Below are 72,089 nucleotides of genomic sequence, written 5' to 3'. Positions count from 1 at the left end.
GCACCTCAGAACTTTTTTCTAGCTATTATTATTCTTTTAAAAGATACAGAATTTAGAAATCCAGAGTTATATATAGTACCGTTAATTAATTTTCCTTACACCAACCCTCACCACCACCTCTACAAGCACCGGGACTAGGAGAACCAGCAGGAACGAACCGCAACATTTGGTAATTGCAAGCAATTCTTACCTATCCTTCAACATCGTGTTCACCAAGTCCCTGATACTGTGCCAATGTATTGTATTTGAGGTGGAGAGGAGAACAAAGAGGTATTACATTAATTCCAGAACACCCATCCTACAGACACCAGAGGATTAATTTTCAGGGACTGTCCATGATTCTTTCTCCATAACAGTTTATTTGGATTCCTGGACATAATTAAAGACATTTCCCATTCAGGGATGGGGATCATACACAGATTTTATGGATATTCCTTAAAGAACACCCTGCCTACAGATTAGAAGTTGGGAATTTTTGTTGAGAAAACAGGACAATACTTGATCATAAACATTTAAGACACACATAAGAATATATACCATTAACACACTAGGATTACCCCAGAGCGCACCACTATTGTTTTATTAATATAACTCTAGGAAGAGTCCTGGTGGTTCCAAACTTCTTCCATTTACATGTGATGGTGGCCACTGTGCTCATTGGGACCTTCAAAGCAGTAGATATTTTTCTGTACCCTTCCCCAGATTTGTGCCACAAGACAATCCTGTCTCGGATGTCTACAGACAATTCCTTGGACTTCATGCTTGGTTTGTGCTCTGACATGCACTGTCAAGTGCAGAACCTTATATAGACAGGTGTATGCCTTTCAAAATCATGTCCAATCAACTGAATTTACCACAGGTGGAATCCAATTAAGCTGTATGAACATCTCGAGGATGATCAGTGGAAACAGGATGCACCTCAGCTCAATTTTGAGCTTCATGGCAAAGGCTGTGAATTCTTACGTACATGTGATTTCTTAGGTGGTTTTTTAAATTAAATTTGCAAAAGTCTCAAAAAAACTTTTTAAACATTGTCATTATGGGGTATTGTGTGTAGAATTTTGAGGACAAAAATGAATTTATTCCATTTTGGTATAAGGCTGTAACATAACAAAATGTGGAAAAAGTGAAGCGCTGTGAATACTTTCCGGATGCACTCTACATAGCTTATGTATTTTGTATACGGGACAGACCGGAAGAGGAGTTAAAGAAATGTATTCAATATATAAATAACAATCTGATTAAGTCTTGAATTTACTACAACCACCAGCACGCAATCATCACATTCCTGGACTTAGAAATGTATATACATGAAGGAAAAATCCAGACAAGAACCCATATAAAAACATTTAATGGGAATAAAATGCTACCAACATCGAGCAATCATCACAAAAACTGAATAGCAAACATCCCTACTGGACAATTTCAGAGATTAAGACAAAACTGCACTGAAAATCAAAAATTTTAAATACAATGTGAAGAAATGAAAAATAAATTTGTACAAAAGGGATATAAAGTACAAGATCTCAATGAACGATTAGAAAAAATACGGAAAACGGACAGAAAATAACTGCTCAGATATAAAGAAAAGAAAGGAAAAGAAAGTAATATGCCACTAAACTTCATTACTCAATACAATAGTGACCATCGTATGTTAGAGTTGATAATCCAGAAACACTGGCACATTCTACAACTAGACACCGATCTGGAACCATTCATCTCCAACCAACCAAAGATCATATATAGAAGGGCAAGAACATCAAACAAGAAAGAGTGAGAAGCCATATACCATCAGAAAATCCATCACAATCAACAAGAAAAAAATAACATTACTACTATTTGCAATGCAGTGGATGCAAAAATTCTGGAAACAAAATGACAAGACCTACACAGTCGTTTAAGTTAAATAATACAGGAAGAATTTACCAGATTAAAAAACACATTACATGCAAAACAGAACAAGTGATTTACCTGCTAGAGTGCCCCTGTGATTTTCAGTATATCGGACAAACGAAAAGAAAAATGAAAACGAGAATATATGAACACATTTATAACATAAAAAGAGGGCTAAATACCCATAGTGTTTCAAAACACTTTACTGAGGTTCATAATAAAAAACCCTCAAATCTCAAGTTTATAGGAATAAAAAGGTGAAGAAGAATTGGAGAGGAGGTGATATAACAAATGACCTAAGAAGAAACAAAGCTAAATGGATCTTTGAACTACAAACTCTACAACCCAGTGGACTTAATATTGACATCGAACTGAACGTCCTCTTATGAATAAAAACACATAACACATTTGCCTACATTTTTATTACATTGTTTTATTAAGTAATTTTTTAATTTGTATTATTATATTTTTAGTATTATTATTATTATTTTTTATAATTGTATTTATTTATATTTTTATTTTATCACATTTTATTCTTTTAAACCTTCTTTTTATATTTTTACAATTTTCCTCTATTTTATATTGCTTTATGATGAGTGAAACCTTATTATCGATTTTTAGTGAAGGAGAAATGGACCTTTACTAATAAAGTAAAAAAAAAACTCCTTCTAAATCCACCAACATCTGTGTTTTAACTTTCAATAAAGTTTTTCCTCAATAAAAGGGAAACCCTGCTAGAATTTTCCTTGAAAAAAGTGCTAGGAGCACACAAAATGCATTGGTGAACTTTGGGGAACTTCCCATTTTTTACCCACCTGCTTGCCAGAGTGACGTCATCAATCGTAGCCCGCCGAGGCCCAGACACATCAGGAGAACAATGGCAGGAGCCAAGCTGCACCTTCCCTAACCACCTCCACAGCTACTAGGAGGATAGAGTAAGGGTAAGCCAGGGTCAGCATAACTCCAGGACTGTGGGCCTGATTCAGACCCGGTCGCAAAGCAGCGGCCCCATGCAATGAGCAATTTTTCGCAAACTGCGCATGCGTATAAGCCGTAGTGCATGTGCGCGAACCGGTCAATGCGATGGGAAAGTGCTCACCCGTGGCCCACAGACGGGCCGCTATTTTGAGTGACAGAATGTGCAGTTTGTGGGTGGTAACAGGGGAATGTGCTTGTAAACGGGGGTGTGGATGTGCCCAAACGTCATAATGGAGTTTAATGGGTGTGCATAATTAGCAAATTAGCATTATTACACACATGATTGGTTTGTATTTTAGCCTGAACTGCTCGCAATGTTGTGATGGGAAACGGCTGCCCCAAGTGCTGCGAGCAGCTCCGATGGCTCTCGATGTTCCCGATTAATCCTTCAACTGCCGGAGATGACGTGTGTTTGCGAGTGGCAAAGGGGCATCTTTATACAGGTGCAAGCGCATAGTGTGGCCGCTCACTAATACTTAGTGAGTGGCTTTACGCAACGCTGTGTGAGCGCATGATTTAAATAGCCGGCCCCTTTTAGCCAGCGACCGGCCGCAAATAGCATCCAGGTCAGAATCAGGCCCTGTGTACATTATCCTCCCTTTATGATATAAGTTGTTTACACCACACAGTAGTAGTGCCCCTTACACATTATGCCACACAGTACAAATTCCCCCATTATACATTATGCCCACAGTACAAATTCACCCAATTACATATTATGCCACATAGTACAACTCCCCCTCCCCATTACACAAATGCCACTCAGTACAACTCACCCTACCCATTACACATTATGCCACACAGTACAAGTTCCACCTGCCCCATTACACATTATGCCACACAGTACAACTCCCCCCTCCCCCTTACACATTATACCACACAGTACAACTTCCCACCCTTATACATTATGCCACACAGAATAATCCCCCTCTCCCCATTACACATTATGCCACACAGTACAACCCTCCATTACACATTATGCCACATAGTACAACTCCCCTTCCCCCATTATGCCACACAGTACAACTTCCCCCCTTCCCCTTTACATATTATGTCACACACTACAACTCTCTCCTCCCCCTTACACATTATGCAACACAGTACAACTTCCCCCTTACACATTATGCCACACAGTACAACCCCCCTCTCCCCATTACACATTATGCCACACAGTACAACCCCCCTCCCCATTACACATTATGCCACACAGTATAACCTCCTCCATTACACATTATGCCACACTACAACTTCCCTCCCCCTCTTCCTTACACATTATGCCACACAGTCAAGGGAATCCCTGAAGTGTGCCAGTAGTGCATTTGAGCACATAAGCTGCACAACAAAGGACATATACCCCTAACTAAGGGCAGAGGCTCCCAAGGAGAAGTTGGAACTACAAATCCTTCCTGTGCCCTTTTTAACCAATACACCCAGGCTACTGGTGGGATTAGCCCCAAATAGAAGGTAACCTCTAGTTAACTGTAATAAGGGAAGACTTAAACCAGTAGTTCCACTAAAATTCCTCCTGGAAAGACATTTCTTTTTGGAAATCTTTGTCCAATGCATCTCATTCTGATGAATAATACAAACCTGGTGTCACATCTGAGAGTTGGAGTTGGTCAGAATAGGCGTCGGAGACTGAAGTGGAGACTTTGGAGGCATGGATGAAGTTGGGAGGCTTGAGCCAAGACTTCCTCATGTATGATATGAGGAGTTAGGGAAACTGTAAAGGATGATGGGCCGGAGGCGAGGGCAGGAATGCAATGACTTTATTTAACAGCGAGTAGGAATGAGAACTGGAGTTGATACCGTATAGATGAGCAGAATTGGGTTGGGACCAATGATGCTGGATTGTTGAGTAGGACCGGAGTGATGGGTAATGCTGAACTGAAGAGCTGGATCGCTTTGAGACCAATAGTGATGAACTGGAGTTCTGAGTCTGTTGGAGACCAAGGAGATGAATTGGTTTGAGACCGATGATGATGAGTTGAGATCCTGGAGTGGTTTGAGACTGATGATGATGAATTGGATATCTGAATCAGTTTGGGACCTATGATGAATGTATCAGATGGGACCAATGTTTGAAGATGACAGATGGAATCGATGATTGAAGATATTGAATGAGACCGATGATTGGAGGTATCAGATGGGACCGATGATTGAATGTATTGAATGAGACTGATGTTTAAATGTATTGAATGAGACCGATGATTGGAGGTATTGAATGGGACCGATGATTGGAGGAATCAGCTGGAACCAATGGAGGCAGTTAAGTACAAGTCTCAGTGGTAAAACCGGACTGGAGTGCAAGATGGTATTGGAGACTTGTATACCAGACTTGAAACTGTTAATAACAGACTGAGACCATTCAATTACTGAGTACCTGGGAGCTCAGCACAGAGCTGTATTTCAGCAAAAAGCGACATTGTACTAGCAATGTGGACCCGTCAGAAATTTATAAGGGTGGATCCCCAGGAAATGGATGCTCCGATCAGCTGGTCTGGGAGCAGTGCTCTGAGTGGAGGAAGAGCATCTGGTGACAGAGTCCAACATGGCTGCGCCCATACTGTGGTCTTGGAGGGAACTCTGGCTTGCAGCTTGTGTACAACCATGCAGGAGAGACACGGTGTGAGCAAGGGACTGTAGAGAGCCATCTTCATGCTCAGTGACAAGACACTGAGCGGACGGGGCAAGAGCAGTGCAGGCAGACCTCAGCACCAGCTGGGTGTGATGTGCAGCATGAGCGGGCCTCAGCACTAGCCTGGACAGACACTGGAGAGGTAAGAAAGTGTGGAAGTCATTACCAAATGCTATTGATGACCTAATGTATGGAGAGCTAAAACAGAATAAATCCTAGCCTCTCCTGTATTTTCCTCCAAAAGTTTTTCAGAAATGGTAATCTGACCTTCTCTTTGTCCCTTTCTGGAAACACCTTAGCATCCATGAATTTTATCTTACTTTAGCCTTAACAATTATCTGGGTTATTTTAGATCAGTCTTAGAGCAGTTTCACAAGATAGCTCAAAATCCCTACATATTGTGACTGACGGGGTAGTACAAATTGTTTTGCAAATTTCATATATATATATATATATATATATATATTTATTTATTTCAGGCTGTGTTTGTGCCTTGCTCTACAACTGTTATAATGGCTTCCTGCATTCTAGTGAGTGATCATTGGTTTGTTCACTTTCCTTATGACTTTGTGTCACATCTTAGTGAGATTCCTTTGGGTAGATATGACCTATGGTGGTCTCCTTCCTTGCAATTCTTTTCGAGCCAATGTACTGCAGTCCAAGCAGTTAAAAAAAATCCAGCAGGAGTGCAACAGCCCACTTGCTTTAGTATTCTGGACTCAAATGAGCTACAGTAATATAATAAAAATAAAATGATTGTAACTTGCGCTCTGAGCTGCAGCTGAGTCTATCCATAGGCACACCAAAGCCTTATTCCTTTAACTGAATACAAACAATTTGGAATAGTCCACAGGTGATGTCCATCAAAATTGAATAGGTTGGTATGGTTATCAACCCTTCTATATGTTGTCCTTGATCACTTTAGACTGGCGGTTCCCTTCTTCACTCTGATTTCTATATGGATAGAACTCACCATCACATACTATCTACCATTCCCTGAAAGTTTTCTTTGACACCTTCACTTTATGTGCACATCCACCTGATCTTCTGATCAGTAATATGTCTGCTTTATAGATGGGTTGCCAATCAAGAATGGCCTTTCATAAATCCTCTAATGTTTGAACATTTGAACAAGTCTTGTACACATATGGAGATTGCTGATAATTCACTGCAGCTGAGTTCATTAGAGTGGATAAGAAATACCAAAAGAAAGAAACAGTGAACACAAAAGAACATTGGGAAGGACAATACTACATCAGCTGCTGCATTAGCCCAAGCTAATGAACAGGCAGCATGGCACAGAGGTCCTGGATTAAAAATCCTACACACCTATTATTCAGTGCAGGAGCATTCAATATTTCAGTGCACATTGTAACTCTTTGAACTTATTTATTTATACCATTGGGAAATCCCTATATCTGTTCTTCACAGATCTCCAGCTCCTGTGAAACAACAGATGTGAATGCCTTCATGTTTTAAAGGGAGTGATGCATGTATACATACGGTATGTATGTACTGTATGTACAGGATGTGTATATATATATATATATATATATATATATATTCTTACCGTAATTATTGCAAGTGTCTACAGCATTTCATTACATTAAAAAATAGCAATAGTGTACTTTACAATTACTACTATTAAATGTAGCACTCCCTTTATAATGATAACTTAACCAGCAGGTACAAATATCTACTGAAAAATCAAGGTTTGCTAGTGTTCTAAGGTGACAGTACAAAAACAGCAATATTCTGTTTTATATAGTCACCTGCTCATTTTTCTGGTCAAGACTGAAAAGATGTTGGTTAAAGCATTTATATATTTTTTTTTTATTAGTCACTTCAGTGTGTTAACATCCTTGTTATTGACATTTTTTCTCTATATTTATATGCAAACATCAATTTCGATACTACATACCTCTAACAGCAGGGCAAACAAACTGGCTACTGTGAATATGATCATTAAAGTAGGCTGAGCATTATGGTCTTTAAAACATTTATAAAAACCATCTAAAACAGGGGTGGGGAACCTTTTTCTGCCAAGGGCCATTTTGATATACATAATATTATTTGCAGGCCTGATGCAGGCCAGGCCACGCCCCCTCCATGTGTTGTCACATAGGGGCAGGGCTACAGTTGCCGGTGATTACAGCAATCCTCAGGATGCTCCGAGGAGCTTTAAGAGCAGCTGTGTGACCATCTGAAGTATCCTAAGGATGCTCCTGGTGGCACTGCTGCATAGATTCTGGCTGCAGGGTGCCATTCTAGGCACCCTGCTAGCCAAATGAGGCTAGCAGAAAAAAGCTCAGAGGGCCAGACCAAACAATTCTGGGGGCCTTCTACGGCCCCTGGACCTGAGGTTCCTGATCCCTGATCTAAAATCATGTAACTGGGGACCTATTCTTATAGTATTATTAATATTAACATAAAATAATATACATTTTTAGTCAGTATAGACTATTTATGGCACCTGAAATCAAGTGGGTAGTACTTACCTGCAATCAAAAACACATGAGATCCAGTTTTTAGATCTGAGATCTGACTTGCGGGAAGACCTGCGCCGGGACTGGGTTATATTTGAAACCCCCAAAGTGACCTGAGCCAGGATTCTGTTCTACTCAAAACCTCAAAGTTCAATTGTGTTTAGGTTTCGGCTGAACCAAATCGCTCATCTCTACTGAAAACTGTCATTCAAATTTTCAAAAACTGGCAAATGATTGTGGTTCTATTGAGTTTTATTATTTCCCAATATTACAAGGTCAAATTATTACACATCTTCCATCTGCACAAACCACAACTATAACCATAGTAAGGCTGTTTTATATGACCATCCCTCCTTTACAGTAGCCCTGTTCCCCGACTACACATATTTTGACCATTAGAATACAGAATTTTACTGTGAAATTTTTAACGAAAGCCAGATATGTTGACATGGGAGTAAAAAACATAACATAAACATGTAAAAATAACATTTATGATAAATCCTTCATCATCAGTGGCAAATTGCATCTTTATTGTCTTGGCAAGGTTTTTGTTTTTATGTTTGTTTTTAATTTCTACTAGGATTGTGTAACCCCAGCAATTCTGTGTATTGAGATTTGGAAAAATTTATCTCAAAATTTTTGAATCTCTGAGAAATATATATATTTTTTTTTTAATTATTCTTGCAAATCGTTTGCTTCAATTGGTACCAATCATAGAACTCAAGCTTTGAATTGTTGTGTGCTGTCCCAACTCACAGCAAGTGCAGAGGTTGCAAAAAAGTAAATAAATTTAGTTTTGTGCCAGCATACACAGATTTAGAGTTATTTGGGGAAGAGTTTTTGGATGGATATTGGGGATTTCTTATCGTGATATGTAGTGTCAATATGGATGCACCTCTTATAGGCACGTTGGTCACCGTGTTTGTCAGTGGGACAACCGTGACAGTAGACAATGGACATGTTTGTGTTATTAGTGTACAAGTGGGAGGAAATCAGATAGGTATGCATTGTAAAAATAATCTAACATTGGGGTTGGTTCTAGGTAAATGAAGCTGAAGATATGGGACAAGAGAAGATCGCAAAATTCATTATCCATAAAACATAAAATAAAAAATATATATACCTGCGAACACTTCATGCAGAGGAAGTATACATGTGTATATTAATACATATTTTTTGAAAATTATATTTTTATTTAATTGGGCTATTTATATTTTTATTTTCAAATTGATTAAAATTATATTTATATGTTTATAAAACAAATAATTATTAGTATTATGATTATTATTATTTTTATTGTAGGTTATGTATGTACATGTATACATGGCCTTTGAAAGGTATATTATAATTTTATCATGTATACAGTACCTCTCTCCTTTTCTATCTAAATGAAATTAAATTAAAATAAACTTAATATAATAAAATAACAATTGACACTATTTCTTCTTTTATCAGCACAGAACTATATAAATATAACAATAAAAACTGGAGGCTTGTTTGAACAATATCATATATTTAATGAATGAATATCTATATGTGAAAAAGTTTAATACCATATTATTGTACGATTATAACTATATGTGTTTGTACACTTTAATTTAGGTTTGTATGGATACTTTTAAATGTATCTACTGATGTACTCAGCTATTTTGTTGCTCATGGCGTGGTGTGCAGGCCTCTGAGTCATGCCATGGATTTGTGGCGTGAAGTGCAAGCCTGAGTCGCGCCATGGACTTGTGGCGGACCGTGGTATTCTTCAACAAAGGATACACTACAGCATGTAATACAGCGCTTAACCGCTGGGTGGCGAGTGCTCCATTGTTGTAACTTGTACTGAATGCCTTGTACTGAATGCCATACTGTTAAACTTAAATTGGATGGATATCACATTCACAGCATTTGCATGTTCACAGAACCAATATTTTTAATGTCACATAATGTATATACAGTAAGATCTTATAACAGGATGCAAATCAGTGCTCATACAGTATTGTACCGTACATAACTGAACAGTAGAGAAGTTGCCCGAGTTGTTATCACGGTATAACCGATTCTGTATATTAATGAGATGCACGCACAGCTTTCACTGAGATGGGATGAATTACAGTATGACAATTTTTTTTATAATTAAAACCAGCAGCGGGAGTAGTGCACAAGGATGAGGCCGCTCTGTGCACACTGTAACTGCTGTGTGGGCTAGTGGTTAGGTGATCACTTTGGAAGAATTATGGTCCTGGGTTCGATACCTGGAAAATAATATTTTTTTATTTTTTGGCACTGTCTGCTCTGGACACTATAGTGAAACTACAGTACTGTAGTAGTGTTGTACTGTAATACTGTAGTGTTGTTGTTTAAAAGGCTGCTTAAAAGTAAGACATTACAAACTGATTGTGCGTTTAAATAGTGCAAAACTTTCATCAATGTCTGCGCTGTGGTGGCTGTCAGCTCCGAGGGGTTGCAATGGGATTTCTTGCGCATGCCCCGTGGAGGGTTTACAATGGGATCTGTGGCGCCAAGCCATACGCCATGTAGCGCTATGCCATGATGTATGGAAGATCATCACTGCGAATGCGCAATTGCCTGTATTACTACAGTACTGTACGGTATGCTGTTGAATTTTCTCTCTTGCGCCACTCTGCGCTGTCCAAGACTTGTACACAATAGTCATTTCATGACTTCAGAAACTGCTACAAACTGTTACAAACTGACTATGCGTTTAAAACATGAATTTTGCACCACTCTCTACGCTGTCCTAGACTTAGACACAATAGTGATTTCAGTATTTATAAACTGACTGTGCATTTAAAGCGCAAAGTAGCGCTACACCGCAAACTTGCGACAATGTAGATGCGGCATCAGCCTTGCACACTATAGCAACGTCTCTAAAGCTGTAACTGAGAGTGGCCTCTGTCTCTGAGAGGGCTCTCTGTATTACAAACTGAATGTGCGTTTGAAGCCCAAAATAGTGTTACATCGCCAACTTGCAACAATGTCGATGCTGTTCCAACCTTGCACACTATAGTGATTTCTCATGTCCAGTAAGTACTGGGTAGTAGTGGGATCTGTATGAGAGAGAGCTCTCTGTATGGTATTACATGGTTGGTGCTATGGTGGCTGTCAACCATCTCTGATGGATTAGAAATTGGATCTCTTTCGGGTGCGTAGGAGGGTTGTGATGGGATTTCTGGTGCATGCCCAGTGGGCCGAGAGTCATACACAGTGCATCAGGTCCCTTCCCCCAAAGCAAGCAAGAGCCTCTCATTACCATAATAAAGGATGCTTTGGTAATCCATTTACTTTAAGCAGTCAGCTCTGCCCTTGTGTCCTGAAAATGGCTACAAATAGTGACCATTGCCAAGGACACCAACCCCCATCTGCTAGGACAATTAGTGTGCCGCTATGAATGTGTCTGTACTGTAGTATATTAAAAACTGACGGTGCGGTTGAATTTTGCACCACACAATAGTGATTTCATAACTGCAGAAACTGGTAGTGAATGGACTCTGTACTGTATGAGAGAGAGGTCTCTGTATTACAATCTGTCTGTGCGTTTGAAGCGCAAAATAGCACTACACCGCAAACTTGCGACAATGTAGATGCGGTGTCAGCCTTGCACACTATAGCAACGTCTCTTAAGCTGTAACTGAGAGTGGCCTCTGTCTCTGAGAGGGCTCTCTGTATTACAAACTGAATGTGCGTTTGAAGCCCAAAATAGTGTTACATTGCCAACTTGTGACAATGTCGATGCTGTTCCAACCTTGCACACTATAGTGATTTCTCATGTCCAGTAAGTACTGGATAGTAGTGGGATCTGTATGAGAGAGAGCTCTCTGTATGGTATTACACGGTTGGCGCTATGGTAGCTGTCAGCCATCTCCGATGGATTAGAAATGGCATCTCTGGCAATGCATTGCAACCCCTCCACTTGGCACGCGCCAGAGATCCCATTTGTACCGTAACCCCTCAGTGCTGGCTAACAGTCACCACAGCACCAACTGTGCAGACATTGATGCAATTTTGCAGTTTAAACGCACAGTCAGTTTGTAATGCAGAGACCTCTCTCTCAAACAGAGTCAACTATCAGTTATAGAACTCATAAAATCACTAAAGTTTCCAAGTCTGGGACAGCATCGACATTGACGCAAGTTTGCGCTCTAATGCACAGTCAGTTTGTAATACAGAGACTTCCCTCCCAAACAAAGACCACTACTGTAGCACTTTCTGAAGTCATGAAATGACTATTATGTAAACTGTAAGTACTGTAAGTCTGGGACAGTGCAGAATGGCACAAGTGTGAAAATTCAACAGTATTGTACTATAGGAATGTAGACAACTGGGCATGCGCCATGGCATAGTGATTTCAAACATTATTAGACATTCTTCTACCGCTTTATTATTCATTCCTGATTCCATGTGGAAAATGCTGTAATACTTTATAGTGTACCGAATCAACGCTTCTGTCAACCAATCATCGGGCAGTGATACAGAACATACGGTACATTGGAAATCAGACGCATGCGCTATGTAGTTTAGGAAAAGTGACACCTGGTGGGCAGAAAGTTGTATTACACATAATGGCTTTTTTCCAACGTTACACTACATTACTAAACTTTCTTTGTGGCGCGACTCATGGCGTGGTGTGTGGCGCGCCATGCGTGGCATTTGAGATAACGCAGTGATACACCATAATACCTGGTCACATCGGTATATGTGTGATTAGATTGGTCTATACCGCAGGTTCTCAAACTCAATCCTCAGGACCCCAAACAGTGCATGTTTTCCAGTTCTACTCACAGAATCACAAGAGAAATAATTAGCTTTACCTGTGGATATAACAGTGTTAAAATGTGTTAGTGAGTAATGACTACACCTGTGCACCTGCTAGGTGACCTGGAAAACATGACCTGTGTGGGTTCCTGAGGACAGAGTGTGATAACCACTTGTCTATATACCTATGTGAATATGGACCTGCAGTACAATTAAAATCCAGGTGATATAGATCAAGTAATTAAACAATTACAATCTTGGGGAATAAAAAGAAGCACCAGAAAATAATTCTGGTCTTTAGTGTTTAGAAAGTACCAGAATTTCATGGGACGAAATGAGTTAACCTGATTTCACAACCCTCCAGACACTTTAGCTCTGGACACTGCTCTGGATACCTGCCATGACAGCATTTGCCTCATTGCCTAGCAGCTTGGAATGTAAAGCAGCAGCTGCCGCATCCACTAGCAGCCGGGACAACCAGCAGTAGCGGCGGCGCACTGCTGCTAACATCTCCTTACCTCTAGCCATTGCCCCCTAGGGGCGCCGAGAGGGGGGGAGCGGGTACAATTTACCTGGGCCCAGGCTTCCTGAGGGGCCCGGTGGGGGCCCGGTGGGGCCCGGGTCCGGCGCCGCCCCCCCTCCCGTCTCACTCCCTCACAGCAGCCCAGCACACAGCGTGTGCTAAGCTGCAGTGGGAGACTGCTCGTGGCTGCTGAGCAGCAGCCACAGCAGTCTCCTATGCCTGTGGGGGGGTGCGATCACACTGATCGCGCCCTCCCAGGCTTTGAGCTTGGCTGAGAGGCTCACAGTGCCCCCTCCCCAGCATGCAGCACCGCTGCAAAAGTGTGGGTTTATTTGCTCAAGGGGGTGTTGCCACGCCTCCCATGATTAGGCCACGCCTCCTCTGTACCTGGGTTTGGCAGGGCTCTCTACGGCCCTGCCTGTAAAGACAGGAGCACCCGGTCCTGGATTCCAATGATTGAAAATAGCAATAGATATTATACAGCTATTTGTGGCATTTATATACATCTAGAATCTGTTATATGTAAATTCGTATATGTCTGGACACTATTATCACATGTGAATATTACTGCTATATGTATTGTATATGGATTGTTTTTTTGTTTTTAACATATGTATATGTTTTTATTAAATACTAATATTGATATAATTTAACAAGCCTCCTGTTATTAATAGAGAGCAAATCTTGACTTATTGAGAATAAGGGGTAATTCCAGTTAGGTGCGAATTGCGAGTAGCTAGTTTGTTTCTTGAAACTCGCAGACTTCGCATCGATCCCGAGAATTCCTCCAATCCAATTAAAAATGTCTGTTCGCACTACTCGCAGCAAAGGGGTGCAAATTGACTGCCAAATGAGATTTGCGAGAAGTGCATGAAAAGTGGGGAGACCTGGACCCCCCAAAATGGATAATTTCGTTAGCAGGACCATATAGAAGGCTGTTTGCGGACATTAGGAAGGTACTATAGTTTGTTAAATGGTGTCAAATGGCTGATTTGTGGGGGGGGTTTAAATGCAAGAAAATTATAAAAAACAAACTTTTTTCGTTTAATCTCAAATTAAATGAAAAATGCAAAAAAAAAGTAGGGAAAAAGGTGATTTTGGGGTACTTTGAGGGCACCTTAAAAAAAATATATTTTTTTTATAAATGACAATTATTTTTTAATTTAAAAAATATTGTAATTAAATTTGGGGTGCCTAAACTAACGAAAAAATTAATTTTGGGGTAATTTGAGGAATTATTTATTTTACCCCAAAAAATGACATGTAATTATTGGACTAATTAAGCTAACTTGAAACTTCCAGTTGCCTAATTAGTCATTAGAGGGGGGTGTCCAAGGAGTTCAGCACAGTGTCCCGACATTTTAACCTTAAAATAAAGATTTTCCTTTCCATCTTTCACCCTCAGGGAGGTGTGAATGGAAAGATGCGAATTCAGTCTGAATGTTTCAATGCGAGTTACTAATTGGATTGCAAAATTAATTCGCGAATTTGAAATGAAAATAGCAACTCGCACCTAATTGGATTGACCCCTTAGTATTCATTAAGAACAATATAATACCAGCACAGTAATTACTGTTTTTCAGCTTACACAGAGCCTATAACTTTACATACAATATAATCGCAAGCAGGTACGTGACGATTTTATTCTGCACAAGCGATCAATTCCTGAAATGACACACAGTAAACAATTTTCTAAATCGATCACTTCTGGTATGTGATATCAGTGAGTGTGCTCTAAGATGTGTCCTGCTGTACTTTTTCCCTCTGCTTCATATCTACATTACTGATGATTGTTGGCCAAAACTTTCACTGCTTTTGAATCTTCCACTGATATTACTGCAAACATTAAGTGATGATAAATTATAATTTACAGAGGACATTTGCTATCAGGTGCATTTTTAGTCCCACAATGATGAACATCGTCGTCTTCATCCCCATCAACAAATACGACATAATTTTACAATGTCATGTTTAGTATCATTGGAACTGCCATCTGCTTTGTCCCAAGGCAGACTATGTTGATTATGGATGACGTTACGAGCTTTGTTCTGTTTGACCTTAACTGATTTTTTTGCACGTACTATGTACTTGATCATCGCCATATTACCTATGACACTCTGAAAAAGAATCCAAACTGATGATTTTCTAGATGTATTGGCAACAGGAACCTTTTAAATAATATAAAGCTTTTATTTATTATCTTTTATTTAAGTACTAAGTGCTTTACATTGTGGGGATAACAAATAATCACAGCCGTAACAGGGCTAAATAGCGCCCTGAGCCAGCCTGTCCCCTTAGTGCCCGACATCCTGAAGTTGGGCGAGTGACCTCATTATGACGCAAGGAAGGGGGTAGGGCCAGCAGCATCTGAAAGTTCAGCGCTGACTGAAGCGTCTTGAGGATGCACAGATCCGTAGCACAGATTGCAGGGTGCCTGCCAGGAGGGTCTAAAGGATGCTCTGGGGGCGCTCAGAAGTTGTCCATGGCTACAGGGTGCCATTCCAGACACCCCACTAGCCAGAAGCAAGGGGTGATGGTGCTGCCCACAGAGCCCTGCGCTCTCGGCAGCGGCACCAGTCGCACAACCCTGGTTATGGCCCTGCAAATAACACAGAATGATATGAATCAGGAGGTTAAGGTTACTATGCCCAAAGAAGCTTACAATCTAGAAGGTATTATATACATAAGAATGTTTCCGGACAGTATTTTACCATGTAAAATACAAATAGATACAAACGCAAATACAAAATGAAAGTCATACTAATTAAAAGGCATTATTATCTAAGAGAGAGAAAGACCATTGAAAGTGCTGTCGTTCTCTGCATTGCCAAACAGTTACAAAATGTGATAAGATGTGCAGTAGGAATATTAAAAGGTATATAAAAAACACGTCATGTGTAAACTCCTGGAAATGATATCAGTATAAATAGTGAGTTCTGATGTCATCACTTAATCAGTGACTCATTATTAAATAAATTAAGCAACCTACAAAATGTGCAGTCAATAATAAATGTATGCCAAGGGTCAATGCTGAACAAGTCCCAAGATTCATTTATTTTTATAGGAAAGCTTGAGCTTCAAAACACATAGTTATTCATTCTGTTTATGTTTGTTTGCAATGCATATCTCTCTCACTCTGATCATTCTACTTCATATATGGCCATTTAACGTATTCCTTTTATAGCCTCTCTTATGTAATTGTCCTAACTGACACAACCTTTCACCTCAACTTCCCCAAGCCTTCCAAATTCCAGTCCTGCTAGTTAACTGGTCCCCCTGGCAACCAAATGCCTGACTATTCTTAGTGATTCCATTTATTTGTTCCGTACTGAATTATGTAGGACATTATACACATATACGTGGAGTCTTGTGGTCTGTGAATTAAGTGGTCTGTACATACAGTACTTTTTTTCCTCATTTTATCATGTACTAAAACTAATTTACTGATGTGATATATTGACTACTCTCTAAAAAAAAAAACAAGGCAATCAGTAAAGTTTTTACTAACTAAATCAGGGCAAGTACTTGATTTAGTTATAATTTATTATTAATAATAATAATAATAATAATAATAATACTCTATTACATACTGACTGTAAGATATGTTTGAAAAGTTTCCATCAAGAGAGGCATAAATTGTGTCTTCTAAATGCTAAAGGATCAGTCATTTCATTTATAGAGGTATATTTACAAAAGGTTGATTTTAATACATTTTAATAGATTTAAAATAGATCAAAATCGATTATCATCCATGCTGTGTTTCTGGGGCTAAATCACACATTTAATAACTATCAAAAACCTATCATTAAATCTATAAAAATTTATTAAAGTCTTAGGTGTGTTTTGAGGAAATGCATAAATTAGTGCAGGGCTTCATATAGTTTTCATCAATGGTGACTTCTACTGAATTTGGAGGGAAGTACTGCAGTGTATGCATGTGCTCAAAACCCCAAGTTAGCTTCAGCAAAGAAACCAGCCTGTAGTTGATTTTGGGGTAATCTGAGGCCATTTTTTTTTATTCCCCAAAATATTGCATGTAATTATTGGAATAATTAAGTTAATTGGAAACTTCCAATTGCCTAATTATCATTAGGATGGCGTGTCCAAGGGTTCTGCACAGTGTCCCAACATTTTAACCTTAAAATAAAATTTTCCCTACCACGTAAACATGCTAGTTTATTCTGACTGATTGAATATGAGTTGCTAATTGGATTGCAAAATGAATTCACAATGCAAATTTGCAGTGAAAACAGCAACTCGCACCTAATTGGATTGACCCTAAAATATCATTAAAATATGACTTGATACATAACAAATCCCACCCTCGTCTCCTTGTACAGAGTGCACATACAAAAGGAGGACAGAAATTGAGAATCGCATACAATACAATAGAAGTGGTACTGTGCAGTTATCTTTACACATAGAGGAAGAACAGATGTTTACATTTCTTCCTTAAAAGAGAATAGATCAAAATGGAACATATCCGAGTTTTTTTTTTTAAATTAATACATTGAGGAGAAGAGTTTTATATTTATTTGATGATAATAACATATATGGGTAAGATATATATATATTTATATATTAGGGATGTGCGCCAACCCCCGAGTTTTGGTTTTGGATCTGCATCACCTTGTCATTTGGATCTGGATTTGGTTTTGCCAAAACCACCCCTTGCGTGTTTTGGTTTTGGATCTGTATTTTTTTTTTTTAAATTTATAAAAACAGCTAAAATTACATATTACAGTATTATTAACATTAATTTCCACTCTTTTCCAGTCAATTTTGACCACCTCATAGATCACAATATTGTTTTAATCTGGTTCAGGCTCAAAATTTGTACCAAGCTGGCTGGCTGACTAAGCTAAGTGGCAGCAGAGGGAGGCACAAACACATGGCAGTTCAACTTCCAACATGGCACATAAGGACACATATGTTTTCATTTATCAAGAGACCTGAGGGAGTTGGAGTATGTATGTAGTTGAAGGCAGAGAAAGGAAGATTTAATTAGTAGTAAATTTAGTAACCGCATATCAAAGATTGCAGCAGCATTGACAGTTCAACTTCCAACATGACACATCAGGAAACAAATGTTTTTATTACTCAAGAGGCCTGAAGGAGTTGGAGTCTGTATGTGGTTGAAGGCAGGGAAAGAGAGATTTGATTAGTAGTAAATTTAATTAAATTGTTGTATTCCAAATCAAATATATGAGGGAGGAGGGGAGGCATTTACAAAAAAATATTTTACTTATTCACATCAGTCCTTGCCCCAGAAGAATCCTTGAGTGCTATGCCTGCTGCTGCTGGGAGTGGATTTTCATCCCACAAGAGAACCAGGCAGACTACTAGTAGTACTTTAAAAAACAATTAACTGTTAAACAATCTTTTGCAAGGGGGAGTAAGTATGACAACAGTTACCCAGTTGAACAGCAGATCACTGATGCCATAACATCTATGCTGGTCTATATACTGGTTACCCCAGTCTATACCACCACCCCAGATCATACCAGCACTCAAGCCTATATTGTCATCCCATCCTGTGTTGTGTATAACTACAGCTGTGCTCCCTGTTAGATTGGGGATTCATTGTCCATTTTAGTGGATTTGAGCTCCATTCTTATCCATATCACCAGAACCCCTACACATCTTCTGAGCTGGGCTCCAAGAGGAGGAGCTGCACTCTGGAATATGGTTGTATGGAGTTTCCCCTCTGACTCGCTGAAATTCAGGTAGAGGGGCCATGGGTAGGAACACTTTATCAGAGAAAGCAGTATTAGCAGCTTCATTCCTTTTTAAACCATATCCTCTAATTTCACCTTTTGAAAATGTTTATGTAAATCTTTACAGCTGAGCCGTTTGTGGTCAATATGTATTATATATTACACACGTAATTTAACACTCTGTTGTGGTCTTGTAGTCTGTTTGTACACTAATCATTTATTCACAATTGAGAAAAGAAGTAAAAAGTTGCATTTTTTATTGCTAATTTTGTGCTATTAAATTATAAAATTGTGAATATTACACTGCGGTTCCACTTACAGTGTCACAAGATCTTTTACGAATAAGAAAAGAAAAACATACTGCGCTACGACTTATAGTGTCACAATACGTGGATGATTAACTGTGGTCTGGTTGGCAGTGTCAACAAACAATAATAGCGCAGCTAAGTTGCTAATGCACACACACAAAAAAATATATATATTTTGGGGGAGTTTTTGTGGATTGATATTGATATTATTAATTTAATTTCATGTTTATGTTTTTCACACTGGGGAAGAGCACATCAGTGAGACATCAGTCCCTCGATGAACAACACAGACAGCACCCCTTTTTGATGGACAACAAAGCACCCCTGCTGAGTGTGGACAGACCACCTGCAGAGTCACAAATACATGGACAATAAACTGCGGCAGTGTCACCATACAATAATAGCGCAGCTAAGTTGCTAACGCACACACACAAAAAATATCCTTTTTTTGTGTGTGGATTGATATTAATTTAATTTCAATTTTATTTTTTTTACACTGGGGAAGAGAACCCCTGATTGGCAGTGCACCCCCAATGGACAACACAGCACCCCTTTATGAACTGCAGCCCTAGCCCTTTGATGGACAGGACAACAACAGCAGCCCTTATGTATAATATAATAACACAGCAGCAGCCCCTTCATTGACAGGACAAGTGACACAGCAGCTGCAGCACCCACTGATCCCCCCCTTTATATACTGCAGCCCCAGCCCCTTTATGGGCAACACAGCAGCCTTCAGCCCCAGACCACGATAGGACAAGTTGGTCAACACAACGACACAGACAGTGACAACAACACATCTGTTTGGTTCACCTTCCACACCTGGAGTGAAAATGGCACCGATCACCGGGACCTTTATAGAATAAAAAATCCTGCGAGAATCTGACAGTGGGAGGATGACGTTTTGATTCATTTTGAGATCCGAGTCACACGGGAATACATCCTCATTAGCGTCAGATAGGACACAAATTTCCACCTTATCCTCCTTTTGCACTTCATCCACACCATCGTCCTCATTTTCTATTATTTCACCATATAATACTAGCACAGCCATCATGGCATCAGTGATCTGCTGTGAAACTGGGTGACAGCTGTTATACTTACTTCCTCTATCAAAGGACAGTTTAATAGTCAACTGTTTTATTTAATTACTACTAGTAGTAGTCTTCTTGGTCCCTTTCTGGGATGAAGATCCACCCCCAGCAGCAGCAACAGGCATCGCACTCAAGGATCCTTCTGAGGAACCACGGATAGGAGCGGAGTCAATCATTCTTATGAAATTGGATGCAGGATTACTTCCAATCACGATGATGATGGTGTTGATTGCAGGTGCTTGGATCCAGATAGAAGAGAGCAGCTAGGTGACACTGAACTGATTGTTGTTTGTTTTTTTCCCCAAGGTTTCAGAATTTGAAGTACCCTTTCCAATTTGATGAATGCGCTGCAAGTGATGTAACAGGGAGGAGGTTCCTAAATGGTTAAGGAACTTACCTCTACTCGCTGTTGCATGGCAATGGTTACAAATGGCTTGGCAAAGGTTGTCTGGATTTGGGTGGAAATAATTCCACACATGAGAAGTGGATGTTTTGGTCCTTTGCCCAGGCATGGCAACAATGGGATTTTTCCCATTATAAGCAACAACTGTTGCCTGATTTACAGTTTTTACACAAACATCCTAGGCATCAACATCCTCATCATCAACATCCTCATTATCCTTATTGTTATCGCCATCTACATAAATATCCTCCTCATCCAACTGGTGCAATTCCACAGAATCATCCTCGATTTCTATGTCAGCATGTTGACTTGTGCTGCTCATCCTCACATTTGCAGAGGGCACACAAGTCGTGGAAGGAGGATCCTTTTCAAGTACAGTATTAGAAATGTCAGGCTCACACATGGTAACCACAGACACACTTGGACTCTCCTCGGGGATCTGTGACTTTTCTGAGACAATTTAAATTTTTTTGTACCTCTTCTACAAGCAGAAGGGCTTAAATCATCACAACTAGAACCACCAGTCATAAATAAAAGCCAGGGCTTTATAATTTCCTTGCCACTTTTGTAGTGAATGGAATATTGCCAATTTTTTGTTTCTCTAAAGCTGATTTAGCTTTAGATTTTTTTTTCTTTAACAGGGTAAGAGTTGATTTTTTTACATGGCCTGACTTAAGCCCTGGTGCATTGGCCTTCATAGATGCCATTGACGGCCTTGCATTGTCATCATGACTGCTGCTGGCAGCTACAAGACTGGTATGTGGATCCTGCTTTCCTGTCATGTGACTGTCCTCCATACTCACCAAGCAATTATAGCACAGCTAAGTTGTGGCTAACGCACACAACCACTCACAGAATTTTTATTTTTTTACACATAGGGGAGGGGAGAACACCACTGAATGAGACAGCAGCCCCTTGATAAAATACACAGGCAGCACCCCTGCACACCTACGTTTCTGATAAGTGTGGCTAATGCGCACACACACAAATAAAAATAGTTTTTATTTTTTTTACACTGGGGATAAAGAGCACCCCTGAAAGAGGCAGCAGCCCCTTGATAAATGACACAGGCAGCACCCCTGCACACCTACATTGCTGATAAGTGTGGCTAACGTGCACACACACACACAGACATTTTTTTTTTTTCACACTAGGGTTGAAGAGCACCCCTGAAAGAGGCAGCAGCCTCTTGATAAATGACACAGGCAGCACCCCTGCGCACTGATAACACAGAATTATGTGGATGTACATGTCTCTTCAGCAATTCACGAATATATGTATGCTTACTGTATGTATTTCACTATTACTTTTATTGCAATTAAGAGTGCATAGAAATGTTTGAGATTATATTCAGTATCAGTATAGTTGTGTGAGTTGTAGAGGGCCGCATTTGTCGAATGGCCTCAGGCCTAGAGAGGATAAAGTCTTCCCTTTCCTTTCTAAACTTAACAAGTGTGTTTCTGATGCAGCATATTGTTTAATATTTTAGTTAAAGGTTTATTAAATGATGTATTAATAAGTATATAGAGATTAGTGTTTATTACTATGCAGGTGTGATTAACTGCAAAGATATGTATAGGTTAAAAACTGTTGTAGCCATTGTTCTAGCAATGGGAATTATGGGTTTTAAGTGTATTGGTTTTAACATGTGCAGAATGTCAGAGAGCAGGTCTCAGTTTTTATAAAAAAAAGAGTTAAATCAAGATAGCATTTGTCTGCAATAAGCAGCTGAAGGCTAAAGGGGCAATTATGTTAGAATTCTACATGGGAAAAGAAAGATAACACCAAATACTGTCAATATTAACCATAACCAATTAAAGCTTAGCATGTACGAATATTAAATAAATTAATATTCCCCATTGGGTTAATTGGAGGAATGTACAAATTATAGTATAAAGCATTGACCAGAGAGAGAGTGGGGAGCAGCCGGAGAAAAGAGGAGAGAGGGCACACAACGAGGGTCTGGGGGTGCTGGTGCCATTGCCATACGTATGTATAAAATTGGCTGACTGGTATTTCTGCACTGATTGTCTCAAATTTATTTTACAAGTATTCCTTACTGCTGCTGATATAACCTAAGTGTTTTTGTTGTAACTCTGCATTGGCAAAATACATGTATAATTAAGCTGTCTTTAAGTAAATGCATTGTCAAATTATTTTAGAATCTGTATTTGTGTGGATTATTTAATTTTCTTTTTACAACAAGTAAGGTTTATAAATAATCTGGAACACATCACATTATCAATTATGGAGGCCCCAATGAGATACACCAGTTAAAGCCTGCTTTGGGTTGGTGATTGAGGGTAGGAGAGAGAGAGGGCATGGGCAGTAAGTTGTTTTGCTCATAAATTTATTTTTTAAGTGCGGTATTGTTTTTCCTCTCCTCTCCCTCCCTCGGTCTCTGATGTAGTGGTAAGTTAAACAGTGCTGTATTTGTTCAGTCTTGTTAGAAGTTTGATAAGTTTTCCTCTTATTATAATAAGTTTAGTTTTGTAGCCTGTCAGAAAATGGCGCTGAGCTGTGTGTTTTTTTTCCTTCCCTCTCAGAAGATTTTCCCCCTTCACAGTCTGGGCAGTGTGCCAAGTAGATAAGAAAATGCTAATGGTATCTACTGTGCTTTTTTTTTCTTTCCACTGAAATATGTTAAGTGTAAAATGTTGGTGGTCTTTAAATTTGCAAATTAAGTGATTGTCTTTGCATTATTCTTTTTATTGAGATATTGATTTGTGAAATTACTACTGGATTACTGTTTTTAAGGGATTGTATTATCTGTCAGATATGGGACAGTTTTTTATGCTATAATAATTCCTTAAGAATAGAATGTTTTGAACTTGTAACTATCAAGGAATTGCATTGATATCTTCTATTTCTTTTTCTGCTCACTCTGAGATTAAAATAAAACCCTGATTGGGTGGTTAAGGTAGATGTGTTTTAGTTGTTTGTATTGTGCTGTGTTAGATTTGGCAGACAGTTTGATTAACATGGATCAGTTTCTGTGGTATACAATCGGGAAGCCGGCTGCCAGAATCCCGACAGCCGGCTTCCTGACTGCTTTATCCCAGCGTGGGATAAATGACTGGCATCTATATCTAGACGTCTGTCATTTCCCTGATGCTGGGAGACCAGCGCCCGGCATCCCGATCGAAGGGATGCCGGGCACCGCGAGTGGACAGCAGCGGGGGGGAGGGTTATGTTTAGAGCACCCGGAGGGACTTAGGGTTAGGCTCCCCCCTGGGACGGTTAGGGTTAGGCTTGGGGAAGGGAGGGTTAGGGTTAGGCACCCCCGGGTGGACTTGGGGTTATGCACCCCCTAGGGGGACTTTGGTTTAGGCAGCAGGGAAGGGGGGGTTAGGGTTAGGCACTTACAGGGGGATTAGGGTTAGGCACTTGGGGGGGAGGTTAGGGTTAGGCACCCCTAAGGAGGGTTAGGGGGTTAGGTTAGGTTAGCTTATACTTACTTTAGCGACTATCGGGATTTCCAGCGCTGTCGGGCTTCCGCTGCCGGGAACTCTGCTTTTGTCAGCCAGGTGCTGCTGGCAGTATTTCATACTGATTCTGTTTCTGCTGATGTGCTAGATTATATTGTAAACTTGAGGTGTTTATTCCTGAATTTGAAATATTGTTTAAGATTTGTTTTAAATATTTAGGGTTTGTTGTTGTTATTAAGTAATTATTTAGGGGTTGAGGCAATAGGCATAGGTGACATAAGTGTTTTTTTGGATTTTCTTTATTGTCTTTTCTGAAAGGTGTGTATAGAGACGTGAATCTGTTCATGTGGAAGTTGAAGAAGTAATATTATAGACAAAGAAGAGAAGTCCATGGCTGTGGTTAGATAGTATGAAATCAATCTGCAGATATTTAAAAACAAGATAATATTGATGTGAAGGTGCTAAAATCTGATAATGAAGTGAGAAGGGCACAATGTAGACTTTTAGTTACAGGTGGTGTAACTGAGGTGTTAAATCTGATAACGAAAGATAGATTACACTGGTAGGTTTGTTTGGGTTTTCATTTTGACAGATGTGTCACAATTTTAAAGTGAGAGAAAAAGGTTAATCTCATTTGTTTTTTTAAAGGGCATCACTGTCTATGTATTTGTATGGGATTGAATAGAGTTCATGTAAGTGATATAGAGGGTATAAGCAAGTGATTTGAATGTGCAGAGGTAGTTGAGTGTAGCCTGCAATAATGCTACAGAGTACAGTGGCAGGGCATGTGAAGCACCTGGATGGTAATGGTTGTTTGAATGAAGGTGAGAAGGAATTGGTTTGGTGAAATGGTTAATGATACCAGGGTAGTTTACCATAACTTGTATGGTATCCCATTAACAAACCTTATACTTAAGAAAGAATTAATGTTTCTCATTGCAAGTGTAAGGCTTATTTGAGACTAGAAAGAGTGTTCCCATTTCAAGGTCAAGAGATTAGCTATTTGAGGAAAAGAAACTGAGTTTTATTTTTGCAGCAGAAAAAAAGAGAAAGACATTTCTTGTGTATGGCATTGAGTGAGTTGCCAAGAGTTAAGGGGCTAGTCATTTAAAAAAAATGTTTTAGCTTTGCAGCAGAGGATGGGGAATGAGGTTAACGTAATGAGGGATCTAGGGATAATAATAATATATGCATATGTGATTAGGAATGACAAGTATTTATACAAGTATGAAAGACTTGTATGATGATGAGAGTGAATTTTGTTTCTGAATTATATGAATATGTCCAAAATGGTCACCAGAAGCACCAGCACTTTTACCAATGTCTGGCACATTTAATATGTTTGTTAAGAAGCTTTTAAAGCAACAATTATTTTATCCAAATTTGCCAAATTTATTTTATCAAACAATTGTAACTTTCTCACAGTGTAGCAATAAGAAGCTACACAATGACACCTACAGTGTGGGATGACAGTCAGCCAACGGCACCCCCTACCTTCACAGCTCTCTCCTCCTTCTTCCTCCCCCTGCCCTCCTTCCCCAAACCCCCTTACCTTTCATCTCCCTGTTTTGTCTCTTTATTCTATTTTATACCAAGATTTGTACCTCACAGACTATTGTCTCTGAAGACGCTGATTTAATGTCTAAGCTTACTGTTATAGTTATGTTTGTTTATTTTAATCAATAATTTGTTTATAACCATTCCCTAGAAGTGAACTGTTAAATCTGATTCAGCTGATTCAATTGATGACCATTACTGATGTCCATGTCCCTCCTGCAACTAATCTCACTATCATTAGCAGGTTCAATGTGTCCTGGATACCTTGCATTTATCTAACCCTTTATTGTTTGTGAGTACCTCACAGTTTCCTGATGAAGTGACCTGGATGTTGTTACAGAAATCCAACATCATGTGCAGCATCATTTACAGTGCAGGAATTTGTGTCCAGATATAGTATCCCATGTGTTGTTGAAGGTGACAGAGTTACACATTTTACAGGGAAGGTATTACAAGCAATGTATCAATATATGGGTATAAAAAAGTAAAATTGAATGTGTAAACACTAACCTTGAGTACAAATTAGATAATATGGGGGTGGAGACTGCTGTGAGTTGGCTGGAGGCTTTACCTCTGGCTTTGTTTAGCATCCGCACCACTCCAAAGCAGCCACTTAAGCTGTGCCTTATAAGCTACTTTTTGGAAAACTGCCTATCCTCATTTTAAGTCCAGCAACAGACTTGTCACTGTTATATGATTTAACTACGGACTATGTTATACAATTCTCACAGCGTCTGAAGGCTTTAGAAGAAAAGCAAGGAAAGCTTATGAAGAGACTCTCAGAGGGACCTTGTCATGGAGTCCAGCCTGGAGACTATGTAATGGTGAGAAATTTCTTATGTTCTGGTTGTCTCATAGATCGATGGCAAGGCCCATTCCTGGTTCTGCTAACAACCTTGATGTGGCTGAAAAGGACAATTGGATTCACGCATCTCACTGCATGAAGGTTTCCAACCTGGTGGTGAGGTCTGTTAAAGCAAGAGAAGACGCAGATAAAGACACTGACTGTGACTTAAATCTAACAAACTTATTTGATGATGGGCCTGATCAGAGTTACAGTTCAGACCAAGATAAGGTCCACAGAATCGGCGACATTATTAGAAGTGTTCTGTGGATTGTGGACAAAAAAAGGAAAGATGGCTATGTGTGATCAAGTCTCTGTGTATCCATTGATCGAGGCAATTATTTTTGTTGCATTTTTAAATTTTTGTATTTTTTCTAGTGAATGAGGGCTGTCAAGTACTGGTGGCTGACGAGGATGGTGTGGAGAGTTATCCTAGGGGTACTACCGGGGTCATATTGGTAGACTCCACTCCTATTTTGAAACTCATGATTATAAGGGATAGGGTATTAATCACATTAAGAGCTATAAAAGAGGCACACACTAATTTTTACTACTGATACTCCCAGGTATAGGTACGGATCAGAGGATGGTCAGAAGACCAAGATGAAAAATTCTTAATAGCCTATATATAAAAATAATTAGAAAGTTTGAAATAAATATATATAAAAGTAACAAAATACAGGTAAATAAGGACTCATACTGGTACTAGGTATAAGATACATCTAATGAAGTATCGGGAAAAGAAGAGCCATTACAGTGAGGAAAAGGTGTGGAGGTTTGCCTCACAATTCCAAAATGTATATGAATAATGTGGTTTAAATCCAGAGAAGAGGTGTATACAATGGTACAAAGACAGCACCTCTATACAAACTGACATTTCTTCCCTTAACACTTATCATGAGCTGATAGGAAGAACAATAAAGTTGATTGTTGGGTATGTAGTCACCGTGTCATTCAAGGAATGTTGTGTTAATGTCTATCTCATTGCACTCAAATCAAACAACACTTCACTCACTATGTGGAACTCACATACTTGAACCTTATAATGTCACAGGATTCCTACGTTTAGAATTAACAATGTAACCAAGGTATCATCAGGACAACATCATGTGTATTAACAAAATGGTGCGGGAGCTGAAGGTACTTATTTGGGAACCAGTGTCTGTAATACAAGTTTACAGAATTAAACTTGTTTGGGGATCTTTTAGAAATTATTAAATACACAAAACCTAATAATGAAGAATGCGTGAGTGCATTAATAAACTATGTAATGACATAAGGAATGTAGGGGTACTATAAACTATACAGTCATTGTATTGCAGAATATGACAAGCAAGAAGAAAGCGTGGATGAAAAGAGTGCCCGTTGTAATGTTCCTTGTGATGCTATTTCTAAACACATTGTTTAATAAAGCATGGACACTACCGCAGGGGTTATGTTATATGTGTGGGCATAGAGCTTATAAATAGTTACCGGTGAATTCTTTTGGAATGGGTCTTATAAGAACATTTCTACTTATGGCAAAGGTAATACAACAGAAAAATCTAAAAGAAACATATGAAATAATTACTGTGTAAGAACGGTAAATAGAGATACATATGGTATATGAAAAAGTACAAACACCTCGTTACACTGTCCCAAAGTTACAAGATTGGTTTAGGATTTGGTAACATAATAACATTTGGTATATGGAGAATAACTGCAGATCAAAGGAATGATACAGGAATTAAGAGAATTAATAAACAATATCACAGACATTGTGGTAAGAGAGTTTCAAGCAATAAAACACTGAATTAAGTGCAGCACACACTACAGCTGCAACTTCAGGATATTGTGTCACATTACAAACAGTATATGAGTTAAAATGTTGTATATAAATCACAAATTCTTCTGATGCAGAAGAATAATAAAACAAAGGTTGAATTAAATTAAGTAGGAGATTTAATCAAAATGAATTTGCTGAACAAATAAACGTGATGGTGTGATTCCCGACAGCTGGTTTACCTGGTTGAACCCCAGTACCTGGTTCGCATGGATTGGAAATTGGTTAAGCAATATTATGCACACATTGGGAAGGCTAATATTTTTGTCATAATAATGTTGTTGATTTTCTATATATTAGTGCAGTGCTTCAAGAAGATTTTCCAATGCATTAAGAAGAAATCAGACGATCCAATTTATGAGCGATATTAACTTTCTTCTGAGTTTTGTTCACAATGTTCAGAGGATGGACTGATAACACAAAATTACATGGATGAAATATGGGTTTAAAGTAGGAGTGTGCACCGGCCACTTTTCATGTTTTGTGTTTTGGTTTTGGATCTGGATCTTTCTTCATGTTTTGGATCTGGATTGGTTTTGTCAAAACCACCCTTCCGTGTTTTGGGTTCTGGGTTTTGTGTTTTGGATCTGTATTTTTTTTTTTTTAAAAAGCATAAAAACAGCTAAAATCACAGAATGTGTGGGTTTTTCTGCTCCTATGCTATTATTAACCTCAATAACATTAATTTCCACTCATTTCCAGTCTATTCTGAACACCTCACACCTCACAATATTGTTTTAAGTCCAAAAGGTTGCACCAAGGAAGCTGGATGACTATGCTAAGCGACACAAGTGGGCGGCACAAACACGGGGCCCATCTAGGAGTGACACTGCAGTGGCAGATAGGATGGCCTCTATTTCCTGCCAGTTCATGGACGGACTGTCTGACATGCCTACTTGGATGCTGTAACCGATGTAATCCTCCACCATTCTGTCAATTGTGACAGTATCATATGCAGTGAAAGTAGACATGTCAGAAATTGTTGCCACATCCTTCAGTCCATACCAGATGTCTAAATTTGGTCCTGCCTGCCCTGCATCACTGCCAGCGGGTTGCTTAGGATACCTAAGTTGTTTCCTGGCAGCCCCAGTTACAGGAGAAAATGAAGAAGGATCTGTTAATGTGTCACGTTCTGCTTCAGCTGACAGTGTTTTCACCAGCAGGTCTTTGCACCTCTGCTTGCTTGTGTAGGCCAGAAAGAGAGACACCACATAGGCTTTAAACCTAGGATCGAGCATGGTGGCCAAAATGTAGTGGTTTGTGGTCTGATTTCAACAGATTGACCACCCTGGAATCCTGGCAAAGCGAATGAAGGGCTTCATCCACAAGTCCCACATGCCGAGCGGAATTGCTCCGTTTTAGCTCCTCCTTCACTTGCTCCAGCTGCTTCTGCAAAAGCCTGATTAAGGCAATGACCTGACTCAAGCTGGCAGTGTCTGAACTGACTTCATGTGTGGCACGTTCGAAGGGCTGGAGAACCTGCACCACCAAATTTATTGTGTGAGCAAAACATGGGACGTGCTGGAATTTGCCCAGATGTAATGCCCACACAATATTGGTGGAGTTGTCAGATATCACAAATCCCCAGGAGAGTCTAAGTGGGGTAAGCCACTGGGTGATGATTTCCCTCAGTTTCTCTAAGAGGTTGTCGGCGGTGTGCCTCTTACTGAAACCGGTGAAACACAGTGTAGCCTGCCTTGAAATGAGGAGGCGTTTCTGAGATGCTGCTACTGGGGACTCTGCTGTTGCTGCTTCGTAAGGTGATACATCTACCCAGTGGGCTGTCACAGTCATATGATCCTTAGTCTGCCCTGTTCCACTTGTCCACATGTCTGTGGTTAAGTGGACATTGGGTACAACCGCATTTTTTAGGACACTGAGGACACTTTTTCTGACATTTCTATACAGTCTCGGTATAGCCTGCCTAGTGAAGTGGAATATAGACAGGATTTGGAACCAGGGACACACTACCTCCATCAAATGTTTAAATCCCACTGCACTAATGGCGGATACCAGATGCACATCTAACACCAACATAGCAGTCAAGGCCTCAGTTATACGTTTTGCTTCAGGATGACTGCTGTTGTACTTCATCCTCCTCACTAAGCACTGTTGGAGGGTCAATTGTTTAGTAAAAGTAGTGGTGTTCCTACTTCCTCTCTGGGATGATGAACGACTCCCAGCAGCAACAGCAGCAATGGCAACAGTAGGCATAGCAATGCAGGATCCTCTGGAGGAATCCTGGATGGGAGAGTCAGTCATGCCAGTGACATGGCCTGCAGGACTACTTCCGATCCTGACTAAGGAGGAAATTGATGAGGAGGGAGTTGACAGTGTGGTTTGCAGGCTCTTGGATACAACAGGACAAAGGGTTTTAGGTGTCCCTGAACTGCTTATGGTCTTAGCCAAAGTTTCTGAACTTGACAGTAACTTTTTATGAACGCGCTGCAGGTGACGTATAAGGGAGGATATTCCCAGGTGGTTGACGTCCCTACCCCTACTCATTTCACATTTACATATGGTACATATGGCAAGACAGTTATTGTCCGGATTTGGATAGAAATATTGCCAGACCAAAGAGGTGGAATGTTTGGTCTTCTGCCCAGACATGACCGTGATGGGCTTTTTCATCCCACAGACAACTGTCTCCCCCGGAGCCTGATTTAAACAAACCACATCACCATCAGAATCCTCCTCGCAAACTTCCTCCTCAGCACCAGCTACACCAGTATCCTCATCCTGTTGTACTTCAACAGTGACATCTTCAATTTGCATATCAGCAAGTGGACTGTGGGTGCTCCTTTCAGCACTTGCAGAGGGCGTGCAAATGGTGGAAAGAGCCACTTCATCCCGTCCAGTGCTGGGAAGGTCAGGCATCGCAACCACCACCACACTTGGACTCTCCTTGGGGATTTGTGATATCTTCTTAGAATGCACAGTTCTTCGCTGTGATTTTGCCAGTTTAACTCGTTTGATTTTTGTAACGGGAGGAGGGCTTCCATCATCATGTGAAGCTGAACCACTAGTCATGAACATAGGGAAAGACCTTAGCCGTTCCTTGCCACTCCGTGGCATAATGGCAAGTTTACGTTTCTCCTCAGATGATTTAAATGTTTTTTTAAGGCCATTTTCCTGAACTTTGTCATTTGGGATTTTATATGCCCTCTACTATGACATTGGGCATCGACCTTGGCAGACGACGTTGATGTAATTTTATAGTCTATGTCATGACTAGTGGCAGCAGCTTCAGCACTAGGAGGAAGTGGTTCTTGATCTTTCCCTATTTTATTTTTAGTGGACAAAGTTTGGTCCACCATTTATGTTATATTGATATATATGTGCGGCTAAGGTGCACACACACAGACAAGAAAAATTTTTAATTTAATTTTTTTGGAGTGCACTTTGGGGATTACAGCACCCTTTAACGGTCAAGCCAGCTGGCCCTTGATTTATGACACAGGTGCATGCTTGGCGCAGCTCCTTTGTTGATGGACGTGCGGCTACAGCGCACACAATTCACAACATGGAAAAGAAGAATTTTTAATTTTTGTTGGAGTGCACTTTGGGGGTTACACCACCATTTAAGAGATGAGCCAGCTGGCCCTTTACTTATGGGACACAGGCGCACGCTTGGCGCTGCTCCTATGTTGATGCACGTGCAACCACAGTGCATACAGGGGCCTGATTCAGACCCGCTCGCAAGTACCGTGCGCTCGTAAGCGCACGAGGTAGCCGGCTCCATCGTGTGCATGCGCGAGACCTGGATAGCGACAGCCAAGTCGTCACTCTGGGTCTCACTACAAAGGGGACGTGCTGTCAATGGTAGGCCTTCCCATGGGAATGCCTACCATCTGGGGCCGGCCCCACTGACATCACAAGTGATGTCAGTGGGAGTGCTCTCAGCTCTGATAGAGCCGAAAGCAGTACAGGGCTTGCGGCAGTCGAGACCCTACCACAAGGGTCTTGTCGCAAGCCTGATGGTCTTGACCATCGGGACCATCTTTTTGGCCGCTCGCTATAGCTGTGGGTGGTCACTCAAAAAAAACAGAGGGATGGCCCTGATTCAGAGCGAGCGCTCAGTCAGAGCGTCCGGCTGTGAATCAGGGCCACAATTCACAAACACAGAAAATATTTTTTAAATTTGTTTGGAGTGCACTTTGGGGGATACAGCACTCTTTAATGATCAAGCCAGCCGGCCTTTACTTTATGACACAGGCGCATGCTTTGCGCTACTTTGTTGATGCACGTGTGGCTACAGAGCACACAATTCACAAACACAGAAAAAAATTTTTTTATTTGTTTGGAGTGCACTTTTGGGGTTACACCACCCTTAAACAGATGAGCCAGCCGGCCCTTTACTTATGACAAAGGCGCACGCTTGGCACTACTTTGTTAATGGACATGCTGCTACTGCGCACTCAATTCACAAAAACAGAATTTTTTTTTTTTGGAGTGAACTTTGGGGAGCAACCCTGATGGACAGATCACCCCCTGGATAACTCTACATCACCCCTTTAGGACTACAGCCTTTATGGATACTACAACACAGTCCAGCCAGCCCCTATAGACTTTGGAGTGGACACAGCCCCTATTGACAACTGACTGCACAACACAGTCCAGCCAGCCCCTATAGACTTTGGAGTGGACACAGCCCCTATTGACAACTGACTGCACAACACAGTCCAGCCAGCCCCTATAGACTTTGGAGTGGACACAGCCCCTATTGACAACTGACTGCACAACACAGCCCAGCCAGCCCCTATGACCGCAGCACAACACAGCCCAGCCAGCCCCTATGGACTGAGTGGACACAGCCCCTATGGACAACTGCAGCAAAACACAGCCCAGCCAGCCCTAGCTCCCACCCTCCCTCTTCACTGTCCACAGCTGGAGTGAGAAATGGCGCCATCACGGGGACCTTTTATAGCATTCAAAACCCGCGAAATCCAGAAGGCGGGATGATGACGTTTTGCCTCAATTTCAATTCTGAGTCAGGCGGGAAAACCCGAGCCAGACTCAGTTCCCAACTCGGATCAGGGGGGCTCGGGGGGGTTCGGATTTCAGAAATCCAAACCCGCTCATCCCTAGTTTAAAGGGTATGGGTTTTAACATGTGCAGAATGTCAGACAACAGGTCTCTGTTTTTATAAACAAAAGAGTTAAATCAAGATAGCATTTGTCTGCAATAAGCAGCTGAAGGCTAAAGGGGCAATTATGTTAGAATTCTACATGGGAACAGAAAGATAATACCGAATAGTGTCAATATTATGGTTAAGACACCCATAACCAATTAAAGCTTAGCACGTATGAATATTAAATACATTCATATTCCCCATTGGGTTAATTGGAAGTATGTGCAAATTATAGTATAAAGCATTGACCAGAGAAAGAGGGAGGGGGGAGCAGTCAGAGAACAGAGGAGAGAGGGCACACAACAAGGGTCTGGGGGTGCTGGTGCCATTGCCGTATGTATGTATGAAATTGGCTGACTGGTACTGTATTTCTGCACTGGGTGTCACAAATTTATTTTACAAGTATTCCTTACTGCTGCTGTAATAACCTAAGTGTTTTTGTTGTAACTCTGCATTGGCAAAATACATGTATAATTAAGCTGTCTTTAAGTAAAAGCATTGTCATTTATTTTAGAATCTTTATTTGTGTGGATTATTTCATTTTCTTTTTATAACAAGTAAGGTTTAAAAATAATCTAGAACACTTCACGTTATCAGCACCCACATTGCTGATAAGTGTAGCTAACACATAGAGAAAATATTTGTTTTTATTTTTTTCACACTGGGGGGAGAAGCACCCCTGAACGAGGCAGCAAACCCTTGATAAATGACACAGTCAATACCCCTGTACACCTAAGTTGCTGATAAGTGTGGCTAATGCGCACACACACAGAAAAAAAATATATTTTGTTTTCACACTGGGGGTGAAGAGCACCCCTGATGGACAGAGCACCCCTGAACAACACAGCAGCACAGCCAGCCCCTATGGACAACAGCCAGCCAGACCCTATAGACAGGACAACAGCCAGCCAGCCCCTATACGGACAACAGCCAGCCCCTATGGACAACAGCCAGCCAGCCCCTATAGACAGGACAACAGCCAGCCAGCCCCTATATGGACAACAGCCAGCCCCTATGGACAACAGCCAGTCCCTATGGAGTGGACAGGACAACATCCAGCCAGCCCCTATATGGAAAACAGCCAGCCCCATCCATATGGATATTAAGCAGCCAGCCCCTGAGTGACAACAGTAGCCAACCCCTTTGCACAGCGTCAGCAACAGCACATCACACCAACCACATTCACAGCCCCCAGCCTCTTTACTCTCCTCAGCCGGAATGAAAAATGCCGGCGATCGCGGGACCTTTTATACAATTCAAAACCTACGAGACAGTGGGATGATGATGTTTTGCCTCGTTTTGAGATCCCAGTCAGGTGGGAAAACCTGAGCTGATTCGGATCTGCCTCTTATCTACTAAGTTTGGGTGGGTTCGGATCTCTTAAATCCGAACCCGCTCATCTCTACCAGGATGTGTGCAATAAAGTGCAAATATGTTTAATACAAAAATTAGTTGTGTATATTGGTCACATACATACATATTTACAAGTTACATACAGTGCATAAAGCAGGCTGAGGTAACCTGAAGCACGCCACCAGTTGCTGACAATTAACTTCCAGTAGGCCCAGAAAACATCACAGATGCTGGTTCAGTTGGAGAACTGCAGGCTGCTTTCCTCTGATGTAAACAGCAAGTCTTGGTCCCATTCTCCCTAACAACCTCCCTGAGTACAAAGTAAATATCTGTTTACAGCATGTTCTAGCAGCACCTCCACAAGCAAGGCCACCTAATTCCTATTAGATGTCTAAAAATTAAAAAACCTTCTCCAGATTAAAGATGTCTTTTAGGAACTGAAGAACTTGATCCTAGATTGATCTTCCCTCATAATTTTTTTTAAGAATCAAATCATTAAAATAAATAAATACAAAAAAACGAATCAATCCTTCCATCCTTTCCCTGTCTTCAATCCATAAACATATTCCAACTCTGTCGGGCCTCTGACCTAGTTAAGGGAAAACATTCTTGGTTTTTGAAATTCCTAGGGGTCGTATAGTTTATTAAATTGCCATCCTGTCTACCACTGCAATGCCACTCTGTGCCATGTTGGAAGCTGAAATGCCACATGTTAGTGACGCCCACTACTGTCGCTCACCTTAGTCAGCCAGCTAGCTGGATACCACCTTTTGGCCCTAAACTAGATGAAAAAAATCAATATTGTGAGCAGTGAGATGGATTGGAAATGACTGGAAATAAATGTTATTGAGGTTAATAATACTGTAGGAATAAAAACAGGCCAAGATTATGTGTTTTTACCTGTTTTTATGATTTTTTTTTTTAGAAAAAATACAGATCTAACACGAAAACAAGCAAGGGGCAGTTTTGGCAAAACCAAATCCAGATCCAAAACACAAGGAGATACAGATTCAAAACCAAAACACGGGGGTCGGTGCATATCCCTAATTAATATATATATATATATTATTTATATTTACACTGAACCTCAAAGAGAGACCTGCTATTGCTATTCCTAAACCTATTTATTTGTCATCCACATAAGGTTCCACTTATTATGGGGTCAATCCTATTAGCCATGAAATTGCCTTGTGGCGCGGGTAAGTGCAGCTTTATGCTGCACTTACGGTACCCCCAGATGCACCCTGCAAGTCCAGAGTGAGACTAGTCTGCAAAAGTTGAGAGTTACGGTGCTGTTGCTGGCATTATTAGACTGTTGCAAAGGCAACTTGACCCCCTCACACCTAACAGGATGGGTTGGGTACAGGATCCCGGTGGTCAGAATCCCAATGCCTACACTAGTCCCTAACCCTAACCCTCCCTCTCTGCAGCTTAATCCTAACTCTCCCCTCCCGCAGCCTAACCTTAACTCTCCCCTCCCGCAGCCTAACCCTAACCTTCCCTATGTTGCCTAACCCTAACTCTAATCCTAACCCTCAAACTTACCCGCCGGGTTCGCAGGCACCGAGATGCTGGTGCCGGCATTCTCACCTCTTTTGGAATTCTGGCGCCGGGATGCTGAGCTCTGGCATTCTGTGTGCCAGCATCCCAACTACATCCCAACAGGATTGACCCCTTTGAGAGAAATAGTTTCACATGGCATTAAATGGGGTAATTCTCCTCTCTCTGTAGCTGATGTTGCAGCCTGACTAGCTCTGATTTGATAACAAAAAGTCCAGTTTTTGTAGGATTTTAGGTATTTCTGTCTTTGATAAATAAACTCATGAATATGAAATTGCCTTACAAATGGCTCTAGCATTTAAAGAGAAAAGAAATAAAAGTTGCTGTTGAACCATACAATAGAGATCATCAGCTGACTACCTGAAGAAAAGCTATGACAGAGTTATGTGGTTTCAAAGAAAGACAATGTACATTTCTCTATCATTTCATACTCCATTGTGCCTTCTTCTACTACAGCGAGCCCACTATTCAGGAGTGCAGCATACATACATTTTCTTTCATTTTAATTAGTTATCTGTGATGGAACAAAAACATCTCTCTGCACTATTGATCTTTTACAAAAAAATCTATATTTGTTATAACCCATGGTCTAAAATCAATTTACAGTGTGCTTGAATTAAAATAAATAATTCAACAATTATTTATTTTATTATTATTTTTATTATTGTTATTATTATTTTTATTATTATTATTATTATTATTATTATTATTATTATTATTATTATTATTATTATTATTATTATTCCTGTGCCAGCATAGTCTGCAACAATTTAATGGTTTTTAAATATGTAACACCCGCCAAAGTTTTCCAAAGCTTCAAGTAATTATGATTCTAAAAGCAGCAAGTCAAATAAAAAAACAGACCCTGGCTTACGGGTATAGTTTTGTTATTAGATCCATAGGTTTCATAAATTCAGTTAATATTTCTATTATCACATACAGCTGTTACTTTCAGTTGTACAACCTATTACTTTAAGGAATCAGTGGACGGATTAAGGGCCTGATTCAGCATTGCACTTATGTGCAATGCTGAACGTAGATTGCCGATTATCGGGAATCTGCACATGCACAGGACCCGTTCTGCGAATATGCAGAACTGGTCCTGTGTGATCGCACATAGCCCCTTCTATGCCTCTGCCTGATTTACAGGCAGAGGCATTTTAGGGGCGGTATGGGGGTGGGGACGGCCGGCGTTACTGGAAATGGAGGTGTGTAGCTTTGCAATTCCATCCGAAGATGAATCACCCCCCCCCACTGCACAATATCACAATTTGCATATTGTTCATTGAGAGGCACAATGATAGGATTCCATGTGAATCTCGTCATCAAGCCTGCAGATGTCAATAGGGATTTGGGTTGGATCCCTCCAGTTCCTAGAATTTGTGAATTTCCAGAACATTTCTAAAGGATATACGTTCAGTATCCCAACACATGGGATGCAGGCGCTTAGAATATCAGCGCCGGAATTCTGACACCTGTCAGAATCACGGCACCGGCATCCCAAAGGTAAGTAGTGGGGATAGGTGAAGGATTAGGTTTAGGCACTAGGGAGATGGTTAGGGTTAGGCACTGTGGGGGAGGGTTTAGGAACTAAGGGGGGAGGTCAAGTTCAGGCACCAGGGAGGGAGGGTTAGGGTAGGGAGAGGGGGAGGGTTAGGATACCAACCGATGGGTGTTGGTATCCTAACCCTGTTGGGATGCCAGCTTTGGGATTTTGATCGCCGGGATCCGGAGCGCCAGCATCCCAGGTAAATATGGATCCATAGCCAAATATCTTGGCTACATATGTTTTAGGCATCAGGCCCTCCTCACAATACAGTACTGTATGTAAAACAGTGCAGAATTTAACTGGCTTTATACCAGCATTTAGTTATGGATTAGCCATAGGTCGGTAGCCCCCAGAATAATTTTAATCTTTTATTTCATTTTTTTTAATCTACAAAACAATTATGGGGTTGGCTTTAATGCCTTCTTCTAGCTCAGTTGTTTAAATCTTTGCTTACTTTCTTCCACCTCCTTCCTTCTCATTCCATTTCACATGTGGCTGGTGCAGAGAAGAGGAAATTGACACAGTAGTCCTAAAGCTGGCCACACATCTAAAGATTATCTGTCCAACCAGCCAACTAGTTGATTGGTTGGAATGAAAATCTGGTAACAAATACAATCAGCAAATTGCTCCCAAACGCTGGAAAATGGACCAAAACTGTTGTTTGAACAAATAGTTTAGATCAAACATTTAACAAACTTGTCTAACGACCATTTTCATATGTTTTCTGGCATTTAGGAGAAAATTGCTGATCATCATTTGCTCCCATACGTTACCAGGTTTTCATTCCAACCAATCAACAAGTTGGCTGGTTGGATGTAAGTTGGTCTAGTGTGTGGCCAGCTTTACTCTCACCATCCCACAGCACTCAAGAATCAGAAAATGTGTTGATAAAAAGTATTCATGTCATGTAGAGTTGGTACAGGGTATTAAAGATATGTAGATGTTCGCGAAGAGGTATTAATGTTAGGTATTGGCTCTTTATCAAATGTGTGGGATATTGATGTAATGTAAAGGTTGGTGGGGGCTCATAATATAATGTAATATGATGCAATGTGTGGACTTATATTTGTATCCCTTGCATAGTTACTTGCACCCAACTCAGAATCAGCCCTTAGGGCCCCATTTATAAGCGAGCATAAATATCAGCAGCATTTTTAGTTTAGTATCACTGTGATACATATGAAAATGCAACTAGCATTTATCAGTACTTATCCCTCCGGTGAGGTCCAGTGAAGTCCTCCTCATAATGGCAGCGTCGGGCTCCTGTGTAATGAGCTTGTGCAACGGTCTGTCTGCGCACGTGTATGACACTGGGATCCAGCAGTGCCTGGAAGACTTCGCTGAAGCCGGAAAGACAGCACCAGGTCCCCATTGCCATCAAATATACAGAGAATGATGCTGTGACAAACAGTGGTAATCTTAGATAACTGCTGTTTGTTAAATACAGAAAGGATGTCATAACCCCTTTAGCAAGTGCTAAAGGGTTTATGCTTCATTTATAAATAGGATCCTTAGTGTCTTATTCAGAGGTTCCCAAACTTGGTCCTCAAGGCACCCCAACAGTCCAGATTTTCGAGACATCCATGGTTGAGCACAGGTGGTTAAATCAAGTTCACTGAAGTACTAATTAAGTCATCTGTGGATAAGCATGGATATCCTCAAAACCTGGACTGTTAGGGTGCCTTGGGAACCTCTGGTCTAACAGTATGTCAAAACAGGTTTAGATAAACTAAGGTACCAGAATACCTGGGGGCATTGTGTAGTCAGTTGTGAATTAGCATAGGCAGGTAGGCATCATCTGCTTACTGAATTTATGATCATGTGAATTCATGTCAACTGTAGACCACCCCATCTGAGATCAACAAGACACAATCCACATTTTCAGCCTGACTTCACTCAGATAGAGTCATTACTAGCCCCAAGGAACTCCTCTCTCTCTAATTCCCTTCCTCATTCTTCCTCATTCTATCTCTTTCCGGCTTTCCCAATTAATCCACAGCTCTCTTTCTCTGCCAATTCTCTAAGCCGTTTTCTGTGAGGAGAACGGAAGCATTGAAAACTGTAGGACATCACCTGCCCATAATGTATCCATTCAATAGGGACAAAGCATTCCTGGGTAATTCCTGGGAAGCAGGATAGATGGACACATAGCTGTTTTTGAATTTGTTTTGCTTCTTTTGTGTTTGTTGGTTGGGGGTTGTTGTTTGTTTTTAATTTCTAGTAAACTTTAACAATACATAAAATTTATATTTTCCTTCTAATATTCATGCATCACTTATTCGTATAGTGTTATAGTGCTATTTCTCAATAATTGTTTTAAGGCAGACATTTACTGTACTCTGTGAACCCTAGTTATTCACTATTAAGAATAGCGTCCCCACAGTACTTTTAAATGCTTTTGGAAAAGAAAGCACATGTACCAGCCCTGGATAGATTTCAAACACTAAAAATATCTATCAAGTTTGGGAAACAATTTCTTGCATTTGAAGTTAATAGAACATAACATAAAAAACAAGTATATTAATAAATTGACCTTATTTAGAGAGTTAAGACTATTTCATGAATGTTGTCTCATTTTCCATTAGTTAACATGATTTCAAATCTCTTACATGAAATTGAGCTGGAAATCCAAGTCAATGCTTTCCTCTTTGATGATTACACAGTCTATCATTGAAATAAATGTAAATTAAAGAAAATAAAACTATTATTTAATGCACAGTATTGTAGCCATCATTTACTAGAAGGAACGTGGGATAGTATAATCCTGCCTGAAGTCAATAAGGTTAATCAATGGTTTAGTAAACAACAAACTAAAGATGCTCCCACACGCTGAAATTCTGCCGGCCTGATCTGTTGTGTGGAGCTAAATAGGTGCAGATTGCAGGGATACTGACCCCCAATCAGTATTCCTGTGGGATATTTGAGATTTTGGAAATATGACTGTTGACTATGGACCTGATTCAGCTTTGGGAATAGAGTAAGATATAGCACGTAACTGATCATCTTAGTGAAACCATGCTGCACTGCAGGTGGGGCAGATTTAAAATGTGCAGAGAGATAAAGATTTTGGAGGGGTGTCCAAACTGACATCTAAATTGCAGTGTAATAATAAACTATGCAGTATTTGTGGGCTACATGCAAAGCAGCCAGTATTTACCCTGCATGCAAAGTAAAATGTATGTATTTGCACCCCTTGCATTGCAACATGGTTTGTCCTTGTTCACAGTAACTTGCTATATCTTACTCTATTCCCAAAGCTGAATCAGGCCCTATGATCTTACTGTTAGGTGCGCAGAGCTATATTATTTGCTCAGATTAGCCTATTTCTACTCATTGTGTATTCATGAAACCTAGATCACATTCAAGTTTTATTAAAGTTAATCTGACTGTATTTGTGCAGAATAGAAAGAGCGAAAAATGTCACTTCAAGGTACATCCTACTATAGCACTATCCAAATGATTCATTTCACCTTTCCATATATCTACTCCTATGCTTTTATAAAGTCCAGAAGAATTTATTCATGTAGATGCACAGTCTGCGCTCAGCATGGGGAAAGAATATACATTTTATTAGGTACACTGATACACCTGTACATTAATGCCAAAACCTAAACAACATTATGTATACAAGCATGTTAATACGATCAAAAGGTTCAATTGTTGTTCAGACCAATTTCCAAAATGGGGAAGAAATGTGATCTACTGTAAGTGACTTGGACTTTGAATGATGGTTGGTGCCAGATGGGGTGGTTTGAGTATCTCAGGAAGTACTAATGTCCTGGAATGTTCATGCACAACAATCTCTAGGGCTTAAAGAGAATGGTGCACAAAACAAAATACGCCAGCTAAGAACAGGAAACTGAGGCTACACTGAGCAGCTGGAGAAAAATGTCACCTGGTCTTACAAACTTTCTATTTCTGCTGTGACATGCAGATCGTGCGGTCAGAATTTTGTATAAACAGCATGAATCCATGGATCCATCCTACCATTTGTTAACAATTTAGACTGGTAGTGGTGGTATAATTCTGTAGAGAATGTTTTCTTGACACACACTATGCCCTTTAATATCAATTTACTATTGTTTAAATGCTACAGCCTATCTGAATATTGCTAATGACCAGGGTCAGATTAAGGCTTGTGGGGGCCCTGGGGGAACTAAGTTGTGGGTGCCCCCACCAAGCCACAGGAAGCCTACTCCCCCCACCCCACTCACCACATGGAACCTACACCTACGGTTGATGCTAGACCCTATGTGCAGAAAGGACCTCTGTGAGGTATCAACCATGTGACCGCTGCAGGAGGGCTGGACCGCTCCTGCGTTACCATCCATGAGGGCACAGAGGGGGAATAAATATTTGTGGAGAGCATAGCGAGCCACCGTGCCCGAAGTGTGGCGAACGGAGCGAGCCCACAAGGGGACACTTTTGGTCCCCCGTTAGCATTCCCACCCCTCCCCCATTCATGCCGGGTCACGTGGGGGTGATGTCACAGGTCCCCTGCAGCCCTCCATTCTAGTCATACTACACGTACCCCCATGTGTATATGTAGCAACTGTATATATTATATATAACATACTAACACACACATAATAAATATACACACACACAAACACATACAAACACACTATACTCACACTAACACATTTATACACATTAACACATACATACACATATATATATATACACTAACACATACACAGTATACACACACTAACTGTATATACAATAGCACATACACATATATACACACATACACATATATACACAATAAAACAGTACACAGACACACTTACATTTGTATGCAGCAGCTGCAGGTTGCTAATGGGAACGGGCACCTCACAACATTAGGCTCCGCCCCATTGCATCATAATGCCACAATTTGCTGTTATGGGGATGATATGGGGATGAGGCTTGTCGTATTGGCTCCGCCCCCACTATGACTGGTGAAGGCGTGTATTGGTCCGTCAGGGGGGTTTCTAGGTTCACAGAACCCCCCCGTGTGCTCTAGTGTAGGGGCTCCTCTGTGTGTGTGGGCCTTACCCCTGTCTCACCCCTTAATCCAGCTTTGCTGATGACCATGTTTGTCCATTTATGGCAAAAGTCTAACCATCAACTATGGCTACTTCCAGCAGGGCAACACTGTATGTCACACAGCACACATCATTTCAAGCTAGTTCAGTGTATTTACACAATTACCAGATCTCAATATGGGGCCTATTTATCAATATTATTTTTACAAAAAAATGTAAACATTTTTTAGAAAGGGGTGTTTTCACACCCGTTTCACATTATTTTAGTATCACATAAATTTATTAAAGGGCAATTAGAGTAGTTTTCATGAAAAACTACTCTATACCATTTAATTTGCATATTTTTATTATGCAGAAGCCATTTCTCATACTTGTAATGGGAAATGTGATCTACCGGAGATGTACTAAAAAATGTTTTTAAAAAATGAGTGGGAAAGCCCTGTGATAATAACGCCAACTGCAGATGGGGTTTTCAGGGATTTCACCCTTGTCCTGACCCCTGCTCTGCTCTAAATAGACCACAAGCTGATCACTGTAAAAAAAAATAAAACACTTACCTTATTCCAGAGACTGGAGATCGGTGCTCTGGTGAGATCCTCTGGGACTACGGCCAGCTGATCTCCAGGCTCCTGCACTGTGACCCTGGTCAGCTTCTGCTAGAGCAGCTTACCGGGGTCACAGTGCAGGAACCGGGAGACCAGCTGACCGGAGTCCCAGATGGAGGCACCAATCACCAAGGTAAATGAAAGTGAGTGGAAGGTCGTTGCGGGGGGGGGGGGGTGGTTGGTGAATCGGTGGCGCATGCGCGGACACCTCCTCACTGTATTTTTTATGAAAAATACAATGAGAAGTCTGCAGAGAGGATTCACAGGGCCGGAGCTTTATCACATGCTCTGTCCCAGCAGGGGATTTTTGATAAATTCCTGTGATATTTACTAAATTCGCAATGCGCATATAGGTGAAAATATCACACTACAACCACATTTGAAATGCGGATTGTAGTAAATAGGGCCCTAAATGTGGTAGAAAGGGAGATTTGCAGCATTAAATTTGCAGCCCACAAATCTGCAGCAACTGTGTGATACTATCATGTCAACATGGACCAGAATCTCTGAGAAATGTTTAAAGAACCTTGTTGAATCCTAGCCATAAATAATTCAGGCTTGTCTGGGATTAAATGGGGAGTCCGAAAAAGGTGTATCTAATTAGTTGGCCACTGAGTGTAGAAACAAATGGCTTAAGAGGTGTACTGTACATGTTTGCACTATCATATATAGGAGAGAAAAAAGAAAACTCTCCAATATATGATACTTGCTTACTGCTCTTAGGTGCACCACCGGTCATTAATACTTCTTTTGTTATTGAGATTTAACAATATACTAGTAGATACATTGTAAAACATATTCTTAGTCTATACCAGTACAGAATATTACCACATTGTAGCGGAACCAGTGCACCTAGCTATCCCTTTTCTCATTCTCACTAATAAGTATCAGACATCTGTCTGTGGCCAATTCAGATTGCCAACTAACAGTGGGTGTTGTCACTTCTATCTGTGTATGAGAACCTTAACACTATTGCATTAAAATCTGCAAATAATAAATGTAATCCAATATATAATTTGCATCCTCGGTTTAAATATAAAAACTTTATTTTCAGTTATTACAATTTTGACATTTGCTCTGTACTCCTGCACCACCCTCCTAGTCTGTCACAGTGGCTTTTGCCCCTACCTGGTCAAAGATGTATAATTTTAGCAAGTTATTAATATTAGCAAATACAATGAAGTTAAGTGTGCGTGGGCATGATATCTCTAATTGTGACATTTTCATGGGCTGAAATAAAAAAACAGTGGGGAGTTCGGCATGCAGTAAAGGTTGTCATAGAAAGCCATTTATTTCACAGCGCCTTTGTTCTTTTCCAACTGCTGAGTATGAATGGAAATAGAGCATTTGAATTGAGTTCTAAAAATATTTACTTTATTTACTGTGACTAAGAATGCGCTTTGTTAATTAGTGTTCTAGCTTCACATAGGCTTTGTAGCACTCGGGCAACATGCTGTGAGGATGAACTGGAAGCAACCTTTGAAATACCTTTGTGAAGACAGGAAATTGAAATATTGTATCATATACTGGCAGCTCACGTCCATTTACAATCAATGCAAACATTGCCCATGGAGATTTTCTTTACAAAAACATAGTTAATGTTAAAACAATATGTATATAGTAACTTATTAAGTCTCTTACATCAAGGCACTAAGCGAACAAGTCTGGGGACAAACTGTGACTGACATCTTGACCTCAGGCCTGAATTCCAGCTGGTTACATGTCATCATGGATATGTGAGTGATGATGTCACACAAAAGTAGCAGGAAGGAATCCGGCACGGGGAACTCAAAGTCCCGACTCAACTTAGAACTAATACATTCCTTTTACTGCCCACATGAGCCTTCCCAGCATCCCTATTAGTAAAATAAAAGGAACTTCTATGGATTTGGTGGACTCCAGTCATGTCTGTAGGCACATAGGTAAAAATTGGCTAAAATTATTTTATTTTATTTTTTAACATGAGAAGAGGAGTCACCAAAATAGTTCTATGCTATTCGAAACATATTGGATCTAATGGTAATATTTTACATCCAATTTGAATGGAAATATGTTACCATTGCTTTGCATAGAGGGCCTGGTTATTAGGTTCTGGTCTTGTTACTCTTCATGAAATTACCTGTTGAGTGAAATAATTTTATATAGGAACATCCTGTCACAAATTTGTACTAGGTAATTAAGCATTTAAGGCTGGGTAGACACTGGAGCGACGGACATTCGTTTCAACATTGGAACGTATGCCCATGAACAGTGATTGTGCGTCCCCACTGGACGACTTTAATGGACAACAGAACGATCACCATTAGGTCACTTATTAACAATGCACTGGCCGCTAGCAATATTGCTAGGTTTGATGTGCAGCACATGAAACCTGTCGACCATCGCTAGCGACCGTGGGAGTGCGCAATCATGCATACACACTGAGCGATATAGCCGATATGTCATTACGAAATGGCATATCAGCTCAACATCGCTCCAGTATCAATCAATATATGTGTTGTGCTGTCATCATATCCTCAGCTATCATTGAGATATAAAATCAGGGATTAAAATCCACTTCTATATATACAGAGCACATGTGTATGTGGCAAACAATGAAAAACTTTATTGGAATTTTCTTAGACCCATATTATTAATCAACTGCAAATCTACAAAGCTCTCCATAAGCACTGATGTTCCATCGCATGTATTGTGAAAATATTATTGTGTTTTCTCTCCACTCAAGCACCACATGCAGAGGAAACTAGCCTGAGCCAGTCGGAGGAATCTGGAATGCTTGCCTCAAATTATCTTTTCATCTGCTCTGCAGGTTACAATAGTTCTTGTCTCAAGGGGTCAATATTTCAATTTTTCAAGTTATTATTGGTCAAAGGTTTGGACAGGGAAACTTTAAACCACACATATGAAAACACATTTTATTCTTCCATTATGCACCGATGTCCACAGATACAGTGCATATATTTTTAACATTAGTAACAATGGCAAATCTACCACTTGAAATGTACGTATGACTGATTGCAATATTCCTGGAATATTAGTTGGATTGTAAGCTCCTTGGGACAGAGCTCAATTTTATCACATGGTTTTGAATTTGGCAGTTGGAGCAAATGTACATAAACAGTCAAATAGCTATATAAGGAGAGATAAAGTGACTAAACATGGGGTGGGCAAAGAGAGAGATACAAAGAGGGGGGAGGAGGAAACAGCAGCCAAGAGCTATAACCTGAATTGAAGACAAGAGACAAGACGCCACTGCCAAAAAGACTAAAATGCAAGTGAAGGTTTATTACAGCACTGTTTACACATTATATTGTCTTTGCTGTATTGTGCACTACCACTGTAGTCCATACGTAACGCCCTTTCTTAGTAATCAGCGATGCCAGCTCTGCCCTGTAGTATAAAAGTGTCATTGTATTGCAGTTACAGTATATTTTGTACAATGTATTTAAAGCCCACATATTCTAAGGCCAGTGATTGTGTATATTGTGGGATACTGCAGCCACATAAACACACCAGGGTTTATTCACAGTTGAGGTGCCCATCCACTTAAAGATCTGAAAATGACTGCACGATTATGACATTGTAATCGTGCGGTCGTTTGTCAGTCTGTGAAGCCTACCCTTAACGAGCAGTCATTCAGTGCAGGCTAATCAATCATCTGGAAACATGCTGAACCTGACGATATCGTTGTTGTCCAGCATGTTTGCCCGATGATAGATGTCTAAACGACCAGCGGGCACGTGCATCCCTGGTCGTTTTAAACATTTTTGCAAACGATTTGTAGGTATATATTAATGGATGCTGAATTTGAATCCCAAGCAAACCATGTTCCACTGCAAAGGGTGCAAATGCAAAGTCTTTGTTTAGATCAAGGGCAGATACTGCATGCTCTTGCGTACTACACACACATAATGGCCAGCACTATAATTACATTGCAATGTAGAGTTGTGCTAGCCCACGTACTACTCACATCTTTAAATCAGGTTGTGACTTTCATTATTTCCATCCTACAAAACACAATGGGGGGAATTCAGTTCAACGCGATGTTGAATAGCCGTGGGAGGGAGCTCCCGCAGCTATACAATACACCATGCTGTTTGGGCACGCTAAGGATTTCTTCCTGCACCCCCCTGGGGATGCGAGGAGAAATCCGACCAAAGTGCCGGATGCACAGCTGTTTTTCTGCTTAGTGCGCACACCCGGCACTTTGGTCAGAGAATGCCAGTTAACACGTCTCCACACCCTTGTTAAGGCGCGATAACCGGCATTCTCCGACCAAATAGCACACTGAATTGAATAGCTCCGGGGCTCACTCCCGACGCTATTCAATTCGCGTTGAATTGAATCGCCCCCAATGTTTTTCCATGTAAACATTTTGAAATACATGGATTTGCTGTTATCTGTAAATCAACTTCACCATGTTTTTTAAAAGGGGAATTATTGTACATGTTTTTCATACTGTATGTGAGATCTTCCATATTATACCAGTGACCAGGGAATCTCACTGCTGGACATAAATATACACTACAGTAAGTGCATCCATTTTATCCTTCCCATAACTATTGCTCCAAACTCTGATTGCTTGGTCTAATTAACAAATGATTCCCATAATCTACTTTACCCTTATCAAAATAGCCAAGATACAGTATGCTGACTTCTTCAGGTGCCGGTAATGGAAACTGTCCAGTCCCTTCCCAATCAACAGCAATACTGGTGATATACAGGAAGGAAGATTTTGCCAGGGCCTATTCTTTGGTTTGTTTTGCACATGAGGAAGAAGTTGATCTGTTTTTTTTTCTGTTTCGCTGGAAGTTAATGACTGTTCATTGTGATAAAGTGTGTTATTATAAATATTTTAATATCATATAGGCTCTTCTGGATGATTTCTTTTCTTTTATTTTTGCTATTGCTTTTCTAACATTCTTTTGGACTATTTTAACTATCACTACTCCATTTTTTTATGTATGAGAGGGGCGCAGGTCATGGAGAAAACAGGGAGAAGCTGAATATAGTGTCCCTTGATACATCTATTAGATGTGCTGGGTTGGAGCAGCAATTGAAAATAAAAAGAATATCTAATTTCTCATTAAAAATGCTGTAATATAAGTGGGACTTTCATCTCACAGCTGTCATAGGCCCTCATTCAGACCCACTCGCAAGCGGGCGCACGTACGTTAGGCGTACGTACAAAAATATTTAAATTCAATGGCTCGCTCGTATTTTCGTTCGCATCTAAAATTCCTCCCTAAACTCAGGCGACCCCTCCTCTAACTAACGAGCGTGCGAAATAGCGAGCGTACATCCCCGAAATGGCTTGAAGGGAACGCACGCACAAGTGAAACCGGAAGTGGCCTTGTCAGATGTCGATTACCTGCTCCTTTATTCAGCCTACCTCCCTCAATCGTATCATGCCAATCAATGTATCAATTAGCTCATTTTTTTTTTTTTTCAACACAATGCAAGAAACTTTACTCTTGTCCGTGTTTGTGTTTACCCGCAGAATACGTACGGATGGAACATTCGCTTTTATTGTTCAAAAAACATGTGAACCGCAATTAAACAATTGTTCTATTGCTGTGGATCCCCGCATATTTTCCGGGGTTCATTTCTTTATTTAAATTTGCAAACGCATGTCACTGCATCAAGCCTATCATAACTCTCCAGAGATTTCTGGCCCTGTTGAACACATGACTCATACACTAACCAATAAAATTGCTCCTGTTAATTTCCAAAATACATTAGCCAATCAGAAATTTTGGCCACACTTTATCAAAAATGTTTTGTGTGAAAAACTCCATTGCCATCATGAGAGCCTCCGCATTCACCAGGCGCGAGCTGCTGGTGCTTACGGAGGTGATGGATAGGCGGATCACCAGCCAGCCTCCACCCATCACCAACCGGCAGAAGCGCTCCGCGTATGCGGAGGCACGGTCCCGCCTGCGGTCGATGGGTTCACGCCGCAACATCGGGCAGCTTGAGCGCAGGTGGTCAGACCTGCAACGACGAACGCCCCGCTTGCTGGCATGCTTTCGCATGCAGATCGTTGAAAGTAAGTGTTATGTATTGTGGTTTTCATGTTTGTGTTTGTGGGGCAAACTGCGTGTGCATGTTTTCCTGTCTGTCCTATTAATTATTTGTCCTCATATCTGCGTGTGCATGTTTTCCTGTCTGTCCTGTTAATTATTTGTCCTCATATCTGCGTGTGCATGTTTTCCTGTCTGTCCTATTAATTATTTGTCCTCATATCTGCGTGTGCATGTTTTCCTGTCTGTCCTATTAATTATTTGTCCTCATATCTGCGTGTGCATGTTTTCCTGTCTGTCCTATTAATTATTTGTCCTCATATCAGCGTGTGCTTGTTTTCCCTCTATTTCTGTTTTTTTCATTCTACTCCTTTTTGCATGTTTTTTGTTGCTGGTTTTTTTTTTTTAATTTGGGCCCCGGATTTGCCCAGAAACTAACCTCAATTTGTTTGACATATTTTAGGAGGACAGCCAAGACTACGCCATCACCGTCCGGCCAGACGGCGTTCCCGGCCACTATCCCCAACCCCCAGCCAACACTCCACCCCAAATATTTCCCCTATACCCCACTCCTCCCCAGCCTTCCCAGACCCTCTCCCAGAACTGTCGGGCCTCCTTCCCCTCCGTCCCACTTCCCCCTCTCCTCCACCCACCCCTCTTCCAATTACCCCCTCCCCGGAGTCCATCATTACCCCTCCCCGTTCTTTGGGGAATGAAGGCTCCTCCGAGGAGGAACATGGAGGGACTTCCGGAGCTCCCGTTTTGGCTCCCGGTATGTTTTTCTTTCTCATTTTTTTTAACCACAAACTGTTTGTATGTAATCATGTGTCGTGCCTTTATTCGTGCTTGTTTGGTTTACTTTTGTTGATTTAGCAGTTTGCCTTTACCTCTTCCTGCTGATTTCAACATACACATATCACACCTGTGTGAATTTGTACATAGGCCTTGTATTTTTGCCAGCACCCCCTTTTTGTTTTGTTTTTTTTTTTTTCGGTTTAGGAGTGATTTCGTTGTGTTTTTGTTTTTTTAATGTGGATTCCCTATTGTTTTATTAATCCACACACTTTTCTCACCCACAGAGGAACAGAGGCGTCGTCAAGAGATGGAGGATTGTGTTGGCCAGATGCGGCAACATGTAATTGGCCTTCTTGTGGCCCTTGACCGGCTGTCTGGCATCCTTCGCCAGTAGTTTTTTTTTTTTTATTCGTTTTGTAAATAAATTTTGTAGTTCTAATATACGTTCTGGCTCATTCTTTTTTTCTAAAACACAAATAGTTTTCCCTGACATAAGTAGACTGTTCCTGCACGGATTTCCATTTTTTAAAAGTTAGATTGTATTTTGTATTTGTATGTTAAACAGCCACAAGAAACACATAACAGTAACAATGTCATTTCCCTTTTTGGGTGTAGTGTCAATTAGATATTTCGCCATTTTACAGGTTCCTAGTTGGTGTGCAAGCTGCTTAGGCCAATCTTCAAAATCCAAAGGTTTGGACAGGCTTCCTTTTGGTGTGGGTTGGGAACCTGCAAACATATTTCAGTTTACATCAACTGGTGTCAGTACTGGATTACCCCTTAGTTAATTGTAAGGTGTGTTAACCTGGTTCCACTTGCTGTTAACGTCCAAAAAAAGGAAGACCATTTCACTCTCCAAACATTTATTCACAACTTAAAAGAGAAATCAAAGTGGTCAGTCCCAAAAACAAAAAACAGTGATAATCTCAAATACAACACATACAAATAAAATATTTAATTTAAAAAAACAATCAAGAACTGGTTGACGAAGGACCATGCCAACATGATTCCACAAACATGGCGTTGCGATATGGGTTCCAGAATATATGGACAAAATCACCAGATCCAGGTTTGGTAAGGGTAGCAGGAAGTAGTGAGCGTTGGAGTGGCAAAGATTATGTGAACAAACAGAAGATGGTGAAAAAATAAAAATAAATTAGATGTTCGCAAACAAACACAAACACATTAGGTATAAACACTGTAGTTTGGGTCAAACTTACCTAAAAAATCTGGCCACCACATCATCGCGTATGGCCCCCCCACATACTGACCTCCGACCAACCTCGGGGGGGCCATCCTCAGGTAAGGCATCCTCTGGCTGCATTGGGACACCACTCCTTATGGTGATGTTGTGAAATATCCCACACAGGACCACAATTTTCGACACCATATCCGGCAAATACATGAGCTCGCCACCAGAGCGGTGGAGGCATCTGAATCGGCCTTTTAAAAGGCCGATACAGTGCTCCACCACTTGCCTGGTGGCTGTAAGTGCGGAATTATACTCACTTTGTGGGCCTGGTGTGGGAGCCAAATAAGGAGTGAGCAGCCAGGACATGCAAGGGTATCCACTGTCTCCTGTGAAAAATAAGAGACAACATCAGGAACACTGTGTATCAAGCTTAACATTGTTATGTACTAAAGGTCTCCACTTACCCAGAAGCCACGCATCACCAGCTTGTAGGTTGGTTAATTTCTGCCATATCCCTGATTGCCGGATGACGAAGGAGTCATGTGCACTTCCTGGTAACTTAGCATTCAGGGACAGGATCTGGAGGGAGGCATCACATACCACCATTACATTCAGGGAGTGATAGTGTTTCCTGTTTCTAAATATTGCCTCCAGCCGTGCTGGAGGCTGAAGTGGTATGTGAGTACCATCCACAACCCCGATGATGTGTGGGAAGCCAGCTATTTGGTAAAAATTGGCCTTGGCCACACTAAGGGCACCCATATCCAAAGGCATTTGAATAAAATGATGGAGGTGCTTGAAAAGTGCCTCCATCACTGCCCTCAGGATCCGGGAAAAGGAGGATTGGGAGATGCCCGCCACTATTCCCACCGTTGTTTGAAACGATCCTGAGGCACAGAAATGTAACACCGCCATAAATTGCGTCAGTGGTGGTATTGCTGTTGGACTGTCAATTTGCCACTCAAGATCACTTTCTATTAATGAGAGAGTGTCTATGATGATTTTGGGAGGTAGACGGTAGCGTCTTAAAACCTCATCATCGGGCATTCCAAAAAGGGTGACACGTGTTCGAAATATCTGGGGCCTTGCATGCCTACGATGCCTACGCCTGGGATGAGATTGAGGTTGGTCGGCTTCCGGGAGCATGGCCAGAACAATCCTCCCCAGATCAACCTGAAATTCCAAAATTTTAAAGTAAGGCTTTTGACCCACCCCAAAACTATATTAAAACAACTTAGCTTGATGATAGCATCCATTGCTGCTTACATGCCGGGGTATTGTCATGATACGTCCAAACTGAAAATAAACAACAAAATTACTTGACACATTTCACTCTGTGCATTTTTGGGGATACATTTTGTGCTAGACCAAAGTTCAAATATGCCAAACACCCATTTAGCAAAACCGCAAAGCGACATTTAACACAGTACATCAAAACGGGTCGAAATGTTGGCTCAAAAAGCGAAAGCTAAACCATCAAAAAGTTAGAATGATTATTAAGCTGTTTAAAATGTGCTAATTAGTTCGCTAATACAAGTCACAAGAGTAACTACTAAAAATGCGCTAATTAGTTCGCTAATACAAGTCACAAGAGTAACTACTAAAAATGCGCTAATTAGTTCGCTAATACAAGTCACAAGAGTAACTACTAAAAATGCGCTAATTAGTTCGCTAATACAAGATAAAAAATGGACTTACCAAGAGCAAATATCTAAGATGCAAAATCAAAAGGTCTTTGGGGTCGAAAATAAACAAAATCTAAAATAGAATAAATTAGGTATCCAAAAATTACAAAATATACGAAACACAATGAAACAACAATTGAACAAAAGTTAGACTTCACAAAACTTACCAAATCAACAAACGAGGTCCCAAAAATATAAACCAACAAAGATAACGGAAAAAAAAACGCAAATCTAACCAACAAACGATTCTCCAACCTCCAACTCCTTTCTACTCAATCAATACACTCCAGCCAAGATAACCTCCAACAATCCAAAAACGCCACCTCGACTTGAGACACACCAAGCCATAAATAGTGTTTCGTTTCCCGCACAAATTAAGGAGGGATCATAGGGCCGCACAATCAATGATGCGGCCGCAAAATAAGGACGCATGTATAAATACGTCACGAAAACACATTCAAATTCTGGTGTATTTCTTGTTTGGACCGCAGACATGGCGACAGACCAGGAAAAAATGCCCAAGAGTCAGGCGGTAAGTCTTTCATGCATTTTCTATCAACGATTAATTTGAACCATAAGATGAGGCAAGTTGTGATTTTGTGAATTCTGTAAATTTACACAAATAGGTGAGGAGGATGACATGGAAGAGGCTGCTGGGCCCAGTATTCCGGCCAAAGCGGCCAAAAAAAAAAGGCAGCCACATTTCACAAGAAAGGAGATGGAGGTTTTGATCCAGAAGTGTGTGGACATCCTGCCACAGGCAGACAGGAATATGAGTCTAAGCCAGAAGTGGAGAATGTGGGAAGAGGTAGCCGTTGCTGTCAATACGGTGGGTGATTATGTCTGTCTAGCCCGGGATGTCAAACGGCGGTAAGTAAACCCTTGCCCCCCCTAAAAACAAACCCCATTTTAAACCAAAGGATAATGGCTTCCATTTTTCCCCACAGATGGGGCGACTTCAAATATCGCCTAAAGCAAAAACTCGCGGACAGGGCTAGGCATGCAAGGGGGACAGGTGGGGGTCCCACCCCTGTGTCATTGGAGTTGACGGATTTAGAAGAGCTGGCACAGGGGTGTGTGCAGCCTGTGGAGGTGTTTGGCGTGTCCAACATGGATACGGACATGCCAGACTTTGCGGCTCCTCATGTTGGCCAAGGTAAGTATTGTGATGTCACCAACTCTGAAATGCTATTGTGCCAATATGTAGATTCTAATGTGACTCTTTTCTCATTTTTCCAACAGAGACACAGGCGGATGAGTCTGCTCCAGAGGGAAGCCTTGGCCGCAGAATTTCTGCTGGCTCTGCAGGGGAGGAACCAGTACATCCGGCTGAGGACCCTGCAGAAGCAAGTCCAGGGCGTGCCCCCTCGCAGGCAGTGGGCCTCCTCACAGAACTCAATTTCAAATCGGATTTCCATACGGAGATTCTGCAGAGGATGGACGCCAGTCTGCTACGGGTGGCTGAGGCCCTGGAGCAAAATGCTGCGGCCAACGTGACCATTGGTCAGGCCCTGGCGGAAAATACCAGGGCCAACATCCGCATCGCCGATGCCCTGGAGCAGCTCGTTCGCCAGCACATGGTGGAGCCGACCTCCCTTCCTGCCAGAACATCAGGATCCTCCACCTCTGGCACAACATCAGCCAATCCTCCAAATGTGCCTAGCCCTGTGCCTAGTCCAGAGGCCACAACATCTGCCTCTGGACAGGCCAGCCCGATGGCATCCCGGACCCGGTCTGGCGCCCACCCTCCCCCATCCAAACGGGCGAAAAAACGGTGACAGCAATGGCGACTTTTCCCACACTCCTTCTGTGCTTGGCTCATATTCCTTTCTGGTCAAAACTTCCCTCTCCTTTCTTGTGAAATGTTTTTAAGTTATTTTTGTACGTTTATGTTATCAGTTATTGATTTTTTTTTTTGGATAAAAAGTATCTTTGGCAGAAAAACTAAAAAAAAATATTATGCCAATTGGTTTGTGTTTAAACAATAAATTTATGAAAAAAATCTGACATTGTATTGTGACATTATTGGACAAATGGGTTACATTTAATCCTGGCCCTAAAGGCAAAAAAGGACACCAAAAACCATTTCATTTGTCTAAAAAAAAGGCCTCTTGAAGGAACGTTTAAAAAAACACATAACGATGCAAATTGCACATTAAAAAAAAAAAGGGGGAGCTAATTAAAACATGATGACATTATTGTCACAATAGGCCATAAACAACAAATTGAGGCCAAAAAAACCCCAAAAAAATGTACGCCAATTGATTGTGTAATCCTGACATTAGCAGGTATGATTTCCACCTGCGTACGGTTTTGTGCTATCCCAATAAACTGCTTTCCAAACACATACCAAGCCGGTTTTCAATACAACACTAATTGCTTTTGTGACCACCCGCGATTAATCGCTGCAACATCGTGGAGTCCCGGGACGGAGGAGAAGGCCATCGCCAATGTGGTCGAGTAATCCAGACCCTAAACTGTGCGAGCATTTTGAAGGGAAAGAGGATGTTCCAGTGACGTATGTGACGGTCCGAACACATTTTACGCTCGCATCTGCTAATGTATGTACGCCCCAAAAACGTCTCGCCACGCCTGCGTTTTTCCATCTCCACCCCCGTCAACACCCAAAAACGCCCTGTTCTGTCAATCACATTTGACATGTCACTTCCTGTACGCTATTTTAGGAATGACAGATAAAAAGCTCGCAATCTGCCGTACGCACATGCGCAGTGTAACACCGACGCATGCGTGGTTAGTCAACATCGGAACGCAACGAGCGTACTGCTGTTTGCGAGTGGCTCTGAATGAGGGCCATAGTTTCCTCAATCGTATGTGTTTTTGATCCAATCAGTATTGAATGTTGTGCAACATTTGCGTATAAAATCTGAATAACATTGATTCAAAGGAAGTGTGATTGTGGATTAGTCTATTGTGCTTTTGTCAGATGTACTAAGCCTTGGAGAGTGATAAATTGAAGAGATATAGAGTACCAACCAATCAGCTCCTAACTGCCTTGCTACAGTCTGTTTTTGAAAAATAAAAGTTAGGAGCTGATTGGTTGGTACTTTATCTCTCTACCACTTTGTCACTTTCCAAGGCTTAGTATATCTGCCCCTGTATCAGAAAACTCATTTCAGTGTGTATAGGCAGCATTGATTAGCGCACAAGAATATACCGTTTTTTTTGCAATATTGTTTAGATCCAACTGAGGCACTTTTTCTACTGGTCTGGGTAGGACAGCCTCAGAGATCAGGGTTAGGCATGTGCAGTCTCTGTGTGCCTCCTCACCCTCCCACTGGCACATGATCTGGCCGAGTCTACTGTGCATGCACATATCTCTAGGAAAGTATTGCCAGCGTCATTTTCCTAGTGCTTTCTGCAGCACTAATGGTAAGTAAAGCCAATGGGTGAGTGGTTTGGGTCCCCTTTACTCAGTCTTAACTGACATGATTAATATCTGTAACACGGGGTATAGAAATATGGACCCACGACAGGCAATAAACAAATGAAAGTAAATGTCCCAACACTCCCAGTGCTTAATGGTCAGTATGCTGCAATGGTCTGCAGCCACAATCTGCCATACTCTTGTAGCCCAACCAATCTCATCAGTCCCTGACACTAAGGAAAGTTTGGCCTACTAAACTGACCGCTAGCCGGTGTCAGTGCCCAGAGCATCGGGTGGATGAGAGTTGAAAACTCTTACTGTTCTCCAGTGATGATCTCTGCTGGGTTTGTGCAAGCCAGAAAACACAGAGTTCCACACCTCCACTGCTACTGCAGAATGCACAGGCCTCACTCTAGCCTCCCTTGCAGGGAGCTGACCCCACAGGAATTTGAGCAAATCAGGTGAGAAACAACCTCTCTCACCACACATTCCCCCACTTTTGCTTTTCCAAGCTTGGGGAAGCGCACATATTCTTTTGTGAAAGCTGACACCACTCAGCTTTCTCAAATTTCTGGGATAAAGCATCCGTGTTTCTATGTTGAGCTCCAGGCCTTCTATGTTGAGCTCCAGGCCAATGGTGAACAACAAATGTATATTGCTGAATGGTCAAAAACCAGCGAGTCACTCTAGGGTTTACTTCTTTGTTGAAGTGCAGCCACCTCAGAGGTGCGTGATCCGTGACCAAGACAAACTCTCTTCCCAGAAGATAATATTTCAGGGTTTCCACTGACCGCATTATCGCCGAACACTCTAACTCTACAATGGCGTATTTTGTTTCTCATGGAAACAAGCTTTCTACTTAAGTAGAAGATCGACTTTCCTTCGCCCGCAATGGATTGTGATAAAAAAGCTCCTAAGCTTGTCATGGAGGCGTCGGTTTGCAGGACAAAGGGCTTTTGGAAATCCGGTGCCTGTAGAACTGGTTTGGAACACAGGGCAGCCCTCATATATTCCCAGGCTGATTCAGTTATTTTGGCCCAGATAATTCTTTAGTGGGGACAGCTTACAGTCCAGTATAATTGTACCTATTTCAACAGTGTTCCTTTTTGTTTTTAACCTTGTTTTGGAGTTGTTCATCTTCAATACATTTTTAAAAAATCGTTTTGTGATGTTGGATGAAATAAATATTCTAGAATCATATCCGAAGTGGTGGAAAATCGTATTTCAAAGAGCCTGAGACACGCATATTATTCAAGAAGAAATTCGTTAGTGTTAAATTTAGGGGGTAACCCCGAACAAATAAGAGGTTGATTAAGAGAAATATACCCATTAAGATACCTATTTACAAGCTTTTTAGTTGTGAGTCAAATGAGTGGGGGGCATCCCCAATGAATAGCCTCACTTTATACAAAGCGGATATGTGGATAAAACCACTGATGTTTTTTCATGTGTGAAACAGGGTTACACTACTATGTATTTTTTGTTTCCTTCTCTGATATGTTTTGAGAATCTCTGCTGAATCATCAGGTTCCTACTAATTAGGGGATTATTATTTTCTTGTCAAATATTATCTCAAAGCGCCATTACATCTGATACTATTTATATTGCATATGTTTTATGTTGATGAGTATCGGTGAAACTCATTTCAGTGTGTATAGGCAGCATTGATTAGCGCACAAGAATATACCGTTTTTTTGCAATATTGTTTAGATCCAACTGAGGCACTTTTTCTACTGGTCTGGGTAGGACAGCCTCAGAGATCAGGGTTAGCTTATTCCCTGAATCTATAATGGCTGTTAGTTCTCAGCCATTCAGCAAAAAAAACTCCCACAGTAATGGGGTTCTGGAATCCAGGGGTACCATAGTATAGAAAGCTGGATAGAGAGCACCAATGCTGGCAATACCACACTTCATAGGCTCTGTTTTCTTTGGACAGTCCCACCTTATGTCACCTGGCTCTCCGCACTCATAGCAGATGACCCAGGAGTCTCCGTTGGGGTCTCCATGAACAGTGGGGGTAAACAGGGTCACAGGCCATGTGGGTGTCAATCTAATGGGAGGCCCATTCCCTGTTTTTTTTTCTGGAATTTTTGACATATTTCCTGCAGTCTCATACCGCTCACTATAACTAACTCCTCTAGATTCTGAGGACCGGAATGTATGACCCAGCACTGCATACATGGACCTAGGGTCCTTGTGCACCGGTTGATAACTACCATCTCCACAATCTGAGCAGAAGTGCATACCTCAGGCTGGAGCCAAATCTACCCCTGTCTGGCAAGTTCTGCAACCTGCGGGACCCATTGTAATAGGTAAAAATGGAGAAAGATAAGTCCCAGCCAATCAGCTCCTGTCTAGTTCAAACACAGCCTGCAAAGTGACAGGAACTGATTCTGGCTTTCATTCTTAGCACTCAACAAGTCTGCACTGACTAAGGTGTTCAATGACTTGATAACTGTGACATCTGAAGGCTATTACTCACATCTAATTCTGGTGGACCTCTATGTAGCATTTGAAACTGTTGACTACTCACTTTTCATGTCTCTTCATGACACTGGGGCAAATGTATCAAGCTTTGCAGAGAGATAAAGAAGAGAAATTGCCCAAAGAAACCAACCAGCTACTAACTGTCATTTTATGTACTGTGCTAGATAAATGACAGTTACAAGCTGATTGGTTGGTTTGGGCAACTTTTCCACTTTATCTCTCTCCAAAGCTTGATGCATGTTCCCCTCTGCCTAATCATGGGTCTTATTGTTCTTACTGAGCTGCTACTTTAGTGTTCATTTCATTGGATCCACCTCCTCTCCGCTTCCTTTATCACTTGGAGAATGACTAGACCCAGTGCCAGGCCCTCTAATGCTGGGTACACATTTGTTGATATATTGTTTGTCTGATCGATGATCAATATATGGTGAGAGGCAGCTGTGTACACCTGATATGTCTTTGGACTATGTAATTCACAAACATATCAGGTCGACTCTACAGCACAACCGATGCTGTATGTGTGTGTGTGTGTGTGGGCAACTCGCCAACCGCTCGTAAACTGGCTGCAGGGACCGCTGACACTGACATCACAACTGGTCAGGCAAATTGAAGTACTCGCCCAGTTGTGATGTCTGCCCAGACTCATCGAGCAGCCAATTGGTAAGTGTGTATACTGTAACTTACCAATTGCCCACTCTGAAGGCGGATTGGTCTGCTGACCGATCCGTTGTCTCAGCGTGTACCCAGCATATGTTTCTATATCTGTACCACTTCTCTTGGAAAACTATTAAGCTTCTTTGGATTTCAATATCACCTCTAGGCGGATGATGGCGAAATCTGTCTATCCTTTCTAGATCTCCCTCTCTCAGTCTTTGTTGGCCTGTGTTGCCGTATGTTTCTCTTCCATGTCATCTTGGCTTTTTGTTAGGGGTGTGCACCGGCCACTTTTCGTGTTTTGTGTTTTGGTTTTGGATCTGGATCTTTATTCGTGTTTTGGATCTGGATTGGTTTTGCCAAAACCACCCTTCCGTGTTTTGGGTTCTGGGTTTTGTGTTTTGGATCTGTATTTTTTTGAAAAAAAGCATAAAAACAGCTAAAATCACAGAATTTGTGGGTTTTTCTGCTCCTATGCTATTATTAACCTCAATAACCTTAATTTCCACTCATTTCCAGTCTATTCTGAACACCTCACACCTCACAATAGTGTTTTTATGTCCAAAAGGTTGCATCGAGGTAGCTGGGTGACTATGCTAAGAGATACGAGTGGGCGGCACAAACACGTGGTCCATCTAGGAGTGGCACTGCAGTGGCAGACAGGATGGCAGTTTGAAAAACTAGGCCCCAAACTATACATAATGCAAAGAAAAAAAAGAGGTGAAAGATGGAATTGTCCTTGGGCCCTCCCATTCACCCTTATGTTGTATAAACAGGACATGCACACTTTAACAAACCACACATTTCAGCGCCAGGGTCGGCCACACGACTGTGGCTGAAATGATTGGTTCGTTTGGGCCCCCACAAAACAAGCTGGCAATTAATCTGTCCCTGCACAAACTGGCTCTACGGAGGCAAGATGTCGTCCTCATCCTCCTCATCCACCGATTCCTCACCCTCTTCAGTGTTGTGTACATCCTCATCCTCACAGAGTATTAATTCGTCCCCGCTGGAATCCACAACCACAGGTCCCTCTGTACGTTCTGGAGGCTGGTCTCCCTGGAAGAGTTGATAATTCATTTTATGAACATCATCTTCTCCACATTTTGTGGAAGCAACCTCCTACGCCTTTCGCTGACAAGGTTCCCGGCTGCACTAAACACTCTTTTGGAGTACACACTGGAGGGGGGGCAACTCAGGTAAAATAGAGCCAGTTTGTACAGGGACCTCCAAATTGCTTCTTTTTCCTGCCAGTACAGGTACGGACTGTCTGACATGCCTACTTGGATGCTGTCACCGATGTAATCCTTTAACAGACAGACGCACGCTTGTCGCTGCTGCTTTGAGGATGCAAGTGCGGCTACAGCCCACACAATTCACAAAGACAGAAAAAAGAAGAAGAATATTTTTATTGTTTGTGTAGCACACTTTGAGGGTGTCACCACCCTTTAACAGACAGACGCACGCTTGTCACTGCTGCTTTGAGGATGCAAGTGCAGCTACAGCCCACACAATTCACAAAGACAGAAAAAAAAAGAAGATTTTTATTGTTTGTGTAGCACACTTTGAGGGTGTCACCACCCTTTAACAGACAGACGCACACTTGTTGCTGCTGCTTTGAGGATGCAAGTGCGGCTACATCGCACACAAGTCACAAACACATAAAAAAAATAGTTTTTTATTTTTTGGAGCACTTTGAGAGTTACACCACCCTTTAACAGACAGACGCACGCTTGTCGCTGCTGCTTTGAGGATGCAAGTGCGGCTACAGCCCACACAATTCACAAAGACAGAAAAAAAAAGAACAATATTTTTATTGTTTGTGTAGCACACTTTGAGGGTGTCACCACCCTTTAACAGACAGACACACGCTTGTCACTGCTGCTTTGAGGATGCAAGTGCGGCTGCAGCCCACACAATTCACAAAGACAGAAAAAAAAAGAACAATATTTTTATTGTTTGTGTAGCACACTTTGAGGGTGTCACCACCCTTTAACAGACAGATGCACGCTTGTCGCTGCTGCTTTGAGGATGCAAGTGCAGCTACAGCCCACACAATTCACAAAGACAGAAAAACAAAGAAGAATATTTTTATTGTTTGTGTAGCACACTTTGAGGGTGTCACCACCCTTTAACAGACAGACGCACGCTTGTCGCTGCTGCTTTGAGGATGCAAGTGCGGCTACATCGCACACAAGTCACAGACACATTAAAAAAATAGTTTTTTATTTTTTGGAGCACTTTGAGAGTTACACCACCCTTTAACAGACAGACGCACGCTTGTCGCTGCTGCTTTGAGGATGCAAGTGCGGCTACAGCCCACACAATTCACAAAGACAGAAAAAAAGAACAATATTTTTATTGTTTGTGTAGCACACTTTGAGGGTGTCACCACCCTTTAACAGACAGACGCACGCTTGTCGCTGCTGCTTTAAGGATGCAGGTGCGGCTACAGCCCACACATTTCACAAAGACAGAAAAAAATATATATATATTTTTATTGTTTGTGTAGCACACTTTGAGGGTGTCACCACCCTTTAACAGACAGACGCACGCTTGTGACTGCTGCTTTGAGGATGCAAGTGCGGCTACATCGCACACAAGTCACAAACACATTAAAAAAATCGTTTTTTATTTTTTTGAGCACTTTGAGAGTTACACCACCCTTTAACAGACAGACGCACGCTTGTTGCTGCTGCTTTGAGGATGCAAGTGCGGCAACAGCCCACACAATTCACAAAGACAGAAAAAAAAAGAACAATATTTTTATTGTTTGTGTAGCACACTTTGAGGGTGTCACCACCCTTTAACAGACAGACACACGCTTGTCGCTGCTGCTTTGAGGAAGCAAGTGCGGCTACAGTCCACACAATTCACAAAGACAGAAAAAAAAGAACAATATTTTTATTGTTTGTGTAGCACACATTGAGGGTGTCACCACCCTTTAAAAGATAGACGCACGCTTGTCGCTGCTGCTTTAAGGAGGCAGGTGCGGATACAGCCTACACTTTTCACAAAGACAGAAAAAAAAAGAACAATATTTTTATTGTTTGTGTAGCACACTTTGAGGGTGTCACCACCGTTTAACAGACAGACGCACGCTTGTCGCTGCTGCTTTGAGGATGCAAGTGCGGCTACAGCCCACACAATTCACGAAGACAGAAAAAAAATAACAATATTTTTATTGTTTGTGTAGCACACTTTGAGGGTGTCACCACCCATTAACAGACAGACGCACACTTGTCACTGCTGCTTTAAGGATGCAGGTGCGGCTACAGCCCACACATTTCACAAAGACAGAAAAAAAAAAAAATATATTTTTATTGTTTGTGTAGCACACTTTGAGGGTGTCACCACCCTTTAACAGACAGACGCATGCTTGTCGCTGCTGCTTTAAGGATGCAGGTGCGGCTACAGCCCACACATTTCACAAAGACAGAAAAAAAAAGAACAATATTTTTATTGTTTGTGTAGCACACTTTGAGGGTGTCATCACCCTTTAACAGACAGACACACGCTTGTCACTACTTCTTTGAGGATGCAAGTGCGGCTACAGCCCACACAATTCACAAAGACAGAAAAAAAAAGAACAATATTTTTATTGTTTGTGTAGCACACTTTGAGGGTGTCACCACCCTTTAATAGACAGACGCGCGCTTGTCGCTGCTACTTTAAGGATGCAGGTGCGGCTACAGCCCACACATTTCACAAAGACAGAAAAAAAAAGAACTATATTTTTATTGTTTGTGTAGCACACTTTGAGGGTGTCACCACCCTTTAACAGACAGACGCACGCTTGTCGCTGCTGCTTTGAGGATGCAGGTGGAATCTAGACGGGATTTGGAACCGGGGACACACTACCTCCATCAATTGTCTAAATCCCACTGCACTAATGGCGGATACCGGAAGCACGTCTAACACCAACATAGCAGTCAAGGCCTCAGTTATACGTTTTGCTTCAGGATGACTGCTGTCGTACTTCATCCTCATCGCTAGGGACTGTTGGAGGGTCAATTGTTTAGTAAAAGTAGTGATGTTCCTACTTCCTCTCTGGGATGATGAACAACTCCCAGCAGCAGCAACAGCACTAGGAGGAAGTGGTTCTTGATCTTTCCCTATTTTATTTTTATCGGAGAAAGTTTGGTCCTCCATTTATGTTATATTGATATATACGTGCGGCTAAAGCGCACACAAACACAGAAAATATTTTTTTATTTTTGCTGGAGAGTAGTGCACTTTGTGGGTTACACCACCCTTTAAGAAATGAGCCAGCCGGCTCTTTACTTATGGGACACAGGCGCACGCTTGGCGCTGCTCCTTTGTTGATGCACGTGCAGCCACAGTGCACACAATTCACAAACACAGAAAATAAATTTTTTTTTGGTTTGGACTGGAGTGTACTTTGGGGGTTACAGCACCCTTTAACGGTCAAGCCAGCCAGCCCTTTACTTATGACACAGGCGCACGCTTGGCACTACTTTGTTGATGCATGTGCGGCTACTTCGCACACAATTCACAAACACAGAAAATAATTTTTTTTTTGGTTTGGACTGGAGTGTACTTTGGGGGTTACAGCACCCTTTAACGGTCAAGCCAGCCGGCCCTTTACTTATGACACAGGCGCACGCTTGGTACTACTTTGTTGATGCACGTGCGGCTATTGCGCACACAATTCACAAACACAGAAAATACTTTTTTTTTGGTTTGGAGTGTACTTTGGGGGTTACAGCACCCTTTAACGGTCAAGCCAGCCGGCCCTTTACTTATGACACAGGCGCATGCTTGGCACTACTTTGTTGATGCACGTGCGGCTACTGCGCACACAATTCACAAACACAGAAAATAATTTTTTTTTGGTTTGGACTGGAGTGTACTTTGGGGGTTACAGCACCCTTTAATGGTCAAGCCAGCCGGCCCTTTACTTATGACACAGGCGCACGCTTGGCAATACTTTGTTGATGCACGTGCGGCTACTGCGCACACAATTCACAAACACAGAACATATTTTTTTTTTTGGTTTGACTGGAGTGTACTTTGGGGGTTACAGCACCCTTTAACAGTCAAGCCAGCCGGCCCTTTACTTATGACACAGGAGCACGCTTGGCACTACTTTGTTGATGCACGTGCGGCTACTGCGCACACAATTCACAAACACAGAAAATATTATTTTTTTTGGTTTGGACTGGAGTGTCCTTTGGGGGGTTACAGCACCCTTTAACGGTCAAGCCAGCCGGATCTTTACTTATGACACAGGCGCACGCTTGGTACTACTTTGTTGATGCACGTGCGGCTGCTGCGCACACAATTCACAAACTCACAAAAAATATTATTATTTTAGCACTTGGGGGGAGCACCCCTGATGGACAGAGCACCCCCTGGACAACACTACTGCACCCCTTTAGGACTGGGACACTGCACAGGACTTTGGAGTGGACACAGCCCCTATGGACAACTGACTGCACAACACAGTCCAGCCAGCCCCTATGGACTTTGAAGTAGTGGACACAGCCCCTATTAACAACAGCAGCACAGCACAACACAGCCAGCCCCTATGGACTTTGAAGTAGTGGACAACAGCAGCACAGCGCAGCACAGCACAACACTACTCTGCTCTACACTACACTACGCTACACAGCCCAGCCAGCCCTAACTCCCACCCTCCCTCTTCACTGTCCACAGCCGAGTGAGAAAATGGCGCTGACGCAGGTACCTTATATAGGATCCAAAACCCGCGAGACTCGGAAGGCGGGATGATGACGTTTTGCCTCGATTTCAGATCCGAGTCAGGCGGGCAAAGTCGAGCCTGACTCGGATCTGCCTCGGATCGGGGGTGGTCGGGGGGGTTCGGATTTCAGAAATCCGAACCCGCTCACCCCTACTTTTTAGTACTCGTTTGAGCTAATAATCTTCAAGCCAGTTAACACAAGATGCCTACCTGAGGACAACACAAAAATAAACCCTACCCATCAGTTTACTGTCAACTGTCTTTGTTCCCCTCATCCTATCAATAGCCAAATTCTATTATACATATCTAAGAAACATGTCCAGGATAGTCACATACTGTATCTCACTGAAGATACTGCAAAACTTTAATAAGTGCACACTTTATCTCCTGCATTGACTATTACAATTCCCTTACCGATCTTCCACTAAACATACTTTCAACCTTCAATGTATTATGAATGCAACAACTAGGTTCATTTTCCTCACAACATTGTATTGCTGCACCACTCTGTCAATGCCTACATTGATTGCCTATATTTTAATGAATCAAATATAAAATTCCCCTACTGACATACAAAGCCATTAACAAAATTTCACCAATATAAATCTTTTGCTTTGTGAGAAAGTATCTTCAAACATTACACCTCCACTCTCCCCAAGACATGCACCTCTCTCCCACACATGGTCCTATTCCCGATGTGAGGAATTGCATCTGGAGCATAACATTTGTGGGTTCGATTATACTCTCCAAATGGCCAGACAAAGAGAACTTTAATGTGAAACTTGACAGTCAATTCTTGTTCTTAGAAATGAAGGCTATTCCATGTGAGAAATTGCCAAGAAACTTAACATTTCCTACAACGGTGTGTACTACTCCCTTCAGAGAACAGCACAAACAGGCTCTAACCAGAGTAGAAAGAGAAGTGGGAGGACCCGGTGCACAACTGTGCAAGAAAACAAGTACATTAGAGTCTCTAGTTTGAGAAGTAGACACCTCACAAGTCCTCAACTGGCAGCTTCATTAAATGGCACCCGCAAAACGCCAGTGTCAATGTCTACAGTGAAGAGGCGAGTCCGGGACGCTGGCCTTCTAGCAGCTTGGCAAAGAAAAAGCCATATCTGAGACTGGGAAATAAAAGGAAAAGATTAATATTGGCAAAAGAACACAGACATTGGACAGAGGAAGATTGGAAAAAAGTGTTATGGACAGACAAATCGAAGTTAGAGGTGTTTGGATCACACAGAAGATCATTTGTGAGATGCAGAACAAGTGAAAAGATGCTGGAAGAGTGCCTGACGCCATCTGTCAAGCATGGTGGAGGTAATGTGATGGTCTGGGGCTGCTTTGGTGCTGGTAAAGTGGGAGATTTGTACAAGGTAAAAGGGATTTTGAATAAGGAAGGCTATTACTCCATTTTGCAACGTCATGCCATACCCTGTGGACAGCGCTTGATTGGAGCCAATTTCCTCCTCCAAAACGACAATTACCCAAAGCAAACCTCCAAATTATGCAAGAACTATTTAGGGAAGAAGCAGGCAGCTGGTATTCTGTCTGTAATGGAGTGGTCAGCGCATTCACCAGATCTCAACCCCTTTGAGCTGTTGTGGGAGTAGCTTGACCGTACCGTAAGAAGTGCCCATCAAGCCAATCCAACTTATGGGAGGTGCTTCAGGAAGTGTGGGGTGAAATTTCTTCAGATTACCTCAACAAATTTTCATCTAGAATGCCAGAGGTCTGCAATGCTGTAATTGCTGGAAAAGGAGCATTCTTTGATGAAAGCAAAGTTTGAAAGACAAAATTATTATTTCAAATAAAAATCGTAAAAATCTTTATTTCAAACCTTGCCAATGTCTTGACTATACTGTATGTGCTATTCAGTTTGCACCTCAAAAGTCAGTTTTCATGTAAAACACAAAATTGTCTGGGTGACCAAAAACTTTTGAACGGTAGTGTATGTATATGTATATGTATATATATATATATATATATATATATTAGGGGTGTGTACCGGTCACTTTTCGTGTTTTGCGTTTTGGTTTTGGATCTGGATCTTTCTTCGTGTTTTGGATCTGGATTGGTTTTGTCAAAACCACCCTTCCGTGTTTTAGGTTCTGGGTTTTGTGTTTTGGATCTGTATTTTAAAAAAAAAAAAGAATAAAAAGAGCTAAAATCACAGAATGTGTTGGCTCTTCTGCTCCTATGCCATTATTAACCTCAATAACCTTAATTTCCACTCATTTCCAGTCTATTCTGAACACTTCACACCTCACAATAGTGTTTTTATGTCCAAAAGGCTATGCTAAGCGACACGAGTGGGCGGCACAAACACGTGGTCCATCTAGGAGTGGCACTGCAGTGGCAGACAGGATGGCAGTTTGAAAAACTAGGCCCCAAACAGTACATAATGCTAAGAAAAAAAAGAGGTGCAAGATGGAATTGTCCTTGGGCCTTCCCACCCACCCTTATGTTGTATAAACAGGACATGCACACTTTAACAAACCACACATTTCAGCGCCAGGGTCTGCCACACGACTGTGGCTGAAATGATTGGTTCGTTTGGGCCCTCACAAAACAAGCTGGCAATTAATCTGTCCCTGCACAAACTGGCTCTACGGAGGCAAGATGTCATCCTCGTCCTCCTCATCCACCGATTCCTCACCCTCTTCAGTGTTGTGTACATCCTCATCCTCACAGACTATTAACTCGTCCCCGCTGGAATCCACCACCACAGGTCCCTCTGTACGTTCTGGAGGCTGGTCTCCCTGAAAGAGTTGGTAATTCATTTTTATGAACATCATCTTCTCCACATTTTGTGGAAGCAGCCTCCTTCTCCTTTCGCTGACAAGGTTCCCGGCTGCACTAAACACTCTTTCGGAGTACACACTGGAGGGGGGGCAACTCAGGTAAAATAGAGCCAGTTTGTACAGGGGCCTCCAAATTGCCTCTTTTTCCTGCCAGTACAGGTACGGACTGTCTGACATGCGTACTTGGATGCTGTCACTGATGAAATTCTCCACCATTCTGTCAATGGTGACAGTATCATATGCAGTGACAGTAGACATGTCAGAAATTGTTGCCAGGTCCTTCAGTCCAGACCAGATGTCCAAACTTGTTCCTGCCTGCCCTGCATCACCGCCAGCGGGTTGCTTAGGATACCTAAGTTTTTTCCTGGCAGCCCCAGTTGCGGGAGAAAATGAAGAAGGAGCTGTTGACGTGTCACGTTCCGCTTCAGCTGACAGTGTTTTCACCAGCAGGTCTTTGCACCTCTGCAGACTTGTGTCGGCCGGAAAGAGAGACACCACATAGGCTTTAAACCTAGGATCGAGCATGGTGGCCAAAATGTAGTGGTCTGATTTCAACAGATTGACCACCCTGGAATCCTGGCAAAGCGAATGAAGGGCTTCATCCACAAGTTCCACATGCCGAGTGGAATCACTCCGTCTTAGCTCCTCCTTCACTTTCTCCAGCTGCTTCTGCAAAAGCCTGATGAGGGGAATGACCTGACTCAAGCTGGCAGTGTCTGAACTGACTTCACGTGTCGCAAGTTCGAAGTGTTGGAGAACCTTGCACAACACGGAAATCATTCTCCACTGCGCTTGAGTCAGGTGAATGCCCCCTCCTTTGCCTATGTAATAGGTGGATGTATAGGCTTGAATGGCCTTTTGCTGCTCCTCCATCCTCTGAAGCATATAGAGGGTTCAGTTCAACCGCATCACAACCTCTTGCTTCAGATTATGGCGGGGCAGGTTCAAGAGTGTTTGCTGGCACTCCAGTCTTCAGCACGCAGTCGCTGAATGGCGAAAGTGGCCAGAAATTTTTAGAGCCACCCAAAGCATCTCCTGCATGCCCCTGTCGCTTTTCAGAAAATTCTGCACCACCAAGTTTATTGTGTGAGCAAAACATGGGACGTGCTGGAGTTTGCCCAGATGTAATGCCCGCACAATATTGGTGGCATTGTCAGATATCACAAATCCCCAGGAGAGTCTAAGTGGGGTAAGCCACTGGGCGATGATTTCCCTCAGTTTCTCTAAGAGGTTGTCGGCGGTGTGCCTCTTACTGAAACCGGTGATACACAGCGTAGCCTGCCTTGGAATGAGCTGGCGTTTCTGAGAAGCTGCTACTGGTGACGCTGCTGTTGTTGCTGCTTAAGGTGATACATCTACCCAGTGGGCTGTCACAGTCATATAATCCTTAGTCTGCCCTGTTCCACTTGTCCACATGTCCGTGGTTAAGTGGACATTGGGTACAACCGCATTTTTCAGGACACTGAGGACACTTTTTCTGACGTTTCTGTACAGTCTGGGTATCGCCTGCCTAGTGAAGTGGAATCTAGATGGGATTTGGAACCGGGGACACACTGCCTCCATCAATTGTCTAAATCCCACTGCACTAATGGCGGATACCGGATGCACGTCTAACACCAACATAGCAGTCAAGGCCTCAGTTATACGTTTTGCTTCAGGATGACTGCTGCCGTACTTCATCCTCCTCGCTAAGGACTGTTGGAGGGTCAATTGTTTAGTAAAAGTAGTGGTGTTCCTACTTCCTCTCTGGGATGATGAACGACTCCCAGCAGCAGTGGCTGCAGTAGGCGTAGCAATGCAGGACCCTCGGAGGAATCCGGATAGGAGAGTCAGTCATGCCAGAGACATGGCCTGCAGGACTACTTCCGATCCTGACTAAGGAGGAAATTGACATGGAGGGAGTTGACGGTGTGGTTTGCAAGCGCTTGGATACAACAGGACAACGGGATTTAGGTGTCCCTGGACTGCTTGCGATCTTAGCCAAAGTTTCTGAACTTGACAGTAACTTCTTATGAACACGCTGCAGGTGCCATATAAGGGAGGATGTTCCTAGGTGGTTAACGTCCCTACCCCTACTTATTTCACCTTTACATATGGTACATATGGCAAGACAATTGTTGTCCGGATTTGGATAGAAATATTGCCAGACCAAAGAGGTGGAATGTTTGGTCTTCTGCCCAGGCATGACCGTGATGGGCTTTTTCATCCCACGGACAACAACTGTCTCCCCTGGAGACTGATTTAAACAAACCACATCACCATCAGAATCCTCCTCGCCAACTTCCTCCTCAGCGCCAGCTACACCAGTATCCTCATCCTGTTGTACTTCAACAGTGACATCTTCAATTTGCATATCAGCAAGTGGACTGTGGGTGCTCCTTTCAGCACTTGCAGGGGGCGTGCAAATGGTGGAAAGAGCCACCTCTTCCCGTCCAGTGCTGGGAAGGTCAGGCATCGCAACCGCCACCACACTTGGACTCTCCATGGGGATTTGTGATATCTTCTTAGAATGCACAGTTCTTCGCTGTGCTTTTGTCAGCTTAACTCATTTGATTTTTAGTGGGAGGAGGGCTTCCATCATCATGTGAAGCTGAACTACTAGTCATGAACATAGGGAAAGACCTTAGCTGTTCCTTGCCACTCCGTGTCATAAATGGCATATTGGCAAGTTTACGTTTCTCTTCAGATGATTTAAATGTTTTTTTTAAGGTCATTTTCCTGAACTTTGTCATTTGGGATTGTATGTGCCCTCTACTATGACATTGGGCATCAGCCTTGGTAGACGACATTGATGGCATGTTATCGTCTATGTCATGACTAGTGGCAGCAGCTTCAGCACTAGGAGGAAGTGGTTCTTGATCTTTCCCTATTTTACTTTTATTGGAGAAAGTTTGGTCCTCCATTTATGTTATATTGATTTGATATATTCGTGTGGCTAATGCGCACACAAACACAGAAAATGTTTTTGTATTTTGGTTGGAGACTAGTGCACTTTGTGGGTTACACCACGCTTTAAGAAATGAGCCAGCTGGCCCTTTACTTATGGGACACAGACACACGCTTGGCACTGCTCCTTTGTTGATACACGTGCAGCCACAGTGCACACAATTCACAAACACAGAAAATATTTTTTTATTTTGTTTGGAGTGCCCTTTGGGGGTTACAGCACCCTTTAACGGTCAAGCCAGCCGGCCCTTCACTTATGGGACACAGGCGCACGCTTGGCGCTGCTCCTTTGTTGATGCACATGCAGCCACAGTGCACACAAATCACAAACACTGAAAATATTTTTTTATTTTGTTTGGAGTGCCCTTTGGGGGTTACAGCACCCTTTAACGGTCAAGCCAGCCGGCCCTTTACTTATGACACAGGCGCATGCTTGGCACTACTTTGTTGATGCACGTGCGGCTACTGCGCACACAATTCACAAACACAGAAAATATATTTTTTTATTGTTTGGAGTGTACTTTGGGGGTTACAGCACCCTTTAACGGTCAAGCCAGCCGGCCCTTTACTAATGGGACACAGACGCACGCTTGGCGCTGCTCCTTTGTTGATGCACGTGCAGCCACAGTGCACGCAATTCACAAACACAGAAAAAAAATGTTTTTTTGCACTTGGGGTGAGCACCCCTGATGGACAGAGCACCCCCT

This window comes from Taudactylus pleione, unplaced genomic scaffold (assembly GCF_031769625.1).
Source record: "Taudactylus pleione unplaced genomic scaffold, aTauple2 ptg000064l, whole genome shotgun sequence".
In the NCBI taxonomy this organism is placed as follows: domain Eukaryota; kingdom Metazoa; phylum Chordata; class Amphibia; order Anura; family Myobatrachidae; genus Taudactylus; species Taudactylus pleione.
This window is presented reverse-complemented; position numbering follows the sequence as displayed.